Source organism: Macrosteles quadrilineatus, unplaced genomic scaffold (genome assembly GCF_028750875.1).
Source record: "Macrosteles quadrilineatus isolate MER2022 unplaced genomic scaffold, UCM_ALF_1.0 Scaffold_30__1_contigs__length_1495292, whole genome shotgun sequence".
Lineage (NCBI taxonomy): Eukaryota > Metazoa > Arthropoda > Insecta > Hemiptera > Cicadellidae > Macrosteles > Macrosteles quadrilineatus.
The window spans coordinates 1421430-1493518 of NW_026542623.1; the positions used below are offsets into that span (position 1 = coordinate 1421430).

The window sequence follows — 72089 nt, forward strand, 5'->3', positions numbered from 1 at the left end:
AATAACTTTACCTACGACCGTTTTTTAAAGTAGCCGTTTCAGTTCAGTTCTTAGAATTAAACGGTTTCACATAACAGCATTGTTTAATAACACTAACAGCATAGTTTTACTAATGACAACATGGGTAACGGACCAATGAGGTTCAAGGGTTGAGAGAGAAGAAGTAAAGTTGTACTGTAATGATTTGAACTTCAACTAATCAGCTGTTCAGGCCAATTTAATTGTTGAATGGTACAATTATTGTTTGGTACAATGTATCGTTGCATTAGTCAGTGGCAATGAGAGGTTTTAAACGAAAACATAACCTCTCTTAGAAGTTATGAGTGGTGTTTTTTTTAGTTACAGTAAAACACTGTCGTAGGCAAAGTAGTGTACGCAACTCGCGTACATACAGTAGTATAAACTCAATTGTTGCGTAAACTAAATTATAACCTAATATTTAAAAAAATAAATCTTAAAAAATGTAAACACACATCTTTTATTTCTTCTTTAACCCATGTCTACATTAGATTGAAATTACGCACTAACTATCGTTACTAACTATACTGTGTGCACTTCAATTGAGAGATATTTAAAGAGAGTACAGTGTGAATGCTTCAATCGGGTAAGCTAGATTTATTATGAATTACTTTTCATAAAACAGTTCAATTGCATTGTGAACACACTGAGGCTAAAAGCAGAAGCGGTGAACGATATTCCATCAATCATTTCACGAGCTAGCGATAAACTCATAACAGAGCGCACGGATGCCAACTTTGCTGGTACAGCTGCAACTGTGATATTTCGGTCTGTCGGCGCGGTGGGGTGGTACCACTGCGGGTCGATGCGTGGTGCGCGCGACGACGCGTGCGCGGTACTGCATTCACTACGCCACAAACACAACGATAATGCCAAGATGCCGCCGCTGCCAGGGGACGTCCAGTGGTTTCCAGCAGAAATCAGAAGACTTATCTGCGCCATCAAGAAACACGATGGTCTCTACAATCCGAGGACTGAATACTTCGGGCTGCGCGACTACCAGACGCGCACGTGGAAGTCGGTGGCGGAGGAGGTCGGCGGCGGCAAAACAGGTGAGGTTAGGTTAGCGTTATGAGTCACTGATAACAATTAGATGTTATCAATAACCATTTAAAACTGGAATTAACGTGGTGAAGTGCAACGTAGCCTCGGTTGTTTAGCTGCGCTTTCAACCCACTGCATTTAGGCAACGACTGAAGATAGCTCTTGTGTCTAAAAATAGAAGTAGCAGCTCAGCAGCTCTATTGTACATTGAGTGGTAAATTGGCCCAATAAAACGTCGACCTATTCGCTTTCGTGGCAATTTCTAGCTCAGGAACATCAATATTTGTGTTTAAAAAACATTTTAAGACAATCTAATGAGAAATTGAAGTTGAAGCAGCAGAAAAACTTGTAAGGTACATAAGTGGTAATTGTTAGTAAAACGTCAACCTAAAAAAATGTATTTTCGTGACAATAGGTACCTAACTTAGCTAAGCCAAAATTTTGCATTTCCAAAGATTTTTTACTTGTGGATCCTAAACAAATTATTAACCTTCCAATCTACCCGGTATGCATTGCGTCCTTTTATCAACGTAGTGAAAATCAAGGAGGCCGTGCATTTGTCATGTTGATAAGCGCAAATGCTCTAGTATCTCGAGCTTATCAAAGAGAAATAAATTGCGATATCACTCTCTTTGCTCACGTGTTTAAACGTTACATAATTTGAACAAACAAGATCTCTATTGTCGCTGTCGTATTTCTTTATCTGAAGTTCTGTCTATATTTGTACAAGCGCAGACTTCACTGCCACAGTTTCTATGGGGCTGGGGGTGTGTGCGGTGGGTGGAACAGCCTAACTACCCCAGTCGATAAGCGTGGTAGCTACGTCATTCGTGTTGTGCGCAAACAGCTGTTTACATGCTTTGTTACTGTGCAGCAGCATTGATTTGTTTGGTGCATCGTCCGATCGTCCTTGAATATTTCAGATTTGACTTTGCTGACATGGCATGTTATTTAAGATGATTATGTTGGATCACAGATATTTATGTAGAATATATATCAACACATATATCACAGAATTATATGTGATATGGTTGAATTGCTGGAGTTAAGAATCAAATACTAAACATACGAATTTAGCCCAAACAAATAAACAAAAAATTTAATTTGATTTTTCAAGTTAATATAATATATTGATTAATAAGTCTATTTTGATAAATGTTTTCTATTGTCTACCTTTTCCTTTAAATAATTTTTTTATCATTAAGATATTGCATTAAGGTTGTGTAGATTAAGGTGTATTATGGTATCCCCCTATAAAATTAATTGAAGACATAAAAGGATTTTTACAACTACAACAAAAAAACTTTATAGAATATCTTCTTCCCTTCTGAAATGATTTAAAATAAAAAACTGAATCTGGTTCAAACATTTTTATTTTACTAAAATATAATAGGCTACTGCATTAAAAAAATTGACATGTATCCAATAATCCAATGTGATATGGCTCTATAATAATGTCAGGTAGGAGGTAACTTCATGAATTAGTTGACACGTTTAGTCGTGTTACCGAAAATATACTCTCATGGTAAAATTGCATACCTCTGTTGTAAAATTAATTGTTCATACAATAAAGCTATGTGACACCCTGTGTCTAGTATTGCTTTCCGTAATAAAAAATTGTAGTAAGGCCATAAAATAAAAATTGATTTTCTTTAAAAATTGTATAAGGCCACTTAAACGTTTCTTAACTTTTGTGCATTTTTCCTTCAAGGAAAAGAGATGTTACAAAACTAACAAAGATTTCTTGTAGATTAAATTTTTCAATGTTTGATCCTTCTTTTTTATTCTTCTTTGTTATTCTTCTTTTAAATCTCAATCAGGAGTTGATCTACTGTGTCTTCATTAAGTTTTGCACATGCTCTCCCTCACGCCCCAGATGTTTTTTAGTGTGTTTTAAAGACTTGCAAATTGAAAGAGGGAGGATTGATTTATCTAATTTTGTGTGCAAGGGGATTTAGGAGTATTGTAATTCCTTTTGGTAATAAATTACAGTGTCATATTTAAATAACACTTTCAGATTTGAACATGTTTAAAAAAATAAAATAATTACTAACAATGTTTATTTTAGGGTGTGGAGAAATCCAGTGATAATAATGTATCAAGCTTATTTAGGTTTTACACTTTTTCATGTTGTTGTTTACACCTCCGACATCTTCAGACTATACCTACCTATTATCGCTATTACACTCATCCTGTACTGAAGATTGTCAATTTAAATTTTAAGAAACAAAACAGTGCTTATTTAAACATAAACAATACAGAAACATATGACAAATTAACTTGGATAAATCAGCTGATTAGTTCAGACATGAACCAGTAGAAGTGGAGTCTAGACCTCTGTTTTAAATTTAAATTGGCGATCTTTAGATGAAGATTGCTACAATATAATATGTTCTTGTACAGCCTGAAAAAGGCACCAACTTGTTGCTGAAACTACTAGCTGTAAGCAATTTTTAATGATTACCATAAAGCAAGTATTAACACTATTTTAATTTTTACACTTTTTATAAATAAATATTTCCTAGCGTTTCTCTGAAACATCAAATTTTTATGTAGTCAACTACCCTACTAATAATCTATATATAAAGCCAAAAGTACCCATGAACTTTTGAGAAAACTACAAGTCACACCCCCATAAACCATATACTTAAAATGTTCGTCATGACGAGAAACCTTGCGCAAAATTATCCATTATTTCATAAATTGCCATATAAGGTCGTAATTGCTTTCCAAAGGGAACTTTCCATTTACCTAATGTTAAAAATACCTCAGCTGTTATTATTTGTTTGTATTACCATTACTGTATTCTGCTTTGTTTATTTCAGCTTAACTTAACCAATCAATAGTTTTATTAATACTTATGTAGTAAACGGGGTGGAGCCCGTGGGTAACAGCTAGTTATCTTAACAATATTTTCAATTGACAAACATATTTGTATTGCAGACACACAATGTCGGGACAAATGGAACTGTCTAAGAGGAACGTACCGAAGACACGTGAGGACTGAGGCGACCAATACAGTAAAGCGTCGTAGTGGCTGGCCATGGGCCGACATGATGGGCTTCATCAAACCTTTCGTCTCGGAAGCGTAAGTCAGAGTTTTCAATCGACATATTACCTATTTCCTACCTCTTAGTTACACACTGGTGTTGTCAACATCGTAACTAATAGATCTTGCGTGCGATCGTATACGAACCAACCCATGTTTTCAAATTAGTTGTTTTGATGGCTTACGACAAATGTCCGAGACATCATCTGAGTTTAGGAAATGTGTTGAACCGGATGTTCGGTATTTGGTGAGACATGTCATACGATGTTATAGGCGTAGCATGCTCCCTGGCGTGCATTCCCCAGCAATAAGGTTATTTAGCCTTCTACAAAGTACGCTTCGAGTCAATGATTGATCACAGCGTTAAGTTTCATTCTGAAATATTCTTGAAACATTGATTTTTGGTTCAATTATTGGGTTGAAACAAATTGGCTAAACTCCATGTTTACTTTAGAGAATAAGTCAAACGTTCAAATATATTTAAAACTCTGCACCGTCGGCAATTAACAGAAAATTTCTTGTTTTCTGAACCCATTTTGGCACCCGGACCCAGAATAGTATAATAACTGTGTCAAACACAAAAAAAATCCATGTCTTCCAATTTAATCAGACACAACATGTGACTTAAGACATGATGTCTGTGACACCAGTGTGCAACCTGCCTAAAATGAAAATTACAAGTAGGGATGTCAGGTTAGTTTGTATGCATTGGGATCATCTTGATCCATTTCCGCTCCAGAATATAGAGATTTTGTCAATAAAAAGTCTTATGTTTGATAAGACCATTAATGGACTAATTGGCAATAAAATAAAACGCATTTTGATTAAAATTAGGACTCTCCTACAATTAACCTCTAAAAAATATAATACTAACATATTTACAAAAAAATATTGTAATATAACAATGGTATCTAAGAAAAGAAAAATACTTCTAGTAAACCATGAACCATCAAAATATTATATCCAACCAGCTATCTTCTGATTTAAAAGTGAACTCTATAACCTCTTTTGCTTCTCTAAAAATTAATTATAATGATACAATCATGAACTTTTTTCGTATCACACCTTACAACGAGCAGTTAACTACAAACAATGAGAATTAAAACAACTTCATCACGGTAATTTCAATTCAATCTAAAAATCTTTAATGAAACGAAGGTTGTATATCAATACAAAGTAGAGTCTGTGTCGCTAAAAATTCTAAAATACAAACTAGCCCACATTGCTTTATAATTTGATACTCTCAAAATTATTTCTATGATATAACAGCTGTTATGTATTAATTATAATTTTTTGTTATCGTTTATGTTGGTTTTCTTTAAAATAAAACGACTTTACTATCAAACTATTCTGTGTAATACAACTTTATTATTGGTGGCAGCGGTCAAAAGATTAAGGTATGATTGGTGACTACTTTCTGATTTACAGTTTGATACAGCTATTCACTATTGTAAGGCTAGGGAAGAGAATCAAAAATAGGTTAAAAACATGGGAGAAAGTTGTTCTTTTCAAAACTATCGCGATCATCCTAGTTTTGAAATTCATAAGATGGCTAAGAATAATGATTTCAGACCTGCTAAAAATGTAATTAAGAAGACCTTTTTTAAGTGTAAGACTAGCCATAGTTATAGAAACTGTCCAGCTTGAGGGAATAGGTGTACCAACTGTAACAAATTAAACCACTTTTCAAAAGCTTGCTAAGAAGCAAAGTTACATTCGGTAGAATATGAAGAAAACATTAAAGCATATGAAGAAAATTCATTTTAGTATAGAAACAATTATTAATAGTGTAGATTCCGTAAATTCTTGGACGCAAAAGCTTATTGTAAATGGAATAGAAATCTCTTTCAAACTTGACACTGGACCAGATGTAAATTTTATTTCTTCCAACATTCATCAGAAAATCACAAATGAATCAAACATTCTCACTGCTGCCACTAGTAATAGAGTTGTATTACATAGAATAGTTTTGTACTAAAGTCATTTTTATTTCAAAGAAATTCAACCAACACAAACAATAACAAAACAAACAATAATAATTAATACATAACAGCTGTTCTGTCACAGGCTAAAAATATTTATTTGCACTCTTATTCAACAGACGATCATGGACAGTTTCCATTACAATTGGTAAATAAAACCAAAGTTTTCTCGAACGGTTCCAGATCTAAAATCTAATCCCGTCCCCAGATGAGAAAGTATCAAATTACTAAAAAAATGGTATACAAACTCGGCCAAAGCTGGTAGAACAATAAAAACATTGCCACAAATAAATATTTTATTTTAATTATGTGGTTATGTGAGTGGATTTTATTGTTTTCACAGCTTCCGCTGGGTTTGTGTAATAATGTAATGTTTTGATGCTTTCTTATACCTGAGAATAGGATCAGATTTCAGGGTACCTCATAGTTTTTTCTAATCGTGGTGAAATTTGGTCGCAAATTAGGTAAACTATAGTATCACATTGTCTCAACTGTACTTGTAACTTTAAGAAAATTTCTTGTTATTGGATCTCCAGGTCTACTTTAGTGTAAATTCAATGGTGCACAATCCCATGCTTATGACACAGACCCAACCCTTTGGTTTGCCATATCTTATCCAGAACTTTAGTTACTGGTGTTCTGTAATGACACAGTTGTTTATTTTCCAGTGGTGACATACCTCCAGCTGCAGATACCAACAAGAGCACCACTCCTCCTACCTCCAAGCCAGCAGTTACTCAAACCGTAGTCCTGACTAAGCCAACAGTCAACATGGTCAGACCTGGGCTGACTCTGGCTCACAAGAGCAACTGTCCGATGACTGTGAAAGCAGGAGGGACTCTCACATTAGCCAGCAACATGTTCCCTGGAGGCTTCATCTTCAACAACGGCATCAGAGTCGTCCAACCAAACCAAGGCAACATGATAGGCGTCGTGCAACCCAACCAACTCAATCTAGTCCAATCACCGCAGGGGGTGATGAAATTCGTTCAAGCCAATACAGGAGTCGGAATAGTCCAACCCACCCAAAAGTCCATCGAAAAGGAAAAACCAGCCAAGACAAAATCGAGTTTTGAGTCAGACGTTGATCTCAAAAGGGTCAAGCATGATCCTGACAATGAACCAAAGACGACAGAGTTTGTCGATATGGAAGTCGCAATCAAGACTGAACCTTTGGAAGAAGAGGAATTACAGTTACCTGATACTTATTCCTACCTACCTGAGGACTCTCAGGAAAATAGTCAAGACGCTAGTAGAGATAATAGTCAAGATGCCATCTCTAGTAGAGAATCCAACGGAAGATCTCCTGATAAAAACTTGCCAGAGAGTCAAGAAGATATTGACTCGAACGAACTCTTCATGAAGAGTACGATATGTCACATGCGGAAACTTTCTGCGTACGACCAAAGTGTCTTCAAGCTCAAAGTTCAACAATTGTTGCACGACATGATGTTTCCCAAGCCATAGATTATGCAAATGTTTCTAGTCATTGAAACTATACCAAATGTTTTACCAAACTAAGCGTTCTAAGAGTTTATTTTATTTTCAAAGTGTATATTGAGTTTATTTTGTTTTCAAAGTGTGTTTTGAGTTTATTTTGTTTGAAGAGTGTATTTTGAATTGTAATACAACTTGTTATAGAAAATATTCTTTTTCTTATTCTTTTCCTTCTACTCTTATGTGTATTAAATACTCCTCTTTCATGATTCACCACTGAAATATAATTAGAGAGAGAAAGAGGAGAGGTCAAGGTCACTCCATATCTTGAAGGTCATAACCTATCACGTGCACAGCTGTTTGATAGTAAATCAGCTGTTGCTGATACTTCATTCAATAGCAGAGATCTGGCAACCGTCCAAACCTCTCTTTTGCTCTCAGTTCCAAAATATCTCTTTGATTCTTTATGCCAATAAGTTCTATTGGGTAGTTACAATATGCTTTTCAAACGTTAATGTTCCTAATACACGTGGTTTCAGCAAACATTTTCCTGTTTAGCTGTTACATTTTGTCACATATACACTTCAGAAACCCAAATTTCACATTGAATAAAAAATACAACAAAAAGCAAGACTATCTCTTTAGGGATCTTCAAGAGACGACTCATCGACCAAATTGTGACTTCTGTCCGTAAATAATGAAATCTGTTTTCCTGCTGAGAGCAAACACGTGCCACCCCTCCCCCCCCCCAAACACACGCGTGTAGCGCACTCGAGGGGTTGACTAATAGTCCTTCCCTCCCCTGTGAATGAGGCTTCTGGTTTTATGACTAATTTCATCCGCTAACACCAGTAAATAAATCTCTAGTATTATATCTGTAGCTGAGATTAAGCGTTGGAATTATTAGTCTAACAGCTGACTTTAAGAGTATTTTACGTTTTTGCCGTGACATACAGCTGTGGTTGTTTTTGGTGAAAATGCGGAGTTTTAAGTTTGTTAAGTTGGTAGCACAGTCGTGAGGACTTACAATTCAAGTTCTGTATCGTTAACCTAAAATGTGATTTTTTTAGGTTAGGGGCATTTGTAGGTTGATAAAAAATCAAAGAATATAAGTAGTAAAAACATGTATTATTGCACTAAATGAACACTAGTAATTGCAGATTTGCAGGCCAGTACAGTTAGGGGGAAAATGTTTTGTAAGTGTATCACATTTCACACTCACGGTCCAAGGAGGTTTTTGATGGGAAACTTCGAAACTTCTCACGTCAGGTTAGAATATGCAGAAATTGTGCCCTGGGTCAATCATAAACATACATAAAGTCTCGCACTTCTCGTAGCATTCTTCGATTCGTCTTAGAGAATCGAAGCGGACAAACTCTGGAAGTAAACAATGCAGTCGGCGATTATACACCGTGCTAGAAATACAACTGAATGTAGCACAGGCACGGAAACTCTGCTAGAAAATCGACACACTGTAAAATCCCCTATTCTCCCAGTCCTAAGGTACTAAGTACAATGTATATTACCCTAAGTACATGCGGCGGCCAAACCCAAGTGGCGGCCAACGTGTCTCAATTCTCATTCAGTGCTATCAGTTGTATCTCTCAGTGAAGGATGACCGAACGATTTCGTCACTTCCAATAATGTAAAGAGTTGGTAGTCCTTAATTGTTATCCACGATCAGCTGTTTGTGACAGTTCAACAATAAGGAACTAGGACATCTGTGCGAGCCACGAGTCACACGCGATATCACATGACTCACGATACAACTCGTGACTCCTAGCTTGGCTCATCGTGAGTCATACTAGTGCTCATTGCAGGATGATCTTGCACTACTGGGGTATACGTTTTACAAACTTCCGCAATTTATTAAGTAAGATCACGAATATTGGAACAGAAACATGGATCATAAACTAATTTACGTCACTGGCCCAAATATACTAATAACATTAACGTGGTTTTGACGTTTGTTGACAGTTCCGTTTAAATGTACGAACGTGTTTACTTTCGGGCCAGTGACGTAATTTATGTTTATGATCCACACCGTTTCTGTTCTAAAATCCGTGGGGAAGATTAAACGATCGGAAAATATTTACATTTTCGTGTTTGTGGGAGTTCTAAAATGGTCCTTCGTGTAACAATCATAGTTAAAGGGTCAATAACCAAATAACCTTTGCATTAACGGCGGTAAACGTGAAGACATCACATAGCTTGTCTGGATATGTTATGTACTTGTAAGTTCCATGAACAAAACATGAACATAAAATAAATTTTGTTTTAAATCATTGGCTGATCTAGCAGACCCTGTATCAATTGTCCATTTATCAATTGCCTCGAACTAAACAAAAATGATGTTTCGTTTTAACCATAACCGATCCAGCATAAATTAAATTAGAACTTGGTTTGACGTGTGTGGATTTCAGTAAGTAAAAATAGTATATTTAGGTGTAGGCTTATATAAAAATACGATCAAAAGCTATGTTTTGTGATTACAGCAGTTTATAATAGGTCCACTATAATGCGTTGTCAATCGTAAAACATGTTTTCAACATTTTCTTTCATCGTATTTTTCGTATGTGCGTTCTTTAATATCGACGGATCCAACCAAAATGGATGGATGACATTTTTTTTTGTTTTTTTTTTTTACTCCTGATGATGGACTCTAGATGTCTGAAACCATAGTAATGTCCTAATACATACTAAATAATATTGCTCTAATGTGCCAAATAAATATGATTTGGTTTGATTGAATAACAATAACAATGGATCAAACTACGGAGCACGCTTAAACTATTTAGCTTAAAATACTACTTAATACTTTAATATTGTCAACTACAATGGCGCCCATTCAATTGTAGGTATTTTTAGCCAAGTATGAACGACATACACATTATCATTATCACTTTCATAAAAAATTAATTAGTGATTGGCGGGATTTGAACCCCGAACCTTCGGCTCTGAAGCCCCGAGCTCTACCACTAGATCAGCTCCTTCCCCTAATATTCCATTATTAGTATGACTAATAAATAATGTACCACACAGATTCAATAAAAAATACACGCGATGCTACAATCTCAGCCAGCGAAGTCATCGGTATAAATAGAAGTGCAGTAGTCAGGTGTTTTGGAATGCCGAAACCCCATCATGCTGGAATGCTTTGACATTTAGCGGAATTCACCTTTTAGTCCTGTAAAATTCAGTAGATAAGAACATGAGTCAGAAGTCAGTACGGCCTTGACATTCCAGAGTTTAGCTGTGGGAAGTGTTTCTGGAGTTTCAATACACTGATGAGTTGTCTGAGTTCTGAGTTTGAGTTCTGAGTTGTTAGTACATACATCAACACAAGATCAATGAGTCAACCACATGTTTAGTATCTTAACCAAATCATTCTGCGTACAAATTCCATTTGAGTCACTCTTTCTTTCAACAGCGTTTAATCGCAAAGCTATTTTCTCAAGTCTATTTCGGTGAAGTTTTATTCTTGTAAATTTTTGATTGTGCTATTCATACCAAATTCTAAATCTCAAACATTATTCATGATTTGAACCCAACAGAAAATGATAGAATCATAAATTAGAAACAACAAAATCAGAAACCAAGAAAATGAGAAAAAAAGTAAAAGGTGACGCCTCCTCCAATCTTGATGACTGGAGAGGAGAAGAAAAGCAGTAAGTATATTATACATTCATAACCAACTTTGTAGATTGCAGTTCAAACCACATGAATAATCTAAACCTAAACCACATATACGTGATCTAAACCACATCCATGACTATAATAACAACCGTATTTATATCAGTAGCTTTGGAAAAATCCTATAAAAGCTTGTCACAATAGGTACCATAAATACGCCCTACAGCAATACAAGATAAGCTAATTGATTATGCAATTTGCTATCCAAAAATGTCTTATGATATCAATCTTTCTTTTTGAGTTTCATAGTTTAGCACGCGGACATCTTACGTAGCTTACTAGATTTTAGATATGGTCTTCACTAATTTCATGACATGTTTTGGGAGTTAAACACATAATAAAGAACTCTTCCAGATTTTCATCAAAACTTTTTATCAAAGAGGTCTTAAGACGATAAAATAACTTGATCTGATTAATGGTAAACGTTTAAAGTTTAACATTCTTAACACGATGAAATAATTCAATTTTTAAGAATCAGAACTCATTTTATAATACTGTATCTATATCCATATTATATATATATCCATATCAAAGTTGTATTCAAGGCTATTAACATTGAATATAATTTTTATCAATACTATTATAAAATTGAGGTGATGTCTGTCTGTCCGGCTGTCGCGACTAAAATACTAAACCGATACAGGCAAAATTAAGCACAAAGATTGTCCACATATCTAGGAATGTCATAGGCCTATTCACTTCCCTGGGTTCCTCTCGGGCTACGCCCCTTGGACGTTCAAAGATTTCATGTGAGGTTTTCAAAAGTAAATATTAATAATTGGTATCCATGGGAGCATGAGTAAATGCACAATGTTTACCTTTACATTGGCATTTTAATGTAAACAAACAGAACAGCCAAATGCTTATTTCACAATTTCAGACAGCTGATCCAAACAAATTGAATATAATATTTTACTCAACGATGTGGTATGTTTATTTCTTCTAACACTTCGTCATTGATTATTTATCCTCAAACTATGCCATTGATGATAATGGAAATAAAAAAAGATTTGATAATCGTTGCTGTATCAACCATGGCTCTGCTTTTGATTTGAAGTATGTAAGCTATGAAAATAATGTTGTTTAAATATTGTCATGTAAACAGTAGGACAATTGCATGTAGGTTATACTTTTTTGTATAAATTTTGTGGCTTTTTGTTTTAAAATGTGAACTACTTATTGTTGGATTAGGTGGTACAGTACATCTTCCCGTTGCAAAGCACGGGTATAGCAGCTAGTATTAACAATGTCAAATAAATCAATACAAGTAAAAATTGTTGTCTGTTTTAAAGTTTAGTGTGCGGTCACGTCGCTGTGTCCGAAGAATCAATACTTCAACAAAGAGCAATTACTGTAACTAAACAAGGGCACTTGTTGCACAACCGTTTAAAAACTTTTTTAGGTTGCGTTTAATAATTAAGTAACGGCCATTTACCTGTACAATGCTATATTTCATGACATTGTCAATGACAACAATAACAATACAGTGGTATTGATTATATGACCTAACCCATTGTTTGTAGCAACGGAATAAATGAAAATCATTGTATGGTTGTTTAAAACGAGTAAACTGTTAAAGATCCACTTTTAACCTATCCAACGGTTAAGAATTTTTGATTAAAACTACAAATTGCCGTTTTGAAAATATTTAAAAAAGAAAACAATATAAATCAACCGACTACCGCTACCGTATTAGAAATAGTTTACTGCGTATAAACAATTCTTGGGGTACCTAAATATAAAAAATGTGTTTTGTAAAGTTACCTTAGTGTACAAATAAACAATTCTGATTACACATGTTTAAATCTGTAAAACATGTAAGTTTACATATGACCTTTGATGACATTAAAACGATCCAATTATTAATGCGATTTGAAAATTGCAATACGTTCAATGGCTAATTATGAGCTATGTTATTTTATGTAATTCATTCGTCATTTTAGATGTAAAGAGAAGAAAATATTCGTTCAATTTGACAGTTAAGTATACAGTAGACTCCCTTTTATTTCCGTTTTCCGGTTAAACCGACATCCCCGACTATGTGTACGCCACGGGATACACTCAAAAACAAGCTCAAATATTTCACTTAAATTTGGGAGAATATTAATAGCATTTTTACAAGTGATCGCTGGTCTTAAATCTTTCCAACGAGAAAAGTCTTTTCAGTACTTCCTGCCGATCCAGTCCGGTTAAACCGATGTGCTGATAACGTCCAGTTATAGAGATGTCACTTCTACCAAGCGGTTAAACCGATGTCCGGATAAGAGAAAGTACGCTGTAAGTAAATACATACTGTAAATACTCTGCAATGTTATTCGGGGTATTAAAGATTAAATACTTTCACAGCAAGTAAAAACTTGGTATTCACATTTTGATTTTTCCTTTAATCTAAATCACTGTTGTTATTTCCTTTTTTTAAGTTGGAAATTTTGTGTGCGTTTAAAGGATTGTTGTGGACGTTTTTCATTATTCGGTAAACCCACGGATATTAGAACAGAAGTGGTATGTATCATTAACATAAACAAATGACGTTACTGGCCCGAAAGTGAAGATGTTCGCATTATTCCACGAATAGTTCTAATATTCGTAAAATTATTCATGGAACTGTCAATCCGTCCAAAACAGATGTTAAACGGTTATACTATTAGATTTGGGCCTGTGACGTCATTTGTATATGTTTATGATCCATACCGTGTCTGTTCTAATATCCGTGGGTAAAACATATGTTTTAGAAAATAACAGCGACAACCATTAAACAATTTGTCCTACTAACACAATAAAGAAACAAGTTTGTGTAAAACAATTTTTTGTAATAAAATGTCGTACATAATCATTATTAAATTATTGTCATTGTACACAAATTAATTATTAAAGAGATGGGTCTGTAATTTATTATTTTTATCCATACACCTAGTGAAAAATATTTGTATCGCAATATATTACACACTTACTGAAAATGAACTTTCAAAACTTATACTATAATTTATGGTAAAAATATATAGAAGACAGATGTGAATATAAACTTACCGGACAGGGGGAGCCCGAAATACCTGTACATCTGTGACGTAGGGTAGGGGGGAGGGGGAGGGTGGCGAGCGCACGCGCCCCAGTAAAGATTGGATGACTCATGCAACCCCTAAACAACCTCCTACGTCAAACTTCACGGTATTTATATCAGAGGCCATTCTTCGATCGGCCACTTTAAGAAGTCTATTACCGAACTTCTGAATTTACCTATGGATTTTTAGTTTCCGAGAAATCCAGGATGGAAATACCGATGGTATTTTCGTTCGTTGGAATTTTTTTGTATTTTGTATTGTTTGAGTTGTTTAGTGAACTTTTGTTGATTATTGGAGATTTTTTGACAAGGCTCTACTCCGGGATTGTTTTCAAATTACTTTAGGCTAGGCCTGAAGGTTGTGGCATTATCAATTTGATAAAATACTTTGGAGATTGGAGGTATTTGAACCAGGTACCTCGGGGACTGAAGTCCAGCGCTCTTACGACAAGACGAGCTCTTTCACTTTCTACACTATTTCTAAAACCTCACAGTCACCAATACACTCGGCATATATCCAATTGTCAGTAAACCTCGATAACAAGTCACCCTTGATAACCAGGGTCATTTTCAAAACCCCTTGAAATTATTTTACCCCTAAAAACATATTGCAAACATAACCTTGATAATAAGTCTTATTTTATAATCCCTATGAGAGTCTTGTTATCAATGTTCTACTGTATTTTGTGCATGGAGCAACTCTTCATAAGAGTAGTTCTATACATTGTTACAAGAGTTGTTCGGTTCTTTGGTTAGAGAGATCTATGCTACAGGACGGGCAAGTGTGCACACAGTTTAACTCATAACAAAATTAAACGACAAGTCATAAGTCCTTTATTTAGCCAAATTAACAAAAAATGCATTTGCTACGACAAAAACATAATGAATACTCAATGGAAAAAAATCAAATAGTAAGTATTTGTATGTTAGTTTATAACTAATTATATCATGTTTTATTTTTAAAAATACCATTCATATTTTGTTAAAAAGTAATAAAACATAAAACTGCGCAAAACGAAAAAAGTAAATCGGTCCCGGGCTTAGGTCTTACCATGAGACCTATGGTAATAGCTTATTCCTTATATAGGAAATTAGCCTGAATTGTACAATCCCCATTGCTGTAAATTTATTGTTTAAAAGTTATGACGAGGGTAGAAAAGAATAGAGGGGCATTGTTCACGTGGCCAAAAATCTGCTTAAGAGGTAAGAAAGAGTTTGTAGGAAAGGAAATGTATTTCTTAGGAATATTTGTATATTTATAAAGGAAAATGTTAATATAAAATACCCCCGCCGCAGCAAACCTGCAGACTAAGCGAATTTCCATTAACCTGATTGGATTTACACTAAAATGCCTAGATAAAAATAGCACATTTATTTCCTATTTAAATAGAATTAGTTTAACGAGTACTTAGGTTTGCTGCAACAGGGAGGGTAAAAAAAGATTTTTTTTATAAAATGTTAATAGTTTAGTAAGAAATAAAAGTATTTTCCAAAATCAATCAAAATATGTTCATAAACAAGCAAACTACAACAGTTGACTTATTCTCCATAAGAATAACATGGGAATTTTAAAATTACAATTTTTTTGAATTTTCTCCGTAACAATTAGGCGCACAATAACGCTTCAATATACTAAATTATTTGTTTTTTTAAGCTCTACAAAATGGTTTAAAAAGAAATTGTGAACTTTTGTGTTTTTAGGGTCAAAAATGGGAAAAACCTATTTTTACCCCATAAAACCCCCCATAAACCCCCGTTCCCATAGTCCGATCATGCTGGTTCGCGAACTCATTCAAGTTTATCCCGCCTTACACCTTCAAACCAAATTTTATCAAAATCGGACAAAAATTACTCAAGTTATCGTGCGGATGGACATATATATATATATATATATATATATATATATATATATAGATATATAAAAATTTGAACGAATGGTGTTTTTGGCCTCTGGGGGCATCAAAATGAAAAAGGAAATCGGTCCCGGGCTTAGGTCTTACCATGAGACCTACGGTAATAGCTACTTCCCTATAGGGAAATTCGCTAAAAGCTAGCTAAACTAAAATTGATACTAAGAAATAAGCAAGTGGATTTCCCCCCAACTTAGTGAAATATCCTGTTAGGAACTTATAAGTTCCGGTAATAGTTTATAAATAGTGACGCTAAAAAAAATTTTTCGTTTGCATATTGGGTCTGATGATGATCAGTGTCCAATAAAAATCATCACCACTTACCATATTATGTACTACATATATTGACTTATCAAAAAAACAGTGTAAATGTGATCCTCAAAAAGTATGGGAGCGGAAGTTTACTTTTTGAATCATTGCAATTAATGCATAGAAGCTTTGCACATAGGTGCCAGCATATCTAAATACCAGCTTTTTTAAGGAACTATACATTTTTCTATCATGCTGGGGTCTGTCCACAAGGAGTCAGAAAGATTCTTAAATGGGAACAAAGATCGAGTAGTTGAAATTAAATGTCTTTTCATCTAAACTGTCACAAACTCTGAAAAAGAATCATCCTAACAAAAACAAGTGACAGTATAAATTACGAAAAATTTTTTTTGCATTTTCGTAAACCGTAATTTATCCAAATTTTTATTATTGAAAATATAAAATGTTTTGATACAAAAATCAACATACGTCTATAATATTTTCTTTTAAGCCTACAAATTACCAAACTGTCAATCAAATCACAGTAAAACTTTGGCAAATAGCTCTATATATGACTAGAGATTTTTCTGTCATTAATAGTAATCGTATCCCATTGGGCTCTCCTACCCAGTCTTCCAAATTTTACCATATTTAGCTTATGAACATGATTTTATTAATTGATTTCCAATTGGTAAACAGTAAAAATTACGATGTTTGCAATTTGGTTTATAAAAAAGGATTTAATACATTTTAACACTATCACAAAAATTATTGAAAATATAATATCAAATAATATTTTGTACAACTATTGGAATGTTTAGTTATCATATAATGTAGCTATCAATTATATGAATACCTGAAATTCTGTAATTCGGTACTATATATTTTTGTAGCAGTTTTAAAGGATTTCTTACTTTTTATGATTTTAGTCTCATACCAACCTGCAAATCATGAGGAAAGATACTAGTTCTATTTTTAAGAATGTACTGGTTCATATAAATATGTATTTTTACATTGTTTATCATATTCCCTCCGTTGTGGCATTACAGTTGTCAGTATTATTTGTTGAAATTATTCTGAATAATAATTATTCTGAAAGACTAAAGTGCAAAAAAAGTTAAGGGAAATAAAAAATTCTGAGAATCTATTAGTAAAACAGAGATTACCTTTTGGTTGAATATATTACAGAAGGAAACTTTTCCAAACCCACAGTCATGCATGCACATTGACCCTGTAAGAATTGATAAGATCTTGTTGAGATAAGATAATTATGGTTCAGGACTCAGTAGTAAGGTGGTCATTGGTTAGGATGAATCATGTAAAGGTTGGACCAAACTAGTGTAGATTAGATTTTCATATTGTTTCACTGAATAAAAAAGAAATACACATACAAGTTTAAGGAAGTATTTAAGAAGGCTGCTCACATCCACCTTATAGCTGAGATGGTAAGTTTTATTTTCTCACTAAGCAATAGGATGATTGAAAAGTTGTCTAAAACGGGTATAGCCATTGACTATATACCGTTATGGTATAGTCAATGGTATGACTAAGAATTATGCAAGTATCAATCTCAAAATATCCTTGCCACAGCAAACCTGCAGACTAAGCAAATTGCCATCTTCATTGAATGTTCACTAAAATATTTCCTCAAAAATTACCTTTGGATTGCTGCTACGGAGAAGGTAATAAAGTGTGTTTTTAGTTTGTCAATAGCTTATCATAAGGAAAAAATTTGCCAAGTTTGATCAAAATATATCCATAAACAAGCAAACACCGTTTTAGGGGATTTGTTAATTTATCAAACAAGATTAAAAGTACAATTTTTACCATTTTAATGTCCATGTATCTTATGTTTATACCCAGTGTAACGACGACCCTATTATGACATTTTTTTGCTTGGGTGCGGGTGTGGGGGGTCGGTGGTTCAATCTTTATATATATACAGGATTTTTGTATATGCAATTCAAACTAAAAGTATTATACTAGTCCGGTAATTAAAGAGAAATATATAGCGGAGGTTCAACAAATTTGATTCAAAAGGGTTTTCAACGGATTTCATTAGTTTTATACCTCCACACAACACAAAAAAAAGTCTACCAAAATCTGACTTGGGGAAGTACCTGAATTATGGTATTTAAATTAAAATAATAATTGCTCCGTGAAAAAAAACAGATAAAAATATTATTGCTATGTATAGGGTGTAGGATATCGTTTTTAATGTTTTGAAGGGTGGGGAAACTAAATATGCAACTTAAAATGTGATTTGACGTAATTTGACACCACAAAACGGCCGCTAAAATAGATTCATGGGGGAAAAACTAAAATAAAACTTAATTTTAGATATAGGGTGTAGTATATCGAATTAAATGTTTACAAGGGTGGCAAAACCAAAAATGCAACTTAAAATATGATTGTATAAAATGTAAGGTCATAAGATGGAAATCACCAAAATACGCTCCATGGAGGGAAAAGTTAAAAAAAACTTACCTTTAGAAATATGTTGTAGTAAGGCGATTTTAACTTTTACAAATGCCAGTAAACTAAATATGCAACTTCAAATAAGATTTTACATCATGAGACGGTGGCGTAAGATGTGATACCGGGGCACATGGATTATTTGTACATAGGGAATAATAATGGTATTTTAAAATATTAATAAATCACATTCAATGAACACGCGTTTGAAAAGGGAAAAGGGTACTTGGTCCTAACCTTAGACGCTCCTACTCTTCATACACGCTCTTTGCGGATGAAATACCAAAAGGAGACGCTATGGAATAGGAAAACTATCCTTTATGAACAAATACCATGCTCTCTAGGAATTCACTGAATTGACATGTGGCCAGTGTAAAGGGGTCACATGCACAAATGGGCAAACGATTTGAGTGAAAATATTGAAGTAACAGAGTAATTTATTTCAGAGTAACAATTTCTAAAAAGGTGACAAATGATAGATGTGTGGGACTATTTTTGAACACTTCAGTCAATTTTAACAGTATTTTATTAGCAGTATGAATTGTCGGCTGTATTTATATTAAAAAGTGTGTTCATTGATATTGAATTATTTCTACACTATTATACCATTATTTTAATATAGTATCCTCTGTAAAAATAATCCATGTGCCCCGGTACCCCGTCTTACCGTCTAATAATGTAAAATATCATTTTAAGTTGCATATTAGTTTACTGGTATTTTATAAAAGTTAAGATTGAAAACTAAAACCTAGTTCTAAAGATAGGCTATTTCTAAAGACGTTTCTTTTATTTACTTTCCGTAAATTTAATATAACGTACAATGATGATCAAGAAGTTATTTATTTCTAAAGGTAAGTTTTTCAACTTTCCTCCATGGGGCGTATTTTGGTGACTTCCATCTTATGCTTTTAAATTAGATACAATCATATTTTAAGTTGTATATTTGGTTTTGCCACCCTTGTGAACATTGAATTTGATATACTGCACCCTATATCTAAATGTGAGTTTTATTTTAGTTTTTCCTCCTTGGAAATTTTTTTGGTGGCCATTTTGTGGTGTCAAATGACGTCAAATCACATTTTAAGTTGCATATTTAGTTTCCCCACCCTTTAAAACATTAAAAACGATATACTACACCCTATATATAGCAATAATATTTTTATCTGTTTTTTTTTTTCACGGAGCAATTATTATTTTAATTTAAATACCACAATTCAGGTACTTCCCCAAGTCAGATTTTGGTAGACTTTTTTTGTGTTGTGTGGAGGTATTAAACTAATGAAATCCGTTGAAAAACCTTTTAAATCAATTTTGTTGAACCTCCACTACTCAATGACTGGACTATACCTGTTTTCTTAACTTCATTGCCAATCAGCTGATGTCATAGCCTCAATACAAGGCAGCAATGAGACAAAAGTGACAATGCCATGGACCGGGCATAATGAAACATCTGTTGTACTAATTTCAATGGAGTGTAATGAAATGAAAATCCTTCTTTATTGAGGCGAACTTAGGACCTCACGGTCCTTTCTTGCAGTTAACCTCTAAAAAACTAACAATACTGATAAACATTAACAAAATAAAACAATAATGATTGAAATAAACAAATAGGTGTAACAACATTACATAAATGTAATCCCGCCACGCCACGGCCATCCGGTTAAGGTAATATTCTTTCAACGCCACCGTCAGTCGGGATCGGCTTTCTAAGGATTTAATGGGATAAGGTACAGAGTTCCAAAGGCGGCATGCAGTTACTACAAAAGATTTGTTATAAAGAGTCGTCCTGTGATGAGGAATACGCAGCATGGACGAGCCAGAGCGAGTATTCCCTGCGCCTCTTTCACGCAAAAATTTAAACTTGTTGGCTAGATAATTTGGAGTTCCAAGATTAATGGCTGAATGAGTAATTGAAAGTATTCGGATTTTTCTGATGTCATCTAATTTCAAAATTGATTCATTTATATAATATGGTGTGACATGATCGTCACGTCTAAGATTGAACAAAAATCTAATGCAGTAATTTTGAACACGTTGTAATTTTGTTGCCAAAGCCACAGTCATGTCATTAATCACCGTGTTGCAATAGTTGAAGTGTGGAAATACGAGTGATTTGACCAGTAAGAGTTTAATATGAAACGGTAGGAGTCGTTGCATCTTTTTCAGTGTGTGAATGGCGGCAAATACTCTTTTACAAGTATTTACCACCGCGTCAGTCCAGTCTAATGTACGGTTTAATGTCAAACCAAGACTTTTTACTTTGTCTTGATATGTCAAAGTGGTTCCGTTCACAGTAAGTTTTGGTAAATTGTCTACATCAAGTGTGCTAAGTAACCGTGGGTGACCTATGATGATTGGCTTTGTTTTGTCAGGATTGAGTCTTCAGAGTCTTAGTCCATTATTTGCTGCCCAGTGAGCAATGTTGTTGATGTCTTGATTCATTAAGTTTATAGTCTCATTCGTATGACTGACTTTAAAATGAGAGTAGATTTGCAAGTCGTCAGCATAAGAATGAAACTTTACGTGGTGTAGAACTGTAGTTATGTCATTTATGTATATTGTGAAAAGCAGTGGACCAAGAATTGAGCCCTGAGGAACTCCACATGGAACATGTTTCCAGTCGGACGTCAAGTTGTCATGACACACACACTGCTTTCGGCCCTGAAGATATGATCTCATCCATTTTAATGAATTGTCAGAGACTCCTATAAGCTGGAGTTTGGTTAGAAGAATGTTATGGTTTACTGTGTCGAAAGATTTACTGAAGTCAAATAATGTCAAAATGGTACATTGGCTACGATCCATAGCCGATCGTATATCATCAGTGATATGAAGCATTGCTGTTTCTGTGCTAAAATATTTACGGAAACCTGACTGAAATATATTAAGAATATTGTTTTGTGACAGAAAGTCAGACACTTGGGAGTGGACAACTCTTTCTAGGGCTTTAGAGAGAGCAGGAAGAATGCTTATTGGTCTGTAGTCTTGCAGAAGCGATGGGGATGAGATCTTATTCAAGGGACGGACAAGCGCAGACTTCCAATTTTCTGGGAAAATGCCTAATCTCAGTGAGGTGTTGAATATGAAAGTTATTGTTGGGAGGAGAGCAAACAAGATACGTTTAATTAAGGAAATTGGGATTCTATCAGAACCAGTGGCATCAGACGTTATCCGTCTTATAGCCTTCAAAACATCAACCTGCAATACTGATGGCTTAAAGTTAAATTGGGGAATAGTATTAGGCAATTGACGTAATTTTAACTCAGTTAAATGGTTCTGAACTATTTGACTGTTTTCATGTGATGAGACTGATACGAAATAATTGTTCAAATCATTTAAAGGCATTGATAATGGGACAGAGTCAACTTGCTTTCCAAATTCAAGACGTTTTAGATTTTGCCAGCGAACTGCAGATGATTGCTTTCCTTCAGAAAACAACCTATGAAAATATTGGAGTCGAGAATTGCGTAAACGTTGTTTTACTTGATTTCTAAGCTGGCGATATTGGGCCATAAGCCCCTGGTCCCTATGGCCCAATATCGCCAGCTTAGAAATCAAGTAAAACAACATTTACGCATTGCTCGACTCCAATTTTTTAATAGATTGTTTTCTGAAGGAAAGCAATCATCTGCAGTTCGCTGGCGAAATCTAAAACGTGTATGGGCAATGTTTGCGTTTACAAGTTTGCTATTCCAGTTATTACCATGGCAACAGGCATTCTGGTGCGACATTGGGGACATTGCCACACACCAACGCCTCGACCTTGTATTAAAAGGAGACTATGCTGATATGCACCGTTGCATAGTTGTCTATGGTGGTTAGTGTTTTTGGGAATTTATTGTAAATAAAACTCGGCATGGTGTTACTCGACATGGTGTTATCGCTATCTCAAAAAGAGTATAAATTGAGTACCGGTAGGTCTATTTTTTTGTTTATAAATAGATTTTTTGTATCTTTATAAGATTTGAGCGGAAAAAGAAATGACATTATCGTCTTCTGCAGTGGCGTAAAAATCTTGAATATCTCACATGGTCACAGAAACATTACTATCGTCTTCCACTATCACAGCAAAATCCTTAACACGATGCGACGCCGCGGTCATTGCCACAGACCGAGGTATACATTTCAATCTTACACATAGACCGGCTGTTACTTGGATAACAGTACACACAAACCACGGGCGAAAAACCTGTAAAACAGTGATCATTTACATTGTAATACGCTACAATAGTGTTTGTAAATAAATTGTTCTTGTTTTTTTGTATTTTTTATAACCTTTTGTAATGTCGCATATTTGCGACGCCCGGTCTACAGCGAAAACAATAGTGAAAATTATCATAGTTTTCTTAAAATAGACTAAACGTCGCATATATGCGACGGCTCATTTTTTTGTGTTTTAAGGTGAAAGTAAGTAAAAAAATAAACAGATTATTCAAGAACAGTTTATAACTGAACAAATATAAAAGCTACATAGGATAATGCAGCATACATACTGCATACATACATACAGTGATGCAGAAAAGTAAAGACCAGTTTTTCCTACTATTATATGACGACACCAATCATCATATCCACAGACCAAGCGACGCAGTTGTGCGTCAGACATCTCTGTAGACCACTGCAGGGAATTCAGTGCCTTCAAATAGACCACTACAAAGATATAAGCATTTTAATAACATTAGAACCCCGACGCAAATATGCGTCGGCACTCGGCAGTCTATTTTAATGTGACTAGCATATGCGACGGCAGTCTATGGGTAGAAACCAGCCGTCGCATATGTGCGTCGCTGGTCCATGTGAATGGAAAATTTCGTACTATTGCAGTAGCGAACGTGTTAATGACTCCTGCAGATTTGATTGTAAAATATTGGTCAAGTTCCTTCAGGTGTATCACTAAAGAGCCTCTCTGGTGTAACCACTGTGAGCCACATTGATTCTTAACACAGCCCCATTATAGCGCCTCCATGCAGGCCACGAGGAGACTTGATGCAACCCGCATGACTCCTGACAACTCTTTTACTTAGGTTAAAAGAAAATTTCTATCAACCGGCCAGGTAGCCAGTTTAGCAGTTGTTAACTACTTGTCCTAGTGTTCGAGCTGGTTTTAACAAAGTTTTGTAATAAAAAATGTATGGCAAAAATGTATTGGCCGGTAGCAGATCTGGGTCCCGGTAAAATTTCCCAAAAAATCCCAGTCAAGGCTTGCCCCCCTCCTGGCACCGCAGGCCCACAATCGCAACGAATGACCCCCTTCGCAGCAAACCTGCAAGCTAAACAATTTCAATTTGTCTGATTAGATTTTTAATCTTTTTTTTAAAGCCTGGGTCATATTTATTTCCTATTTAAATAACATTTGTATAATAAATAACAAGGGAATTTTAAATTTACAGATTATTTGAAATTTTTCCATAATCTTTAATTGTACAACAATGCTTCAATATAATTTTGTAACTGTTTGTAAGTTCTACACAAAAATTTGGCATTTTCATTTAAGAGTAAAATTTGAAAACTCCCTTAATATTTTGTTCTGTTTACTCAATCTTGCTGGTTCAAAAGCTCAATAAAGTTAATCTAGTTAAAGCTACAGTATATACTGTATTATTATTATATACACAATATTGTGTTTATGTACACACACATACAGGGTGTTTCAGTAAAGCGTAGCAGGCACAGATATTCATTTTAAAGCAGTTGGAAATTCAACTAATCCACATTTACCTCTTATTTGTTCACAGTGTTGAATTTGAAATTTAATATCTGATAATATGATTTTGTCACTAGTTTATATGGAATTAAACTTTGTGATTTTAAAATGACCACCATTTTGGTAATTACCAATAAAACTTGCATAAGGTTTTTATTTATTATAAGGTTTTTGCAAATAAAGTGTCATTCAATTTGTAATAAAAAGGACTTTAAATAATGTGTTGCGAAATTGTGTTTTATAATCTGGTTTTCATGAAATTTGACTTTAATGATTTTAAATGGCCGCCATTTTGAAATTCGGTGAGCCTGATCAAAGATATTTTCAGAGATTGGTTATAGCTGTACATTTAAAATCATAAGAAGTTTCATAAAAATATCTTTAAGGACTTTTGAGTTATAAATTATTTAAAAATACAAAATGGCAAATTACGGCTGAGCTAAGCCGACATAAAAAATAATTTACATTTTTGACTTATTTTTGAATGTAGAATCTGAATCTGCATCGCCCACTACGCTTTACTGAAACACCCTGTATAAACAGTAGCCTATATTGAGAATGTATATACAGGGAAATGTTAGGATAGCGGATGTTTAAAATACAGCTCTATTGAAAGAGAGGCTGAGGATGATTCTGACAGCTATCTTTTGAAGGTGGAAGAGGAAGTGAGTTCCTGTGCTTTCACTACCCCATAGTGCACCCGAAATGTGTGTAAAAAGGAGAATAGGTGTTCTCATTATATTGTGTATACAAATTTGAACAAATTGTGTTTTTTGCCTTTAGGTAGGCCTACATCTCAATAAAAAGGTAAATCAAACCCAGTAGTAGGTATTTCCATGCTACCTAAAGGTAATAGCTTCTTCCCTATAAGGAAATTTGGTAACAATGATTGTATGCTATTCAACATGAAATGCTGCTAAAAGTGACTTACTTGTGCATTTATATTTTTGCAGGAGGAGTCACAGGATCGATATAAACAGTTAGCGCTTGGGGTACAAACAATTCTTGAATGTCCAGTGTGCTTTGGGAAGATGGATTCTACATTAAGACAATGCATTAACGGACATGGAGTATGCAGACCATGTGCTTCAAAGATTGACAAATGTCCAACTTGTAGGGAGGACTTCTCCCTGGCACTTCAACAGAACACTTTGTTGAATCAATTACTAGATTTGATTCCTAAGCTTTGCCCCTATGCTGAGAAAGGTTGTGACTCAGTGATCATAGGTCAGGAGCATCAGACTTACTGTGAATATCGACCAACTGAGTGTAAAGTTTTGTTGTGTAAGTGGAATGGGCGTGTCAAAGACTTACTTGAACACTTAAAATGTAGTCATGAGACTAGGATTATTAATGTTAATTTAAATGTAAAATATTTAAAAGCATACGTATTAAATTGTTTCATGACAAAGGAAACTTATTATTCGCCAATTATATGCCAAAATCAAATTTTTTGGAAGTGCATTTATTTAAAAGGTCATATAAATCATACCTACCATCGATTATATTCTGTTCCAACAATTAAGAAATCTTGTGATTACTACATGGTAATATCATTTGAAAGAGGTGATTTAAAATTTGAGCATTATTGCAAAGCGGCAAACTTAGATGATCAAATTGAACCTGAAAATGAAAGTGGTCTTATCATTCCTGTTTGTGAGTTGAACAAATTTTTGGAGGAAGGAACACAAGATTCCTACTATTACAACCTGAAATTGGTGAAAGAAAACATTTCATAGATTCAGGTGTCATGACAAAGCAAAATGTATAATTAAGGATGATAAAGATAATTAAAAAAAATGTTGTTTGACATCACAAGATAAAGTAAATGAATCCAGTACAACAATGGAAACACACTCTAACTTGGCTCCTTGTTTAGTCCAATCAAAGTGTAGTCAAAGACTGCATGCATCGTTGTAATAAAATGTTTCAATATTCTATATGTTTTATTCTTTTGTTTCATCCAACTCAAAACTTGTCTATCACGTTTTAGCAAATTTTCCCCATTCCCCATAGGGGGAAACACATCTAAAACATATCAAGGTCTTGAAATATCATGTAAGGAACAGATAAAAATATCAAAACTTATTTCATTAGAAATTGTTTATTTTTTAACGCAGAGAAAACTAGCAAAATGTTTATTTCAAAGGCACAGAGCAAAGGAAAACTACCATAAGTAAAGGGTGGTCCACGGGAAACGGATGGGTTTAAAAGCTATTGCTCTTAAAGTTTTAAACATAAAAAAGTTTTATTGACAAAGAAATTAAGGAAAAGTTATGTACTTCCAATCACAGTAAAACGTTGGCAAATGTAACTCTAATTATGAAAGGAGATGTTTCTGCCATTATTAGTACTGTAATCTTAAATTCCAATCTACCCAGGCTTCCAAAATTCACCATATTTAGCTTATGAACATTATTTTATTAATTGGTTACCAAATAATTTGAATGATTAATAATTATTAATTATTCAAATAATTAATTGGTAGCAGTAAAAGTTACATTGTTTGCAATTTGCTTTATAAAATAGAATTTAATACATTTTAACACTATTACAAAAATTATTGAAAATATAATACTATAATAATATTTTGTACAACAATTGGAAAGTTTAGTTATCATGTAATGTAGCTATCAATTATATAAATACCAGAAATTCTGTAATCACTGGCAATATGGTACTATCTATTTTTGTAGCAGTTTAAAGGATATTTCTTACTGTTAAGATTTTAGTCACATATTACCAACCTGCAAAGCATCATGAGGAAAGATACTCTATAGTTCTATTATAAAAGAATGTCCTGATTCATATAAAAATGTATTTTTACATTGTTTATCATATTCCCTACGTTGTGGCATTACGATTGTCAGTCTTATTTCTTGAAATTATGCTGAATAATAATTATTCTGAAAGACTAAAGTGAAAAAAATTAAGGGAAATAAAAAATTCTGAGAATCTATTAGTAAAACAGAGATGCCTTTCGGTTGAATATATTACAGAAGGAAACTTTTCCAAACCCACTATCATGCATGCACATTGACCCTGTAAGAATTGATAAGATCTTGTTGAGATAAGATATTTATGGTTCAGGACTCAGTAGTGAGGTGGTCATTGGTTAGGATGAATCATGTAAAGGTTATCATGTAAGATTATAACAAACTTGTGTAGATTAGATTTTCACATTGTTTCACTGGTTTAATAAAATACACATTCTTAATTTTAAGGAAGTATTTAAGAAGGCTGCTCACATCCACCTTATAGCTGAGATGGTAAGTTTTATTTTCTCATTAAGCAATAGGATTATTATGGTATAGTCAATAGTATGACTAAGAATTATGCAAGTATCAATCTCAAAATATCCTTGCCACAGCAAACCTGCAGACTAAGCAAATTGCCATCTTCATCGAATTTTCACTAAAATATTTCCTTAAAAATTACCTTAGGATTGCTGCTATGGAGAAGGTAATAAAGTGTGTTTTTAGTTTGTCAATAGCTTATCATAAGGAAAAAGTTTGCCAAGTTTGATCAAAATATATCCATAAACAAGCAAACTTTCTGTTACCAATAACCGTTCTTTTAAAAACACTTCAAGAGTATTAAATGATTTGGTTTTTTTAGCTAGGTATACAAAATGATTTGGAGAGAAACTTTGAGTTTCTATATTTTGAGGGCCAAAAAGGAGATAAACCAATATCCACCCCTCTAACACCGTTTTAGGGGATTTGTTCATTTATCAAACACGATTAGAAGTACCATTTTAATGTCCATGTTTCTTGTGTTCATACTTGTGTTAACAACGACCCTATTATGACATTTTTTTGCTTGGGTGCGGGTGTGGGGGGTCGGTGGTTCAATCTTTATATATTATATATATACAGGACTTTTGTATTAGTGGAAGAATATTAGGAAAATCGACCTAACAAATTCGAACTACCTAGAAATTTTGCACAGCTGTTAAGTAAGCCATGTTCTTGAAAATGTCAAAAGTCCCCGGAAATCCCTGCTGTGCTTCAGCCGCCATCTTGGAAAATGGCGGCCAATTTTCACTTTTTTGACAATATTTCCCAAACTATTGGTATTAGAGAATTTTTGTAAATACAAAAGTTAAAGAACACCTAAAAATACACATTTTTTACTTTACAAGGTTTGCTCTATCTCTAAAGGCTATTGATATAAATAATAAAAATAGTTTTAAATTTAAAATTCCCATGTTATTCTTATGAAGGAAAAGAAAATTGTTGCAGTTTGTTTATTTATGGATATACTTTTATCAAACTTGGCAAACTTATTTATTTTATACTAAGCTAATGATATTTAACATAATTACACACTTTATAACCCTTCCAATAGCAGTAAACCTAGTACTTGTTAAATTTAAAGTTATTTAAATAGGGATTCTATCTTTAATTTTTAGGTATTATTTTAATAAAAATCCAGGCAGGCAAATGGAAATTCATTTTTAGACACGATTATAATTTCTCCTTATTAGTATTAAAGAGAAATGGAAAATGGTGGCCGATTTTTTTTAATGACTCCTTAATTGTCAACATTATCAAAAATTTCCAAGAGCTAAATAATGAAATTGAACAAGAATACGTTATGAGGAGGCATATAACATTTAATCAAAATATTAAAATGTTTATTTTTCTTACTGTTTGTCAAGTAAATAAAATGTAAATAGATCAATTGTTCAGTTTTCAGTAGCAAATATTATTTAGCTCTTGGTAATTTTTGATAATGTTGACAATTAAGCATTCATTTTAAAAAATCGGCCGCCATTTTCCATTTCTCTTTAATACTAATAAGGAAAAATTAACAATCGTGTCTAAAAATGAATTTCCATTTGCCTGCCTGGATTTTTATTAAAATAATACCTAAAAATGAAAGATAGAATCCCTATTTAAATAACTTTAAATTTAACAAGTACTAGGTTTACTGCTATTGGAAGGGTTATAAAGTGTGTAATTATGTTAAATATCATTAGCTTAGTATAAAATAAATAAGTTTGCCAAGTTTGATAAAAATATATCCATAAATAAGCAAACTGCAACAATTTTCTTTTCCTTCATAAGAATAACATGGGAATTTTAAATTTAAAACTATTTTTATTATTTATATCAATAGCCATTAGAGATAGAGCAAACCTTGTAATATAAAAAATGTGTATTTTTAGGTGTTCTTTAACTTTTGTATTTACAAAAATTCTCTAATACCAATAGTTTGGGAAATATTGTCAAAAAAGTGAAAATTGGCCGCCATTTTCCAAGATGGCAGCTGAAGCACAGCAGGGATTTCCGGGGACTTTTGACATTTTCAAGAACATGGCTTACTTAACAGCTGTGCAAAATTTCTAGGTAGTTCGAATTTGTTAGGTCGAATGGCATTTGAATCCCTAAAATTCCTGGGCTATATATGTAATTCAAACTAAAAGTATTATCCATATTTTCTTTACTTCATTGCCAATCAGCTGATATCATAGCCTCCTCTAATACAAGGCAGCAATGAGACAAAAGTGACAATGCCACAGACCGGGCATACTGAAACATCTGTTGTACTAATTTATAATGGAGTGTATGAGCAATGTTTGTGTTTACAAGCTTGTTATTCCAGTTATTAGTTTTTACCATGGAAACAGGCATTCTGGTGCGACATTGGGGACATTGCCACACATTAACACCTCGGCCTTGTAGGAGGAGGAGACTATGCTGATATGCACCGTTGCATAGTTATCTATGGTGGTTAGTGTTATTGGGAATTTATTATAAATAAAACTCGACATGGTGTTATCGCTAGCTCAAATAGAGTATAAATTGAGTACCGGTAGGTCTATGTTTTTGTTGATAAATAGATTTTTTTATCTTTATAAGATTTGAGCGAAAAAAGAAATTACATTATCGTCTTCTGCAGTGGCGTCAAAATCTTGAATATCTCACTTGGTCACAGAAATATTAGTATGGTCTTCCACTATCACAGCCAAAGCCTTAATGACCCCTTCAGATTTGATTGTAAAAAATTGGTCAAGTTCCTTCAGGTGTATCAGTAAAGAGCCTCTCTGGTGTAACCACTGTGGGACACATTAATTCTAAACACAGCCCCATTATAGCGCCTCCATGCAGGCCACGAGGAGAGTTGATGCAACCCGCATGACTGCCGACAACTCTTTTACTTAGGTTAAAAGAAAATTTCTATCAACCGGTCAAATAGCCAGTTTAGCAGTTGTTAACTACTTGTCCTAGTGTTCTAGCTGGTTTTAACAAAGTTTTCATACAAAATGTATGGTTGGGCCGGTTGCGGGTCTGGGTCCCGGTAAGATTTCCCGAAAAATCCCAGTCAAGGCTCGCGCCCCACTGCACCGCGGGCCCGCTATCGCCACCACTGACCCCCTTCGCAGCAAACCTGCAAACTAAACAATTTCAATTTGCCTGATTAGATTTTTAATCTTTTTAGCGAATTTCCCATATAGGGAATAAGCTATTACCGTAGTACTCATGGTAAGACCTGGACCCGGGACCGATTTTTGTTTTGTTTTGAGGTCCTTAGAGGCCAAAAACACCATCCGTTCAAATTCATATATATATATGTGACCGTTAGCGCGATAACTCGAGCAAAAATGATCCGATTTTGATGAAATTTGGTACAAACGTGTAAACCTACGTTTATTCGAACGAGTTTGCGAACCAGCATGACCGGACCATGGGGGTTTATGGGGGCTTTTACGGGGTAAAAATGGGTTTTTCTCATTTTTGACCCAAAAAACATAAAATTTTGCAATTTCTTTCCAAACAATTTGGTAGAGCTTAAAAAAACAAATAATTTAGTATATTGAAGCGTTATAATGTGTATAATGTGCCTAATGGTTACCGAGAAAATTCCAAAAAATTGTAAATTTAAAATTCTCATGTTATTATAATGGAGAATAAGTAAACTGTTGTAGTTTGCTTGTTTATTAACATATTTTGCCCAAATTTGGAAAATGTTTTTATTTCTTACTAACTATTAACATTTTACATAAAAAAACACTTTTACCTTCCCTGTTGCAGCAAACCTAAGTATGTATTAAACTGATTCTATTTAAATAGGGAATAAATGTGATATTTTTACGGAGACAATTTCGTGTAAATCCAATCAGGCAAATGGAAATTCGCATAGTCTGCAGGTTTGCTGCGGCGGGGGAATTTTTTTATAAGCCTGAGTCATATTTATTTCATATTTAAATAACATTTGTATAATAAATAACAAGAGAATTTCAAATCTACAGATTATTTGAAATTTTTCCAAAATCTTTAATTGTACAACAATGCTTCAATATAATTTTGTAACTGTTTGTAAGTTCTACACAAAAATTTGGCATTTTCATTTAAGAGTAAAATTTGAAAACTCCCTTAATATTTTGTTCTGTTTACTCAATCTTGCTGGTTCAAAAGCTCAATAAAGTTAATCTAGTTAAAGCTACAGTATATACTGTATTATTATTATATACACAATATTGTGTTTATGTACACACACATACAGGGTGTTTCAGTAAAGCGTAGCAGGCACAGATATTCATTTTAAAGCAGTTGGAAATTCAACTAATCCACATTTACCTCTTATTTGTTCACAGTGTTGAATTTGAAATTTAATATCTGATAATATGATTTTGTCACTAGTTTATATGGAATTAAACTTTGTGATTTTAAAATGACCACCATTTTGATAATTACCAATAAAACTTGCACAAGGTTTTTATTTATTATAAGGTTTTTGCAAATAAAGTGTCATTCAATTTGTAATAAAAAGGGCTTTAAATAAAGTTTTGCGAATTTTTTTATCATCTAGTTATCATGGAATTTGACTTAAAAGATTTTAAATGGCCGCCATTTTGAAATTCGATGAGCTTGATCAAAGATATTTTCGGAGATTGGTTATTCGGGGCGGTTTGGGAGCTCGGTATTAGCGCTAGTCCGCGATTAAATCCGGATATTTCCGGTATTTTAGGCTGCCGCCTCGAAAACGGGTTTGTGAGCTTGGGATCAGTAAGGCGCGCGCCTAACTTGTGCAGGGATAATCTCGCGCCTAAATATTGTTGGTTTGGGAGTCAAGTAGACTTAGGCGCCAGCCTAAGAGATAGTCTCGGTGGGTTTGGGAGACCAATTTTGGGACTAAGAGATATGTTTTCGTCATAAAAATCAGTGAGTTTAGTCCCCAACTTTAGTCCTGCCAGGGGGCAGGTCTAAGTCGACATCATGCCGGTATTAGCTCATTAGCAAGTTAATTGTTTACACATTAAGTAAAAGAATGTTATATTAGAATTTGTTATTAAATTCCGAACAATTTCATTACCCTCAAAGTATATTTGATAAAAGTTTTTTTTTTAGGTTTCTGTTGTTAAAAATATAAAAAAAAAACTTGCGGGAAGTAATTTAACGAAATATTATTTTGTTTTAGCGAATTTCCCATATAGGGAATAAGCTATTACCGTAGTACTCATGGTAAGACCTGGACGCGGGACCGATTTTTTTTTCGTTTTGAGGTCCCTGGAGGCCAAAAACACCATCCGTTCAAATTCATATATATATATATATATTTATATATTTATATATATATATATATATATATGTGTCCGTCAGCACGATAACTCGAGCAAAAATGATCCGATTTTGATGAAATTTGGTACAAACGTGTAAACATACGTTTATTCGAACGAGTTCGCGATCCAGCATGATCGGACCATGGGAACGGGGGTTTACGGGGGGTTTTATTGGGTAAAAATAGGTTTTTCCCATTTTTGACCCAAAAAACATAAAATTTAGCAATTTATTTCCAAACCATTTTGTAGAGCTTAAAAAAACAAATAACTTAGTATATTGAAGCGTTATTATGCGCCTAATTGTTACGGAGAAAATTCCAAAAAATTGTAAATTTAAAATTCCCATGTTATTCTTATGGAGAATAAGTAAACTGTTGTAGTTTGCTTGTTTGTGAACATATTTTGATCAAATTTGGAAAATGTTTTTATTTCTTACAAAACTATTCACATAAAAAAACAGTTTTACCCTCCCCGATGCAGCAAACCTAAGTACTTGTTAAACTAATTCTATTTAAATCAAGAATAAATGTTATATTTTTAAGTAGACATTTCAGTGTAAATCCATAAAAAGTGTAAAGTCAAATGGAAATTCGCTTAGTCTGCAGGTTTGCTGCGGCGGGGGTATTTGTTTTTACTATTAACTTCAATAAAAATGTGGAGCCTGAATAGAATTTATTTCAACTGAGAGTTTGGTTATAAGCACCCGTACCTTAATTATAAATATTTCATTAGCTAGGAAAAAATTAGCAACCGCATACATACCCCCCCCCCCCCCCCACTCTGCCCCTATGAAAGAGTGAAGAGATAATAAACAAAACATAAAAAACTGCAAATAGCTCACAGTCATAATCGTTTTCTTTTTATTGCGTTGTGATTGAGCTCAGTTCAGTGTCATTGACAAGTGCTAGTTACATCAAAATGTAGTACCTAGATTATTTGGAGTATAAGAAAATATATATACAGTATATCAATAATCCCGCCACAGAAAACCTACAGACTAAGCGAATATCCAATAACCTAATAGGACTTTCAATTAAATTTATTTAAATAGCTTTAGGTTTAACAAGTAACTAATACTACCTACGTGTAGGCTAAGGGAGTATGTTTTATCTATGGTGTAGGTCATCGAAGTATATAACACAACTGGAACATCGGGTAGATAGGAGATGTGGAATAAAAAGCGCGCCGTTTCGGCAACCTTCCTCCACCACGATACTACAGAGAGGGCAATAAAGTGTGTTTTTTTACCAAAATATTAAGAGCTTTATTTAAAATAAATAAAGTTGCCAAGTTTCATCAAAATATATCCATAAACTACAAAACTACAACAGTTAACTTATTCTCCATGAGAATCACATGGGAGTTTTAAATTTACGATTTTTTGAATAGTCTCTGTAGCCAATAACCGTACAAAACATTTTAAGATACTAATTTGTTTTTTATACTCTTTAAAATATTTTAAAGATAAAGATTTATGTTTTAGGGATTAAAATTGGGGAAAAAAAACTATTTTTATCCCATAAAACCCCGGGTTCCCATGGTCTGATCATGCTGGTTCGCAAACTTATTAGGGTTTATCGCGCCTTACACTTTCATGCCAAATTTTATCAAAATCAGAAATCAGACAAAAATTACTCAATTTGTCACGTTTATGGACGTGTATATAATGTATGGACTATACAAACATTTGAACGAATAGGGACGAACGAATAGGGGATGTTTTTGGCCTCTAGGGACATCAAAATGGAAAAGTATATCGGTCCCGGAACTAAGTGCTACCTATGGTAATAGCTACTTCACTATAGGAAAGTTAGACAAAAGAGTGTCATGTTTAAAATTTACAACAATTTTTTTGTAAGTATTAACAGATATACATTTGCTTCACACTATCATAACCTCCGCAATTGCTTAAAATACTTTTTATTTTATTTCCGTCAATTATAAAGGGCAATTGCTGTTTAATTTTTAGGCTTTTTATTGCATGAAACCGAGTTTCAGATGTTACCGTTCCACACACAGGGTAATCATTGTTAAATGATTAGGCTACCTAATGTTTTTGATCTCTGAAAGAAATCATATTGATTTTCAGAAGCCTATGTTGCTCTGTACGTATTTATAAGGTGTAGTACCAGAGATGAAACATAGCCGTCAAAATTAGCCACCGTTGATATACCAAGATAAAATTGTATCTATCTTCAATTGTTCATCGTTTGTTGTTGTCAACAGTAACGTGCTCTGCATTGGCCGTTGCCAACGTCAAAACCTGAATTCCCCGCGATTCCCTGTCCATCTAGCTGCGCTGCAACTTAGGCGCGACTATACTTGATCTACGACCATTTCAACTTAGGCGCGAGCTCCCAAGCCTGGTTTCTTGTCCGGGGACTAAAGTTAGGCGCGTCCAACACTAGGCGCGTACTAGCTGGGCTCGAGCTCCCAAACCGCCCGTTAAAATCATACGAAGTTTCATAAAAATAACTTCAAGGGCTTTTGGGTTATAAATTATTTAAAAATACAAAATGGCAAATTACGGCTGAGCTAAGCCGAGATAAAAAAAAATTACATTTTTGACTTATTTTTGCAGTAGAATCTGAATCTGCATCGCCCGCTACGCTTTACGGAAACACCCTGTATAAACAGTATATTCAGAATGTATATACAGGGAAATGTTAAGAGAGCGGATGATTAAAATACAGCTCTATTGAAAGGGAGGCTGAGGATGATTCTGACAGCTCTCTTTTGAAGGTGGAAGAGGAAGTGGGTTCTTGTGCTTTCACCACCCCATAGTGCACCCCAAATGTGTGTAAAAAGAAGAATTGGTGTTCTCATTATTTTGTGTATACAAATTTGAACAAATTGTGTTTTTTGCCTTTAGGTAGGCCTACATCTAAATAAAAAGGTAAATCAAACCCAGTAGTAGGTATTTCCATGCTACCTAAAGGTAAAAGCTTCTTCCCTATAAGGAAATTCGGTAACAGAGGTTGTATGCTATTCAACATGAAAATGCTGCTAAAAGTAAAGTACTTTAGCATTTACATTTTTGCAGGAGGAGTTACAGGATGGATACAAACAGATAGCACTTGGGGTACAAACAATTCTTGAATGTCCAGTGTGCTTTGGGAAGATGGATTCTACATTAAGACAATGCATTAACGGACATGGAGTATGCAGACCATGTGCTTCAAAGATTGACAAATGTCCAACTTGTAGGGAGGACTTCTCCCTGGCACTTCAACAGAACACTTTGTTGAATCAATTACTAGATTTGATTCCTAAGATTTGCCCTTATGCTGAGAAAGGTTGTGACTCGGTGATCATAGATCAGGAGCATCAGACCTACTGTGAATATCGACCAACTGAGTGTAAGATATTGTTGTGTGGGTGGAGTGGGCGTGTTAAAGACTTACTTGAACACTTAAAAAGTAGTCATGAGACTGGGATTATTAATGTTAATTTAAATGTAAAATATACAAGATGGTACATAATTTATTCACTTTCGACAGGGGAAACTTGGAGTCCAATTATAAGCCAAAATCAACTTTTTTGGAAGTGCTTTTATTCCAAAGGTCATATAAATCATATCTACCATCGATTATATTCTGTTCCAACAATGAAGAAATCTTGTGATTACTACATGGTAATATCATTTGAAAAAGGCGAATCCAAATTTGAGCATTCTTGCAAAGCGGCAAACTTAGATGAGCAAATTAAACCTGAAAATATAGAGAGTGGTCTTATCATTCCTGCTTCTGAGTTGAACAGATTTTTGGAGGAAGGAACACAAGATAAATACTGTTACAACCTGAAATTGGTAAAAGAAAACATTTCATAGATTCAGGTGTAATTTCAAAAGAAAATGTATAACTAATGCTGTTGCAGATCATTGAAAAAAATGTTGTTTGACATCACAAGATAAAGTAAATGAATCCAGTACAACAATGGAAACACACTCTATAACTTGGCTCCTTGTTTAAAGTCCAATCAAAGTGTAGTCAAAGATTGCATGCATAGTTGTAATAAAAGTTTTCAATATTCTATATGTTTTATTCTTTTTTGTTTCATCCAACATAAAACTTGTTTATCACGTTTTAGTAAATTTCCTTCATAGGGGGAAACAGATCTAAGACATATCAAGGTCTTGAAATATCATGTAAGGAACAGATAAAAATATCCAATCTTATTTCATTAGAAATTGTTTATTTTTTAACACGGAGAATACTAACAAAATGTTTTTTTCAAAGGCATGGAACAAAGAATAACTATTATAAGAACGGGGTGGTTCACGGGAAACAAATGGATTTAATAAAGCTATTGCTTGTAGAAAAGTTTTATTGACGTAGAAATTAAGAAAATGTTATGCTATTTACAAAATAAAAGAACTTATTTTAAGTTTTGAAAATTACCTCACTCAAACTGCAGACATTGAAACGGATACATATTTTTTCCTACAGTTACCTAACAATGTACATGTTCTCTCACTGATTTGAGAAAGCAAAGTGGCCAATTCGCTCATCAGTACAATGGTAACATTGTCTCACTCCAGATTTGCAATGTGAAGGCACGAAATAGTGAGCGCGTAACGTGCAGACAAGGTCGTATGCGCGCGAAATACGTTGGCAGCCCTGACTGTAAATCAGCTGGTCAGATGTTGTACTGTTGTTGATCGTGTTGATCATTAAATGTCATGTTAAAAGTTCACTTCTGTGTAAAAATATGTCACGTTTCTTTACTAATTTATTTGTTTTATTGTAACTATAGGAAAAATATAATGTGCAACTCGAGTGCAAAGTGCAGTTGCCTCACTCGAGAAACCATTCCTCACTCGCCTATGGCTCGTGAGTAAGGATTTCTCTCGAGTGAGTCAATTGCTCACTTTGCTCACTAGTTGCACAAATAACTATCAAGGCTTGCTTGAAAATGTTTAACTTTGTTCAGTAACTATTGATTGATAAGTCCAATTTGACTCCTGATTGTGGCCTTTAATTCTTCCAGAGTAAGTGGTTTTTTTCTTTTTGAACCCCTGTCTTCATGTGACTTCACAGAGAAAAATCATGCATTGACAAGTCCGGTGAACGCGGTAGCCACACAACATCACCAAACCATGAGATCACATGACCAGGAAATAACATTCAAAATGCTGCCATAGAGACATTGACCGTGTTGCCCCATCTTGTTGAGACTAAATGTTCTTGATGCAGATTTTCTACCATTTAAGTTCGGGAATGAAAAAGTCTCTTATCATGTTCATGTATCGTGCAGAATAATTATCAATGACATATTTCCGTATTTGAATGTTTGCTGAAAGTAACAATTTGCTGGTCATGCCAGCTGTCATCATCATTTGGGGACCGAGCAGGTTTATACATCCCTAGGGCCGCAAAATCAGCTGCCCGCTTACACTCTTAAAACATTAATGCATATTAAATACACAATAAGTATCCATAGCATTGCAATAGAATTGTTTTATTGTCACCGCTGCCTAGCAACTATTTATTATTATTAGTGCACCTGTTGCTCGAATTCGAGCAATTGCAAAGTATTACAGGCATTCAAAACTAATAACAGTCGCAATTTCCGATGACTTAAAAGAGTCAACTCAAAGTCAAATCAATCACTCCACTACAGTTAGTTATCGAAACTGGAAACAAACTCACTCTGAATACGAAAGCTCTTGTGTGTATCATGTGTTTAATACAAACAGCTGTAATTAACACAAATAATTCGTCTGTTTAAGTAAACAAAATATTTTCTTCATAAGAAATACATTGGGATTTTCATGGCCTGTGGGGCAAAGCCCGAGGACTTTTATTACAGGAATTGGTGAAAGGGGGCGTCTACACAAATAATACTTAATTTTGACACATCGTTTGTAAAAATCCGTCCATTATTAACGGAGGAGTAGTGTTTCTTAGAAATCACCTTCAAGTATTTATATATAAGGATTTTTGCTAATTCCTAAAATTATTTCTTCACATAACCTTAAAGTTGTAGTTGTGTTGACGATCAGAGTGCATTATTATTGTGGTGAATAGTGGTAATAGGGTTTAGTGTGGTGAAAAATAGCTTTCGTACCACGGACCGAAATGCTTTTGCAGCTTTTGATCGTTTTAAAAACTATCTCAAGCCAGCAAAACCTCATTTTCGACCCTAGGTATGAAATATACTATTTCAGTGACATTGAACGTTTTTATTTTTTGTATAAAGCCAATATTATTAATTATATATGTTAAGATTTCTGTACAATTACTTGTATGTATTGAATCTATTCATGTATGTTACATACAAACTGAATAAGATTATTGATTCTGATAGGGAAGATATTACCATTGACCTTTTGCCTTGTTGAATTCAGTAATTCTGGCAAGACTTGTTTTAGAAGGGGTTCTTAAGGATTTGTTTCAAGAAACCAACAGCAAGTTTATCTTCAGCATTAAATTAATGTAGTAGTATCTTACTTCCTTCTGCAAACTTAAAGGCCAAACTTTGGAAATCTTTATACTCAGACCATAAAAACAACATTCACCCAGTTTCGTAATGTGTTCAACAATTTGAGGTTTAAATCTGGGTTACAGCAAAAGCACCTGTAACAAAGCAAAATATTAGTAGTGTTTCACTAAATCTGTATTTTTATGTTACAAAAAAGGTAATCATCATTAAGAGTCTTTTTCTCAAAGTAAAGTAGTTTTGGAGATTCTCACTGCTTACCAGTTTTTTCTCTCTGAGATCCCAGCAACAAATAGCTGCTGAGCAGCCTGAGGCATCTCTGTATCTTCTTATCAGTCTTTCTGAAAGTATAACATTAAATCAATCAAGTAAATTAGTATGATTAACATGATACTGGCACTACTCCAAGAAAATCCCACACCTCAAGGTTTTAGAATCATAGCTTTAACACCTGAATTAATTGGATACCATACCAGTGAATAATTCATAAAAATGTGTGAAACTTAACAAAATGTTTGGGGCAAGAGTATGCATGCAAACTTTTGCCCCAACAGAAATGTGTACTGTTACCTAACGGATATGCATACTCTTACCTGATGTCAATGTGTACTCTTGCCGCAAATTCAAAGTTTTTACTTGTAGCTCGCTGTGGCCATTGATTGGACGAGTGTGAACGGCCTGAGATGATCTGTGTAGCTTTGTTACTCACTAAGATCAGCTGTCTCATCCAGGATCATTTATTCAAAGATCAGGAACAGCTGGGTCCAGTTTCGATCCATCAAAAAGCTTCTGACTTTTCTCAGGGTCGAACCGGTGACCTTTTGATTGATAGGCACTATAACCACTCGGTTACCCAGCATACTATGTTACAATGACGTGGACACTTACGTCTTTGACCCGATCTAGTTGGATAGGGAAATCTATAATAATCTCCCTGAACAAATAAAAGCAAAAGAGTGTAGTTTGTAGTTGTTACCTAAAGAAAACTTTCCTTTGATTACTTATTTACTCTTACTCCCCTTTATGATTTTCTTAATAAAATGTGAAATATGGCTGTAGATAAAAACGCTTGGATTTACAACCAATTACCAAAGTTTTCATGACTTGACATGTTTTTTCACGCAGGCACTTAATGTAACTTTGTAAGAGTTTCATTTAATTGCGAAAAGCTTAAGAACAAACTCCACAGCTGTAACTAAAGAGGGAAAAAGAAACCGGGAACATCAGCTGATTACTTTAAATTAAAAGCTCATCTTTGAATTTAGCTACTAAGTTCTGATAAAATTAGTTAAAAAGTGTTAGCAGGTATTAGGAAGGAAGACTGATTAATAAAAGACACAAAAACTACGTAAAAACACGTGCAAAATGGTTTATTTACCAAAAAAATAGGTAATATATAAAAAATTATATAAATAACTTATCACAGAGATATAAATAATATGTAATCAACAAAATGTGTAACTAAATGCACCATAATACAACAAATTTCTTTCATACAATACAATATAATCAGTCAATAATATTATTTGTATTATTCTCCTCTGTTCACAAAATTTTTGTGGTTTTACTGGAGTAAATCTATCCCCTCCACTTGATCCTACCTTTAAAATAATAGCTCAACAGCTGAGGTTTGCCAAAACATAAATCAGCTGCAACATTATTGTATTAAGTAAAAATAGGAGTGGGGGAACTTCCCCTCAAACTGGCTAATTTTTGTGAATGGAGTATAAGAGCACAAACTACTGTTGCTGCTTAGTACAATTTAAACAGAACCATAAAAATACACGAAATTGAATCTGGGCATAATTGGTTTTTATAAAAGTATTTAAGGAATGGAAATTTCCTAAATTCAAACCAATTTTAAATAGGAGGAAAATCATTTGATACCTGAAGGCAGAATAGCCTTATCGAAACATAATCCTGGATTTCAGTAAAATGAAATAAAAAGATATAAAAAGGTTAAGAAACCATCAAAAATAGAACTGAAAGTTTAGAATTTAACATCGTAGGTGAACATACTATGCATCAACAGAGAATTATTAGCCAAAAGTCAAAACATATTTACCTACACAAGTAATAAAGTAGGAATGGTAGATTAGAATGTTACGTGTTTACTAAGAGTAAAAATAATAACTAATTAATAAAAAAATAATAATTAAATTAATCATAATATCAGTACACTAAGGTAGTAGTTATCCCGTAATAAAACATATTGCTACAAAATTGTTGAAAATAAACAAACCAATTGTTCAACAACAAAATAAAGCACCATTGAATGATAACAAATAAGAATTTCTTATTGACTAATTAACAAAAAAACTCAACTTTGGCAATACGTAATGGTAAACAGTGAAGCGTTACACAAACGTGAGAATTCTTCAACTACAAAATACATTTTGTAAATATTATGGAATAAATAAAATCATTTCTTTTAATCAGCCTTAAGACTGGAATGTAACTATTTTGGACTAGAACATTGTCAGTTATCAGCTGTTTTTGTTAGTGATCAGCTGTTGCCCTTGATGATTTTGCTCTAGTCTTAGCAGCTGTAGTCAATCTCTCATTGTTGTAAGATAAATACACCTTGGACAAGTCTGGAACTGGGATCTGCACAAAATGCAAGTCATTAATGTAACAATGATTTATTACAAGTGATGTTTTGACCATGTAATGCTAAAACATTTGTATTACATCATGTGTTAAGAATAGGATTTTTTCTTAGTACTGCAGTGTATTACATAGGGTTCGCCCCTTAGTAAAGACCCTCACTAATCCAGCTTTGCCCGGACCCTCACTAATTCCGGACCCACACTCACGAACAAATACTGCTAATATTAGAGACCCGAAAGAAAATTGTATGTTGGCAGGTCATTATTCTGTGTTTTATTGTGCTTCATCCTAGGTGATATACAATTAAAAAATAATAATAAAATTAAAATAATAACCCCAAAATTTTATAGAGATCAACCGACATCCGGTGTTCACTCCTTACTCCGCTGCTGATGGCTCCTGGCCTCTAACGAATGCGCTAATATAGCAAAGAAAAGCATTAAACATTTTCCATACTTGAAATGATGCAAGCTTATTTCAAGTACAGGACCATTGGATGCTAAATTAGAGGGCTTCTACTGTGTCGTGAACTTAAACTTAACATTCTTGAGTTCTTGACTAAACAACTATTTGTGGGGAATTGTGTTTATGGCATTTGTTGCAAAAAAGCTTCAAGCTAACTGACTTCTCTGTGTAATGCTGGACAAATTATTATTTTGGCTACTGTTATTCTTACAATGTCCCTATTGAATCAGCTACCACAAATATTGTTTAACAATTTTAAAACTACCTAACTTACAAAAACATTCTTATTTAACAGAAAGAAATATTAAAGACGGAAAAGTTGCAAAACACCTGATAATTAATTCAACTGAAAACAAATTAACGAGTTACCGGTACCTAATCTTTCACAATTTCTGCCCACTGTTAAATTTGAAACCAAATCTTGTCTTAAGTTTTACTTTTTTATTAAGAATTTTTTTAAATAATGTGAAAATTGTATCTACAGGTAATAAATGTGGTCTTTTCAATTTAATCAAATCTGAAGCTGGTCACTAGATCCTGAATTAAATATAGATTACCAATAGACTTCTTTTAAGAGGTTGGTCGCAACTTTTACCTTAAATTATCCCATTCACATAAGCCACAGGCCTGAACATAGATCTTTAGCAAAGTAAGGATGGCCAGGAATTTAAAGAGGGCTAAAATTTAGTGGCGGAACCAGGACCCACAACATCTCTGCTTTGAATTCGTAGTCCATCACTATACTGACTGAGCCAACACCTTACAAATACAAACCTCCTTCTTATCCTTGGGGCTGAGTGGGCCGAGTGTCTTGCGCATGTTGTTGCCTGTGTACGCCACACACTTGAGTTGCCACTCTCCGATGTCTTCATTCCAGTGTGCGTGTCGCTCGATCATCTCCTGCAAAACAATCACTGTTTTTAACTCGTTAAACAATGAACAATTGCAATCTAATTTAGTTTCCAAATAGTATTTAGATGCTGGTGAGACAATTTTTAAACAGTTGAAACAATGCTTTTCCTGAATTATTTGTTTTTTAATGGGCTTTTGTGTTTTTTGTTTGCGACTATACAGTTTTATGTGAGGTTTTATTTGTGATTCAGCATCTTTAGCTAGGTTTGTGTACTGATCTTGATATGTTTAAAGTACTTTCTCTCCTGAGGACGAGATCAGAATCCAAATCCTAAAACCTTTTTACTAATCGTCTCCAATATTTTCTTAAATAACATAAACTCACTATCAGCAAAAACGAACTTCAAATGATATAGATCAGACTGAATTGCCTACACGTTTAGGGAATTTTATCTACATAATAGGTGAAAGGAGGAATTTGTCACAGCCCTGTGGTATGTACATTCAACATTTATTGCAAATGATTAATAGTTTTAGCAGTAAAAATGTCTAATCAGACATACAATTCACAAAAAACCAGTTCACTTTACTTACATCTGTTCTATCACAATATTTCTTATTTATTCAACTCACCCTGTATTGGTCGGGTATGAACACCTTCTCTATAGTCTCCTGCAGAGCTAGTTCCTTGGTCAGTTGTCTAACATTGTCCAACAGTCCCTCCATTTCTCGCTGGTTTTCTCCAGTCACGTCCTTCAGTTCCTCCTTGGCAGACATCAGCAAAGCCGTCACCTTCTTCAGCTTCCTAGTCAGACCGGCAGCCTCTTCCTGCAGTGATGAGTACCTCTCTTCTATGTTGATCCGTTCAGCCTGGAAAAAGTAATATTACTAATTTGTAACGTCTGGTTATAGACATTGAATTGTCCAATTTGTGTGTGTTTATAAAAGTCTTTCGTATTGAGAGGATTCACTCAGCTTACAGACATTGGCGTTCCTGATGAGCTAAAGGGAAACTATTTGGGACAGGTAAAGTAATGTTTAGTACAGACAGAATTGAGCTATTTTTTTATCCATGTAAATCCATTAAAAATTACCGCATAAACTTGTATATGCCTACCTCTTTTCTCTCCAGCTCCCTTTGCAATTGCTCCTCCCTACTCATCCTCTGCTCCAGTTCTTGAGCTGATGCTTCCAATAGCTTCTCCTGTTCTTCAGCCTTCTCTAGTAGATTTTCTCCTCCGACCAGTATCTTCTTCTGAAGGTTTTCCAGCTTTTCTTTCAGGACATTGACTTCTGACCTGTTTCAACCATGTATATTAGTCTATGAGATGATCAGTGTGTGTTTGTTGTTGTGGTAGTCGGTGGGAGATTTGTTGCTTCGACAGGTTGGTGAGGTGAGAATTAAAGAAATGTAATATCATTTAGAGGTTTGGACACAGTCAAGGTGTTTCAGGTTAAGGTGGCAGGGAAAGTCACAGTGGGGTTGGACACTGTAGGAGGTATCTTCATCCGCAAAGGGACTGGGGAGGCTAGCGGTAAATCACAACTTCTGGAGAATTAAAGTTGGAAATATAGAGCTTTGGGGTTAAGAAGAGGAGTGGGTATGTTAATAAGGTTGAGGCAGATGACTGAAGAGTACAATCATACCATTGGAATGAAGCAGGGATAGCAGGGGTTGATTAGGACAAAACACGTGGAGAAAGATAGTAAATAGATGGCTTTCGGACAATGCATGAATAATGTGTCATTCTCCATGATACAAATACAAAAGGTGCTGCTTAACTTAATATCACACAAATCAGCTTGCATATCCAATTTTTAAGACACTAAATTGATTTTTTTCTTCAGTAAAAGGAAACATTTTAAAACCTGACAAAATCGACAACAGACTATAAAACCGACCCATCCCTACTTTTTTTCAAAAGTGCCAGTACTTACGCTGCCACAGGAGTGTCCGGGTGACTAGATTCATCACCTCCCCCTTCCTGCACCCCCTCCAAGGCATCCATGGTAAGTGGCTCTACCCTGTGTAGTCTGTCACCTTCACTGTCCTCTCCCTCACCATCCGAGCCACTGCCTTCTGTAAAGTTGCAGTATGACGTAAATTCCAGGGGAAGGAATTAAAAGATATTCACTTGACAGGCTTGGCCTACTCCTAGAACAAACCTCTCTCAAATTTCTTCCCTGACGAACTCAAAAGGTGCCAATAAAAATCCAGGGGTTGATTCAAAAGCTGGTCCACAGCTTCAAATTACTGATTCTGAACATAAATTTAATTTAAGGCTCAGAGCTCTAAAAGCCCTATTGAATCTCTTAGGATAATTTTTTAATTTTGTAAGCTTAGAAAACTAACATTTTATTGGTTTTACCTTGATTAAATTGGGTAGTATATACCTTACATCCAAGCAGGCCATCGAAAATATTTCCCGACACTTTACTTGAATGAACGCTCAACCTTGAACAAGGCTAACTGTGCCTTAACAAAGTAGCATAACAATGTGGACTGTGGAATATGCTTTAATCTTCAAGATTAGATAATCATCTAGCGAATAGCTCAATGTAGAATACAAGAACTCAAAAGTAACCCTAAAAACTTCTGCACTCAAATTCCACTCGGTTAGCATTGTCTGTTATCCTAACTGATCAGTTACCGTATATGTATCAAGTTTATGTGTTTGTCAATCTTAAATGTTTACTTTAAAGTGTATAAAATGTCAAAATCCTAATTTGAAAAGAGAAAACATAATTTAAACAACCTCGTAATGGCTCCATGAAAGAGCTGAAACCAGTTGCTTCTAGCAATAAGTTATGTGTAAAACAATTCTGCCCCAGAGCCTAGTGTCCTAGGATGTGAAGGTAGGACATAAAAAAGCGAGTCTCACCAGCCGGAGCGACCCCGTCCTCCAGTTGCTGCCTCAGCACCTCTATTTCCAGCTGTAGTTGCCTCAGCAATGCGTCCTTGGGGTCCTCGTTGATACGAGCTCTGTTGCAGATGTTCTTGGCACGGTTGGCGTACCTGAGTGTGCTGATGGTCTCATCGTAGTTGTAGTTGGCCGGCCCCACTGCTGCAACCTGTATCATAAAAAGTAAAACATCTCTAAGCATAGTTATTGATCTAAATTTTTTACCTCCAACAACCTGACTTTGATGGTCAAAGTGAAATCAATTTTGATTAGAACTTTTCTATTTTGAACCCTAATCAATGCAAAACCTGTATTAATCAGTGAGGTAATTTGCCTTATCAAAATATTTACAGTAGCCTCCCATTTATCCATGAGTGGATTGACCTTACTGCAGCTGCTTACTTCATTGACTATCGATGAATCACCGATTACAAACATAATTTGATAAGTAACATTTTGCATTTTGTATGTGTTTTCAATTGTGTAGCCTATTTACTAGCCTATAAGCTCTTCAATATTATTTGTTTTGAGAATATACACACGTGTGAAACAAAGCTCAAATTACTAACTATGATACTGAGCATCATACACTTTCAAACGTTTTCATTCTACTTGTACGTACCATGACTGTTTTGGAGTTGCCACCCAGCGAGTCCTGGAGGATCCTGGTCAGTTTGGAGTTCCTGTAAGGTATGTGGGTACACTTGCCGTCCACCAGAGCGGAGATAACGTTGCCCAGTGTAGACAGTGAAAGGTTGATCTTGGTGGCTTCAGCTAACCTTTGACCTGTTGCCCCTGTCTTGCTCTGTCTCTCAGATCCCTGCAATGAGTCACACCATCAAACATGTGTAAATGCATCAACACTATCAGTATGGGAGAGCAAGCTGGTCTAATGGTCAGACTCAGGGCTTCAGAGTCTGAGGTCCTGGGTTCAAATCCCACCAATGGACATTATCCATGTGAAAATGCGGAACTATCTGGTTCCTGGCTAGAACCTAGCGTCCAAACAAAACTACCAGTACAACTTATATTATTTATTATTATATTTTCTATGATAATTAGTGGTAAAAGCATCTTCCTGTGGCATCTTTTAAGATTTTTTTCATCATTCCAAGCTTATAATGTAGCAAAGCGTATAGAAGTACTATTTTACTCACAGCCAGATCGACCAGGTGGAGTCTTCCCATCTTGACATGTTGTTGCTTGTCTTCTCGGACAACACTGGTCTCTACAGTGATGGAGAATATTGCGTGTGATCGAGAACTTTCTACGTTCATCGCCGTCGCAGCCACCACCCCTGTAACACATCAGTAGTACAATCTTTCCAAACATTTTTTCCTGATGTAACAATTCACAAGACAAAAATATTTTGCGTACAGATGCAATATGTCTATTGTTTGTTTCCCTTATTTGTTCAACAATAAGAAGAACAAATAAATATACTTTTATTTTGTTGGCCTCTAACGTTGCATCTATTTTGCCCTTTTTATGTTGCATTTGCCTGTCTACATGGGCCATATTGCTGAGCAGTGGCGGATCTAGAACAGCCACAGGGGGGGTGGCGAACCAGGGGGTCTGGGGGTTCGGGGGTATTCAATAAAAAAATTGTGTAAACTAAGTCTCCAAAATGGCATTTATTTGTCCAAAGTTAGTGTAACAAATTATTTTACGCAATTTGTATGCACTACTATATTACATGCAGTAAAAATTATATGTGTATGCCCGAAGGGGCGGCAGTCGCCCCATTCGCCCCCACTCTGGATCCGCCACTGTTGCTGAGAAGGATAGGACCCCAATTGATCCTTATACAATAGAGGGCTTGCAAATGTAAAAAGTATTTTCTAATGTTGTGCTAATAGACTTGAACAAAAATTGTGCTAAAGGCTACTGCTCAAGTCAATATATTTTATCCGTAGGTTAGTTTATGAGATTGTTGAAGGACAATAGTTCCAAAGGAGCTGGATGATCCCAGATAAGGTTATGTTTTTTTTCCAATATCGGTATAGAAGCTATTTCAAAATGTGGTATTAGAGTGGGCCAAATAATTATGAAATTGTCAAATACTATAGGCTAATTTTCAACAAAGCTTTACGTAATTTTTCTAAATTTTTGGATTGTAAGTTTTTCCTTGACCACAGGGAAGTTCCCCTTAAGGGTGGGGACTACTTGTATTAATTTAGCCTAGAGTGGCTAGTACCCTTAGTCCCAACTGCCTGCACCTCAAACTCAGTTGAACTAACGGTTTACTAGTCACAAAATATGGAAATATGACTTACTGTTTTTGTTGCCGAGCGTCATTATGCGGTCCATGTCGTCAGCGTTGTTGACAATGTAGGTGGACAGGTCTTTGACAAACACTCCCACGTCTGGCCTCTCCTTCACCTCCAGCTTAGCTGAGCTCTTGGTCAACAAGTCGCGAATCTCCTCGTTGTAAATCTCAAAGTAAGAAACTCGCACCAGGAACCTGAATCATCAATGATTAAAACATTGAGTTAAGAATTTCAGTACAGCAATATTGGTTGGGACTTCTCTTTAAATTATCTGGATTAAAGTTGGCCTAAAAGATTATGTAAACAACTTTTCTAATAATCATAATCAAGCCCTATCAAGTCACGAAGGCATTAAAATCAGCTTTGATAAAACATTAAAATAAAAGGTAAATTATATACTTGGCAAAGGAAAAGGGGCATTAGTCATGTCGGTAAAAAGCTTCAGGATATAATTGAACTAATTTATTACTAATATGATGGCATATTTTCCTCAGTCAAATAATCTAATTTCTTTAGCTATAAGTAGACCTGCATGTTTTGCTGCAAATACGGCAAGGTTGCAAAAACACAAGTGACATAAACATAACACGTTCATCAATAAATAGGCTAAATTCGAGACAAACATTTTGATTTAATATTGATAGGCCTATCACACAACATGTACATTCATTTCATTCTGTTTCATAACATAACCATGTAAATATATTTTTTATTTACGGCTGTTACATAACAGCCAACTCTTTCTATTATTAGGCAGTCTTGTACACACAACCATAAAAAAATATACTGTAGGATAGTATTAAGAGTGTACCAACTGTGTAACTTTTTGAACAAAGTATTCACCACCAAAATGTACTATTTAAAGTTTAGGTAACACCACACTCAAGTAAGTAAAATTTAATTAAATAAAAAATTCTTTAGTTTTTCAGGCAAAGATAGCCCATTCTTACACTTAACCTGAAGTGTGTTCAGCGTGATTTTGTCTCGTAAATATTTACCAAAGTTAAACTTACTTGGTATCTTCATTCGCTTTGGCAATGTGCCCGAATATGTGGGCAAACGAGTTAGGGATGATCCCCTTGAGTTCAGGTTCGGACCGTACGCCCTCCATGGTGAATGTTTTGCCCGTGCCGGTCTGTCCGTAAGCAAGTATCGTCCCGTTGTAACCGGCGAGCACTTTGTCCACAATGGGCCGAGCTGTTTCATTGTACACATCTAACTGAAAATACAAAGTAACTGTGATGGTCTTAACATAAACAAATCTTCTTAACATAAAATTATTTAGCTTTGTACAGTAGACTCTTGCTCATCCGGATCGGCCTTGTCCGGACTCCCGGTAGTCCGGATCGGCAATCGTGATTTTTTTTAGCGGCACAGTACAGTAGAAGTCTGATTATCAGAGCGAAACAGGACCGAGACTACCTTGAATAATGAAAAAAATCTGATAACACAGCGGTAAAAATAATTACTGGTGGAAGTGCATATGCCCGGGCTATTATTACTGTGGACCTGGATCAAAATTCGGACGAAAAAATTATACTGGTGGAAGTGCATATGCCCGGGCTATCATTACTGTGGACCTGGAACAAAATTCGGCCGGAACAATTACAGTATTACCAGTGGAAGTGCATATGCCCGGGCTATCATTACTGTGGACCTGGAACAAAATTTGGCCGTAAAGATCATTACTGGTGGAAGTGCATATGCCCGGCTATCATTACTGTGGACCTGGAACTAAATTGAAAAAACGGCTATATACAGTACTGTGTATTTGCTCGACGTCCGATAGTCCGGATTTTTCGTAATCCGGACCGGACGTCCGCCACATTAGTCCGGATGAGCGAGAGTCTACTGTAATTGAAATAGGTAATAAGAATCAATTTAGGTCTAATTCAACAGGGCTTATTTTCAGGAAAAACTTTTATTGAGTAGTTATTGCTCTTGTAACCTTTGTATTACTAAACTTCCTTAGCAATCTACTAGTCAAGGAAGAGGAAAAGTAGCCTAACATGGAAAATGAAAATTATGAATAGATTTTAAGCCCCTCCAACTGGCTAAGCCACACATGTAGGCTTATGGATTTCACTTGTAAGAGAATCATAAAAGAGCCTGAAGAAAGCTCAGCGATACAAACTTATCAATGCAACGGCTTTTAGACAACTGAACTATCGCTATCAAGTCCCTGTTGTTCAATTGGGATGAGTACAAATATAAGGATGTGCGAGACAGGTGCTCCCATTTGGGATTTTACGAACCAATTAAGTGCCAGCGGGTTAGCAGTTTGGCTAGTTCACCGCAAAATACCCTGACTGTTGGAGGTGTCATTGATATAGGCTAATAGGTACACAATAATAGGCTTCAGTTTATGTGCCTGGACTCTGAGGCCATCCCCTCATAACTAAATTTTTAAAACTCAATTAATTTGCATGTTGATAATGATCTTATAGTACCAGTACCTTTATTCGCCTAAGTAGGCTTAATTTTTTGTGTGTAAGTTATCCTTAAACACAAAAAATGCCTTTTCTCAACCACCTTAAATAGAATTCATATTCTGCTTACCTGCTTTGAATCTGTGTCAAAAACAATATCAAACGTAAAGGTTTTAGGAGGTTCTTGTGGAGGAGCTTGCGGATTAGTTACGGCTATTGTTCCAGTGACAGGGTTTACTGATATAACACTGTTGAATCCATTCTCTAATTCGTCTCTGCTTAGAGGCCTCACACGAATCACAACTCGGACATTTTCAATCTCCTCGCACAATGTAAGACTGCTTTTGTTGCTTTTCTGCAAAATTGGTACAATATTCACATCAGTTACAGATAAAAAATTATTACAGTATGAGATAACCTATAGTAATAATTTAAAGTTATTTCCCCAATTTGATGTTAGTATATGAATTAAAAAGTGTTTGGCTAGCCTCTTAATTCAGATCAACGCCTGTTACTAGAAAGGCGGGATTGATCCATGATATATTTAGCGCTCCATCTCTCTATAGCAAATTGCAAACGGTACTCTTTTACTAACCATTAGCAGCTAGTTAGTAGGCTACCTGAAAGTAACATTAAGCTAGTGGGTAGCATCCAATGGATATGGAAATTATTTTGTAATAACTCAGAGGCTATAACTAAAGCTTAAGTTGTAAATATATGTTTGTTATTGATGAAGTTTTATTTTTAAATGTTTAACATTGTCCATCCAGCCCTGGCTGCATATATGAAGAAAAGAAGACGGTAATAACATTGACTATAACAGAAAATAGACTTCCCAAGTAGGCCTAATGTAAACATTTGAAGCCAAAAAAAGTGGTGCAATCTGATGAGATGGTCACCAACTAGAGACAATATTCTGTGTTAAGCGATAAATCAATCAGCTGTTTGCTATGATACTGCATTGATTTAAATTATTATTTAACCCAATACACTAGTAAACTCTGGCGAGATGGTCCTGAACTTCATCTATTTTCTTGGCTTCAAACTTTTATATCACATGGGAAGTCAATGGTAATAATAAGGAAGAAGAACAGTACCGGTAAGGCTTGTCGCACACTACGGCAGACCAGCTCAGGCAGATCAGGTCAGACCGTTCCGGCAAAATTCGGAAGCCATGTATTCAAATGTAGAGCCGCACACTACGTCAGGTCAGACCGTCTCCGGCACTTTTCGGTCTGCGAGCGATTTTTGCCGGAGCTGCCGGAGCGAGACGCCGGCCCGCGGCCAGTGAACCAGATTTTTCGATTTTTAATCTTGGGAAAAGAGTATGATACTCTCCCTCACTATCCCGTGCGACATTAATACTGTGCACCCAAAATTTCCTCCTTTTTCTCCTGGTTTTTTGGGCCTTCTCGTCCTCTTCCGCAGCAAGTGCTAATGCTATTATAGCAGTTTCTTCATCACTACTACTAGAACCCATCGCACAATCGCATCGCACTGAACAAGAAGACACAAAGCATACAAGCAGCCAATGCCGCTGTCTGTCGACTACTGACTGAGGTTGGCGCTCAAAAAACGCCTGAGCTGAGCGGACTGACCGGATGTAGTGTGTGGGAAAACTGCCGGACCTGAGCGGTCTGACCTGATCTGCCTGAGCTGGTCTGCCGTAGTGTGCGACAAGCCTCAGGGTAATTTCCTAGGCCAACTACTGATGTGTTCTATATTGTGGAAGGATGTCATCATAATTTTCACGATCTCAGGAGGTGGTGATGATGTCTTTGCGACAGGGGAGGAAAGAGATCAAGATCTTCACATGCTCGGGTGAATATTGCCCCAACCACAGGAGGCGATGCTGACGATCTCTTTGCGACAGCTTGGGACCATTGTTTCAGGGTAGCAGATTTTTATCCCCTTGGAATTTTACCCCCTGGGCGAACGTGACGTCACAAACCAGGGGGTAAAATTCTGGCCGCAAACTTTTGGGTTTTGCGACATCAGTTCGATGGATTAAACGCTGAATTAAACGTATATTTTCACGGTTGTAAATTTAATCAGAACACATCAAATTATAAAAACCTATAGTGTAAAGGGCGGAATTTTACCCCCTTCATGAGGTCAGCTCAAAATGTACGGCTCGGATTTTTACCCCCTGGCCAGATATATAAATTAGTGAGAATGGTTAATTATCTTCATTCAGTTTTAATTTAATAGTAAACATTTTATTATTAAGTAGCCTTAATTTATATTAATTTATTTGTAACATCAGATAAATCGAACAGGTTTTCAATTTTAATTTTGAGATTCAAGTATCAGGATTAGATCTTTTAACGATGACGTATAAACAAACATCAGAATAGTAATTGATTCAAAGATTTCTTTAACGATTTATTATACAACCGTGGTAAAACAATGTTTTTCGTTTGTATTTTAACAAAACAAAATATGCCTTATAGCCTAGACTTTTATTACTTTTTGACCGGAAAGGGCTAAAGGCTATTCTTCACGAAGAAAAGTTCACCCAATTATCATTTAAATGAGCTACTCAGTTTATTTTACATACTTATTAATCAACAGTTGGCCCCAAACGCAAATCCCAAACATCAAAATTAAACAGCGAATTCTGTTTATTTATGCCTAGTTGAGATTACAAAATAAAAAAATAAAGATAGGCTAGGTACTTAATAATAAAATGTTTACAATTAAATAAAAATACAAATATAAAAATTAATCATTCTTAATAATTTCTATATTTGGCCAGGGGGTAAAAATCCGGGGGTAAAATTCCAGTGGGTAAAATTACGGGGGATAAAAATCCAGCCCGTACATCTTCAGTTGTCTAAACGCAAGTTATATGGACAGGGGGTAAAATTACGGTTTTTATTGCTAATCTAATTAATCACGCTATGTCTATTTTCATTAGACTTCCAAATCCGCAGGGGTAACATTCCGCCCGCGAACAAACTTTGAGCGCTCAGGTTACTACGATAGTGATGTCAGTATGCCAGTAGAGCGTTACACTAGTGCCAGCTCTATGGTTAAATGGTGAAAAATCCCGTTTTATCTCGCATGATTTTTTTTATACAATCCCGAAGATTATATTTAACGTACGGGTATCATGGTTAAAAAGTCGTTTAAACATAGGTAACCATCATATTTTGCTACCTATTCTCAACCGCCTGTTGGTGTGGCAGCTAGAGGCGGCGACGCATTCAACTCAATCCTCGCCAACATCGCTGCCTTCTAGGAGGCAGAACTCAAAGGCCGCTAATTGTACTTAATAATATCAAATTTGGACAGTAAGTAAGTCTTAATAAAGTAGGTAGGCCTATGTTTTTTCCATTTATGATATGTAACCCAACCTAACATAACCACCGCAGCGCACTGTTTAAGGGTGGCCTCCGGGTAATACCAAAGTACCTTCCAAATTTGTAATGGAAAACGAAAGTTCTTAATAAACATTCTGTAAGTTATTGACCTGTTGTTCATAACTTATCTGGCTGGAGCATACTTTAACTTAAAGCTTAGGCTGAGACTAATAAGTAAACGGAAAGTAAATAAAAGAAACGTCTTATAACACTTAAAACATATACGCTTATGTTACTCACAAGACGGTAAATATACAAAAAAGATGGTAAGTTTTATTTACCGTCTTGTGAGTAACAGTATAAGCGTAAATATAGGCTATGTTTTAAGTGTTATAAGACGTTTCTTTTATTTACTTTCCGCAAATGTAATAACACGTACAATGCTGATCAAGAAGTTATTTAAGTAAAATCACCCTATCCCTAAGTTTAAGGGAAACATGGCTAAACTTTAACTTAAGTTAGCCTACGGTAAACTTACCTACTTTAAGTCCTACACTCACAAACGAATGAAAATATCAATTATTTGATTGTTTTATTCTATAGGCTATAAGTTATCGTTTGGTTAGTTAGGTTAGGTTAACCTTGTACCTAACTAACCAAACGATATACATTAACTTAAGTTATCGAATAATTAATATATCGATCGATATTTTCATTCAATTTAGTGTAAGTTGACACGTATCCAGTAATTAATAACTTAAAAATCAAGCAAACTGAACTTGATGTTTGGAAACTCACCTGGGCCTAGACTTGCGCTTTAATAAGTTAGACTAAGGCTAAGCCTAAGTTATAGGCCTAAGAAACAAAAGATTAGCAAATTATTAAATTTGTAAATAGATTACTTACTGCAGACATTGTCAGGCGCACTCTTTTTAGTTTAAACAAAAATAAATCTGTACATTAACTTGGACTTTCCAACAAATTTTGCAAATTGTAAGAATATGGTTTTTGAATTTCAAAATATAACTCACTGTACACGTTTTGCATTAGGTAAAAGTTACGTTACTTTAGAACATTATTTCTTCATGACATGGACATAATAATAGCTTAGTCCCCAAACATTGAAGTATATTAGGCTATGATGATCCAACTAATAAATCAAACAGCTCAATTAATTCAAAGGGTCAAACATTACTTAGAAATTTGCAGCAAGTCTGTCAGTGATATGATATGATAAACAAACTGTCTGTCGTCGTCTGTGTCTGTCTCTGTCATCAAAAGAACAAAGTTAACAAGCGAACAACACAGAGGATACGCGTCCGGTAACCAGACGTGGATTAGGCGTCCGGTAACCAGACGTGGATTAGGCGTCCGGTAGGGGCCAGGGGGTCCCGGAACGCCATTACCACAATGATACGATGTCCAGCCATCAGTGTTCGTGTTGAAGTGGATAGAGTGCTCGACTGATATGCGAGAGGTCCCCGGTTCGAAACCCTTCGGTAGCTTTAACTTTTTGTCACAGATTTTGCTTTGAATGTAATTTCTTCTTAACTGTACATCTTTTGTTAGAATTTTTGGCATTTATAATTTTATGTTATGAAGAGAATTGAACCTTCATTTGATTTTTTTCACTATCAGCAAGTTTGGTTGGTTAGGTTAGGTTATGACAGTAACTGCCGGACGCCTAATCCACGTCCGGTTACCGGACGCGTATCCTCTGCGAACAAACAAACTGAAACTGGATCAGCCAGCAGAACACCTGGAACACCAGTCACAGTTCACAGTAGCCACCTCGACCTCAGTCAACGCCATTGTGATATAGATTATAACTGGAGTCACTACTCTCTGGTTAAACGTTGGAGAAAAACCATTGTCAACGCTACCACTACAACCATTGTACACTAGTACGGATTTATAGTCAATGCTAGTACCCTAGTATGTTTTATCTATGCTAGTACACAACAACAATGTTCGTTGGTAAACCACTGAGAAGTTAGTTTCGCCAAACAACGCTAGGTGTCACTACCATAGCGATAGCTTCCAGGTTTGTAGATGTTCAGCTAGTCACCGCTAGGTGTCACTGAAATCGAAATATTTAATCACATATGTTTGGTTAGTCATTTTTCAATAGTTTAGACTTATTAAAAGATTATTAACAAAATTCTCTTGAACTAGAAAGATAGACAATAAGGCTATAAGTTTAAATAAAAATGCACATTTAGATTTAAATCCATAGTAAATAAAAAATAAACCTTTGAATCAGTTGACTCTCGCAGTGACTTTAGCGTCGCTTGTACAAGACTACCCCTCTAATTACGTCACGTTGCTAGATGGACATCAACTTGCATTTGCAGTTCTAGAGGTGGAGACTGGAGACTCCGAGACTGGAGATGGTCGTTTGAAAATTCTTTACAAAGCCGAAAGTCGTGTCTTTTACCTGAGACCGATGATTGGCTCATTGGCTTATAATTAACTACAATACGATGTTGTTTGGTATGATTGACTCTGCTTTGACACAAAACTTGGCATGCCAAGCAAAACCACATCCACTGTAGCAAATCTCAGCCTTTCTTACTGCTTAGAGTAGGTAATTGAATTAAAATCTCTTGTGTATCTATACAGGGTGAATCTCGTAAGGTGTCCAGTATTGATTTCAGACAAACCGTTGGTCCTACGATGATGAAGTAAAATTATTTCCCACTAAACCAACCCCCAAGGAATAACGTAAAAATATTTTTAACGATTTTCAAATACAGGGTGTAGGCTACCAGAAACTGAGGGTCACTAGTCCGAATCTACGAAATATCAAACCATTTGGTGGAATCGGATTTTGATTATATTGATTCATTTCAAAATGGCGGCTGTTTTTGTGAAAAAATTAGTATTTTTTTGAATACCCTGTATTTTTCTTAAAAATGCAGATATCTTGATTCTGATCCAAATATCGCATTCCTTATGAGCTAAGATTTATTTTGATATGCAACACTTCAATATTATCTCTAAAACAAAAAGTTTCAAAAATATCAGTTTTTGAAAATATGTACATAGCCAAAACTCAAAAATTTCAAATAGCACCATATGTCAAATAGCATATCATTTTAAAGGTATTGCAATTCTAAGAAACTTTCAAATTTAAACCTTATGCGTATCTATTTTGGTTTTCAAAGTTATCAACAAAAAACATGTTTTCCCAAATTAAACAGCATGTTATTTATAAAACATAGTGGTAATAGTCAGCTGTTATTTATCAGCTGTTATTTAGTATTGTTGAGTTGTTTACATTTATTAGATGTTTCCACCTTAAGTAAACACAATGCATGTCTGAGCGGTTATTAGTTTTATTTTATTTCAAACAGTAATTAGTTTTCTTATTGTGTTAACTAGTTGGTTGTTATTTATGGTATACAGTAACGAAGAAGCTTTTAATATGTTAATGGTTTTAGGTGAGTGTTTCCAGAACTTTAGTGCTGCCGAAAGACTGTATGCAGAGCGGTTTCCTGATTTGCAACGCCAGTGCCGTAAAGATTTTGTACGTTTAGCTCAACGAGTAAGAGCGACTGGAAACGTTCAGCCATCCAAAAAAAGACTAAAAGCTATGCCAGTAAGACAGACCACAAGAGCACCGAATATTTTAGCTGCAGTAGAACTTAATCCTCATGTGTCTACCAGAGTTCTCTCTAGGGAATCCGGTAAAATCCTTAAGGCTAATGATTTCCATCCATACCACATTTCGCTGCATCAAGAATTAGAAGCAGATGATTATCTACACCGCATTAATTTTGCTATTTGGGCTCAAAATGAAATTTCTAATGATCCTAACTTTGCTCACAACGTCATGTGGAGCGATGAAGCGACATTCAAAAGCAACGGTAATGTTAATAGACACAATATGCGGTATTGGAGCAGGGAGAATCCACATTGGCTACGGGAAGTGATCAATCAAAGACAGTGGACCCTTAATGTGTGGTGTGCGGTAAGTTATTTAATGGGCAAATAATTGGTCCTCATTTCTTCGAAACAAATTTAAATGGTGTACAATGCATTCTTAAATGAAGAATTTCTCGAGCTGTTAAGGCCCATTCCCATCAACGTACAAAGAGAAATGTGGTTCATGCAAGACGGTTGTCCAGCGCATTACGACGTTCGTCAAACTCTAAAGAATGCAACCAGTACACTCTCTGTCTGGAGTCGGTTTTTTGACACGAGTCAAAGGACCCCGAGCACAGACAATATAATAGGGACTCTAATTATATTATATAAGGCGTCTGTTTATTCCATTGTCTGTGCCCCTAGACTGCACGAGTGGCGAGCACGATAGGCGCCCCAGTTCATTCTCGCCTTGTCTCGTGGTTAGTTCAGCTGTGCGTGGTTAGTTTGTGCGTGCATTTTGTGTTAAAGTAAACATGGATTGGTCAAATGACACAGTTCTTGACTTTTTAGAAGCCTACCATGGCGAGTCGTTGTTTCCACACCCAGGAAAACCCGGCTTAAGCCATTAATAACAGAGCATCTGAGAAAAAGAGTACCACAGAAACTTAGTTGTATCAACTTCCTGAAGTTGGGTAACACGGTAAACCTGTAAACATTAGTTACTTTACTAAAATAGAGAAAAATAAACGTTTTACAAATATGTTATTGAAAGGTTTATTGCGGACAATTTTCCATCACAATGGTAAAAAAAACACACACAACGTTTCGGGATCTGGGAGTTATGGTCTTTTTACAATCGTGATGGAAATTGGAAAAAATGTCCACAATAAACATTTGAACAACATTACAAAGATTTACAAAATATGGTTCAGTAGCTTGATAGCTGTTACAATTATTGGTAAATAATAATAATAATAATTTCACTACCTGTGGTAGCTTTTTAAAAACTATTATAGTATGATTATATTTTAGGAGGAGTATTTGTTCATTCCTGTAATCCTGTACTTGTACAAGGATGCTGAAAACTATGACATTCAGCTTAAATGTTCCTTATCTGAAGGATGTCCTTCTGTAATATGGATATTGTTGGCTGCATTTTTGTGCAGTGAAAAACATTGCATGTTACCAGCAGTAACAATGGTTTAACACTGCAAATCTTCATTCTTTGTACTTATACAGCAAACAAATTACTTGAACCAATGAGGGTTAATCCTGATAAACAATGTCTCCACACAACCAGAGCAAAAATCCCACCTGCTGGGTGTAGAAAATCGTAATAAAAATCCTTTTTACCCATATGAATTTAGTAATCTAAAAATCCCGTTTTCAGGATAATAAGCCTGCACATAGAAACACTGATGGACACAGATGCCAGTAGGATTATTTGAGGAAACCAGCATGTAGATCCAAGGATCAAAGGAAAAAGCCTCATACACAACTTTCACTTTAAATAGCTTTAAAACACATTTTTACTGTCTAGGAGTTGAAATATATTTTTAAATAATTTATATACACATTTATCTTTATCTCAATAAACTTAGAACTTAGCGATTTTAAATTATGACATTTCTCTTAATATACAGGGTGTCCATAAAAAACGTTTCAGAACTTTGGGAAATGAATCCTCATACTAAAAGGAAGAAAAAAGTTTATGGGGAAGGTATGTCCGAAAATCCATATTTACCCAGATATCCGCCATTTTGTTTTTTATACAAAAATATTTTTATCTGTGAAGTTTTTTATTCGATGATTATGAAACTTAGTAAACATGTTACCATACACAAGACCTATAATAGAAAAAATAATAAAGTTGTTCCGATTGTAAATTTTAAAATGGCGGCCGTTTGAATTTTTCTAACTTAAATAACTCGAAAACGGCTAATTCTATGAAAAAATGTCAAGTATACTTTTTTTTAGCATTTTCAATTTCCTATCAAACGATACCAAGATCAAAAAGATCGGACAAAAGATAACTGAAATATACCGGTTTTTGTGTAAAAATAAGGCAAAAATTAAGGGTCCCCCGACTAATTTGCCTTATTTTTACACAAAAACCGGTATATTTCAGTTATCTTTTGTCCGATCTTTTTGATCTTGGTATCGTTTGATAGGAAATTGAAAATGCTAAAAAAAGTATTCTTGACATTTTTTCATAGAATTAGCCGTTTTCGAGTTATTTAAGTTAGAAAAATTCAAACGGCCGCCATTTTGAAATTTACAATCGGATCAACTTTATTATTTTTTCTTTTATAGGTCTTGTGTATGGTAACATGTTTACCAAGTTTCATAATCATCGAATAAAAAACTTCACAGATAAAAATATTTTTGTATAAAAAACAAAATGGCGGATATCTGGGTAAATATGGATTTTCGGACATACCTTCCCATAAACTTTTTTCTTCCTTTTAGTATGGGGATTCATTTCCCAAAGTCCTGAAACGTTTTTTATGGACACCCTGTATATATCATGCTTTCATGTGGTTTAAAACGGATGGATAAAAGGATATATAAATGTTATAAACACTGCAAGTGGTGGTTTTTATTTTTACAATTTTACAATCACATTGATAATAGTTCATTACTGTCAATGTCTAAAATTTTAATAACAAAACATTGAAAACCTTAATTTAGAGTAAAAAGGAAATGTTAGGATTAATATATCACATATGACAAAACTTACTATTACTAAAACCACTGGCCATGGTAACTTATACTTGAGCTAAATGTATCTCAATCACCGTAAACACAACAAATAATAAAATGTTTAAAAATCCGTACATAAACTTTCTTTTACTAAAACCACTGGCCATGGTTAATACAACAACTGAATGTATTTCAATCACCGCAAACACAACTGGGTAATAATAATACAATTGTGTCTAAGAATCTGTACAACATCAACCGTAGAAGTGAGAGAGAGATGGTAAAGATGGTACTCAGAGGTATACCAGAAGGAAGGAGACCATTAGGTAGACCAAGAATGCAATGGGTTGATGAGGTGACGAAGGACTTGAAAGGAATGGGAGCAGACTTGGAGCTGGCAGAGGATAGAAGAGCTTGGAGGCACATGGTTGGCGAGGCCAAAAACCACCTAGGTTTCCAATGGCCACAGGAGTAAGTAAGTAAGTAATCTGTACAACATGTTTAACAAATAAAAAATGTCATTAAAATAATGTTACTCACGGTTTTATCAGTTAGTTTTTTTTATGAAAAAGCAATTGGCTTAGGAGTAGAGAAGGGAAAGATATACAATACCTAAGGAAAGAGTTCCAAGCAGTCGCCAGCACAAAAAAAGTTCATGATAAAACTAACTGGACATTTCACCCATTCAAGGGGCTTCTTCAGAATAAGTAAAAGTAGGTGTGTGAACTTTAGTGAGCTTTCAACTGAAACTCTTTTCTTAGATAAGTTAATTGTGTATCCTTCTCCCTTGATATATCCAGGGTTACATAAACAATCTTAAAACATATGATCTAAGTTTGCTGGAACATTGATATTGTATTCAACTTTCAAGACACATTTAAAGTGTCTCTTCAGCATAAGTCTCAAGTTTGGATGTTTGCAGCTGCTTCACTGTAGAGTCGCTTTCCTTCCGTTCGCCAGAACTCTTTCTCTCTACTGACGAGAGGCAGACGGCGTTACGTTTGTTGGATACCATCGATGATTCTGTGTCTGGAAAAACATTAAATTCTAGTTGAAAACAATTGTTATGAAATTGTTGTATATGATTTCTGGATTAGGACTCTGAAGATGTTTAAGGATCTTCCTAATGATTTCAGAGGTGTGTATCTGTCTTAGTGGCGAAAAATCTAAAAACAATTGTAGAACTTAATTTCTATAACTGCCTCTCTGAAGGTATCAAGTTCTTAACACGTTCAGTGCGGCATACCTTCAAACAGGCGCTTGCCAATGGCGGCGAGGCCCGGGTGAAGCCCTGCACTGAATCGGTGAACGCAATTGGCATTCAAATATTTCAGTCTGACGAATAAAAAAAGAGCAGCGGTGATTATGCTGCATTAGCCCGAGAGTGGACGTAGTTCACTGAAACACCCAAAGGTAGCAGGACTGCCTGGATCCGTAGCCAGTGTCTTTGTAAAGTGGATTGAAAAAAGAAAATTGACGGAACCGGGACAAAAGCAACGGGATTTTACGGGAAATTTTAGTACCAACCTACACCAGAATAAAGCTTATATTCTAAGCTACAGGTTGGCAACAATTATAACGTACCCCAGCAATGGCTGAGCTCACATTGAAGCAAGATTGTTGGCATTGGAGAAGGATGACATTTCCCACCCCGCGTCAGTGGTGCCGGTACCGCGGGGCTTGAATTCCCGCCTCTAGCACTGAACGTGTTAAGAACTATCTACCACTTGAATTGTGCTGATAATTGAATTACCACAGCCCATAGAATGTTGAATCTCACCAGCACTTAAATGCTTCCTGGAACTATACAGGCTCCGCCTAGTAATGATGCCCCCAAGGTTTTTGATGATCTTGCAATACTTGGGGGTTGTGAAGGTATACAGTAAGGGGTTGATGGCAGAGTTGACTGGCAGAACAAACACTACGACCCAAGCATACAGCGAACCTTTGGCAAAATACAAGGTTTATAGGTTATACACAAGCAACTCAGTATCTGTACTAGGCTCATAAGTGATCATTATAGGTTACATGGTTTGAAGGAGGATTGAAAAATGATTAATTGTGTATTTGAAATAATTTTTATATGCTCGCAAAGTCTGGGGGAGGGGTAAGGCTCCACATGCTGCCTACGGCTTTGCAGGATATGTAAACTATGTATGTAGGGATTTTACAGAGAGGTAGAATGTAATAGTTTGAAAAAAAATTTGAACCTTTCTGAGTGCAAATTCCTATTTGGTTTCTTTCAGTGTTAAAAACCTTAGCCTTTTTACTGACACAGAGAAGTAAGGTACAGAGGACACATTCTATGGTACACTTAAGTAGGGCAACGTACAACACTGCCCCCTCCCCCTCATGTGCTACAACACTTACAACTCTGTGCCCTGAATAATAGGAGTTTCCGCACAGTGCTCGCCGCTCAGGCTCTTCCTTGTTCATCACAAGTATATTCCTAACACAACAAACTAAAGCTGAACCCCACGGTTGTTCCATAAGCAAGTTTTCTTTGCACCTTACTTCTATCTATCTTATGTAGATTTTTGTTACATATAACTTATATTTAAATATAATTTTTTAAATTACAGTTTTAGTTTTCCAAAGATTAACTAGCTTACCCCCTTACCTGGAATGTGAACTCTACATAAAGCGAGAATTTTTATGACAGTTATCGGAGCCCAACAGAGGGCATCAGTCAACACGATGAGAAAAAAACGAACAGCGAATTCTGAATCCCCCAGACTGATGGTGGTGGCAGTGCGGGTCTTGACTATACTATGGAACATAGCTGAGTAAACGATCACCATCAGAACCATGCTGTAACAAAAGTGATCAATGTGAGGAAAATGTGGAGTCATGCATTGTGAAATATAATTGATTCCGGCTTGGTTTTAACTAAATTCTTGGTCTTCGTGTGAGAGTCGTGGAAAAACAGTATATTCACTATTTATGAAAATAGACACTTCAGTCATTCTATGGTGTGGCGTCCTCAGTGGCCATGCTGAGACTGTCAAAACTGGGCAAAATTTATCTTTTGTAAATACCGATTTGAAGCAGCTCTAATCGGAAGACTAATTTAGAAACCGGACGCTTAAGCTTCCAAAAGATACTCAATTTTTAGTTCGTTTGATATTTTTCACCACGCTTTACAGAAAGTAGCTTTTTGTGTTTTTTTTTTGTTTTTTTTTATAAAGGAATCTTTAAAGTCACTTGGAGTAATGTAAATTTACCTATCAGTCTAATGCAGGGTTGCCACCTTTGGTTAGGTAAAAATCGGAGAAGTCCCCCCCCCCCTTCCCCCAGGATTAACACAAGCTAAAGGGACCAAAGTCGGGACAGTCCTAACAGAATCGAGACGGGTAGTAATCGTAACGAAAAATCAAATCAAACATTGGAGAGGGTGGGGCATGTAAACATTTTTTTTAAAGATGTAATATAAAAAATATGTGCTTATTCAGTTGGTTCTCAACAAAAAAGCTACACAGTAAAATGTGTTGAAATATTAACTCTAAATTTAACATTGTTGTGATTGTATAAATGAGGCAATCCAAATAGCAGGTATTTGAAAGTTTTTTAATTTTATTTGGCAATCCGAAAGCTATAATCTACAATGAAACTTCACTTTATATTTATTGTATGAATATAAAGTGTCTATAAATATACTGGTGACTATAAATATACTTATGATGGTAGTGTGGGGAAAAGTGTGTCATGCACGAGTCATCCGGGGAGGTGTTTACAATACTCGCATGAACTGCCCCAATGTCCAAGCCTCACATAGGATCTCTCACGCTTGTATCGTAAACCGGCCTTGTAGCCGAATATAGGACCTACTATTTTGTGATAATACAAATGGTAAAATGATATTACTGTAAAAAAAGATGTGGCTTCCAGGGGGCTGGCCAATGGTTTAAGATCCGCAACAGTAGGTAAATCAAGGAGACAGGTTACAACATACAGACTAGTTTTGTTTAAATATTTATTCATAACTTACACTGTTGTGTTGACACCAAGAAAGACAAAAGCCGAGTACTGCCATCCCATCAGAAACGGTATGTCAATGTGTAGCGGAAAACACATCCCGTTGGTTCCATAGAATCTCGTAGAATTCTTCCCGTGTAGCACTAAAAGTTGTAAAAGTGACTGTTAATGGATGTTTTGAACACAAATATCTGTGAAAATTGAATAGTAGGTTAGCAGACCTTTTTTGAACTTATAAGTTCAAATAATTAGTCATATATAACAAATACAAGTCATAGTCATATATGACTAAAGAATACTTCGTTAGTAGGTATTTATTTGGTTAACAAGACTAGGCAACCTTGTACTTAAATACTGTAATAGGAACATTTTAAGGCAAATGGATTCATAATGAGACCCTATAAAGTAAACCGTAACTTATAAAAATGATTGTTTAGAAACCAAGAGTAAAACGTCAGAGTTGTTCAACCAAAATAGCATCTCAGTTTGTAAGTCATATATTAAATAAATCAATTTCAAAATAAATCTTCCAAATGTTTTATGAGTATAAGGTTATAAAGTGTGGTGACTTTTTTGGTACCGGCTTTGACTATTAATACAACAGTATCCAATTCAATGGTACCGGTAAGGTAGCTTTATTTACTAAATATAAAGGTGTTTCAAGAGTTTATCACTTCAAACTGAATTTAAATGATTTTTCTACATTCATCCCATAATATATTGTTGCACATATAAGATTTTTGTAAGATAAGTAAGATGTTGTTTTTTTTTTTATTCAAATTTGTTTAGCTAGCTTATGTGTACTTATCGTCACCTGCAGGGGCACAAATGGGGGCCATGGCACTCATATAAACAAAGATAAAACGAATATAAAGTAAAAAATATATAAGTCTATGCCCTGAAAGGTTTTAAACAGATTTTGTCGACAATTAAGTATGTCATAATCTTTTTTATAGATAATTCTAGCTTTCAGACACCCATCAATATGTTTTAAAGCATTTTACATTACTTGTTTGTGTAGGAAGCAAGGAAGGTATTTTCCTCTCTTGGAAAAAGAAACTGGTTTTCTCCTGAAGTAAATTCCTGCGATCACCCAAGTAAGGATTTGGACTGAGGTTTGGATAACCGAAGAGTTTAAAGTATTAGTATCTTGTATATTTAGTTTTTGAGTCAAGATAGGTAAAATCTGACCACTTTTGAATGATTTATGACCACTTACCTGGGGCCACAGCTACGATGATCCCTACGGCCCAGATGGTAGCCAACGAGTAAGTAGCTGTTGACATGTTTAACTTCTGATGGCCACTGAAGGGGACAGCGATCAACAAAAACCTCTCCAGACTCAGGAATGCCAGGATTAGAACTGAAACCTAATAACACATATACTTTTTGGAAACGTAATAACTTTATGAAACTCTGTTAGGCTAACCATATTACCAAATTACCAATAATTGCCTCACTAAATAGCCTCTGAGTACCTAACTGAATTAAAGCTCTTATTATTATATAAAACGTAAACAGTTAATTAGAGTGAAAATCCAGTGACAAATCGTATTAAGTGGAAGAAATTGAATTTACTCATCTGTATCACCTTACTTTGCTAGTCCAGAAAATAGATGTTTATTGGACAAATATGGTAGTTCTTGTGTGGGATTACCAAGTAGGATATTCACATTTTGGACGAGTGACGTACATTTCTCTACTCTAAATTAAACACTAAAATATATGTATAAATCCATTATACAGGGTGCCCATAAAAAACGTTTCAGGACTTTGGGAAATTAATCCCCATATTAAAAGGAAGAAAAACGTTTATGGGAAGGTATGTCCGAAAATGCATATTTACCCAGATATCTGCCATTTTGTTTTTTATACAAAAATATTTTTAACTGTGAAGTTTTTTATTTGATGATTGTGAAATTTGGTAAACATGTTAACATACACAAGACCTATAATGGAAAAATAATAAAGTTGTTCCGATTTTAAATTTCAAAATGGCGGCTGTTTGAATTTTTCTAACTAAAATAACTCAAAAATGGCTAATTCTATGAAAAAGTGTCAAGGATACTTTTTTTAGCATTTTTAATTTCCTATCTAACGATACCAAGAACAAAAAGATCGGACAAAAGATAGCTGAAATATAAAGTTTTTTGTGTAAAAATAAGGCAAAAATTAAGGGTTCCCCGACTAACTTTACCTTATTTTTACACCAAAAACGTTATATTTCAGTTATCTTTTGTCTAATCTTTTTGTTCTTGGTATCGTTAGATAGGCAATTTAAAATGCTAAAAAAAAGTATTCTCTAATATGCATTTTTGGACATACCTTCCCATAAACTTTTTTCTTCCTTTTAGTATCGGGATTCATTTCCCAAATTCCTGAAACGTTTTTTATGGACACCCTGTATATTCCCACTGACTAAACAACTTAACAATCAATACTCATAACCTCTAAGAGAGGTTTTGTTTAGTTTATAATCACTCATTGCCACATTTCCAGTGAAAACTCATTACTATACAGTAGTATGTAATGAAATCCCCATTTGATTAAACAAGCAGGCAGCAACCCGCTGTTTTCCGGGCTAAATCCTTGCGTGGAAAGTTCATTAAAACCGTGTATGGCAAAAAGAAAGAGTTTCTGATATTCAAAAAGAATACAATTGACATTTTGCATAGTAACCAGGGTTGAATTTAGATTCAGACCTCAGACGAGACCATAGCTGCGATGCCGCTGAGCGTACAAGCAACAGAAGACATCCACTGGTGAGCGTGGTTGTTGTAACTCCCTCTATAGCTGAGATCCTTGTAAGCAATCATCACTAAGTATACACCCATCAGAAGGTCCGATACTAAAACACAAAGTATCACATCGATGACTCCAACCATTCGAACTGTGTTGTCTTTTTAGAACTATTTTAATTTGGCTGTGTTTAAGAAACCACCATGAACTTAACTATTAACTAACTAACTACTAACTAACTATTAACTATTAACTTAACTACTATCGTCAATGCTATTCATTAAATTTTCTTTCATAGAATGTGATGAACAAATTTCAACCTTGATACTCTCAGTACCTATTTAAACTAATGTGAATATATAATTGGTTTAATGGGTCTGGCTTGCAAAATCGTATCAGTGGTAAATTAATAAATAAGGGTTTTTTACAATACTGAAACTAATTGTTATCAGCTTTTATTTTTAAATTCAGCTTCAGAAAAAGGTAAATTAAATGCTCTGTACAAAACATTTCAACAACTACATTTCCAATTTAAACCATACTGTGGACAGATACCTGCTAGATTCCGAACAACAAAACTCAAAGCTTGATTTTCATCTCGAGCGGTGAATCTTCCCAAAATCACCAAAATATTTGCGATGCAAGTAAACGTAGCGACCAACCAAACAGTTATACGCTGAATGGGTTTGGATAGTAAGTTCTCAAATGAAGATAGACCTGGGGAAAAATTCACTAGGTTTAAAATTTCTATGTACATGTAGTTATACAATAGCGTACTAATAGCTAAAATATTAAATTGTTGTCATACTAACTGATTTCTTTTGAAAGTACAAGCACAAATAAATTAGAACTGTACATCTTCTTTAAATATTTGTTATAAAGATGTACTCATATATAAAGATGTTGTTGTATATGTAGGTTCGTACTGGTTGTACATACCATCAGAGTTAGGTGAGCATTTAGGAACATTTGGTGCATATGTGCAATAGTAATATTGTTTGAAGTACCTAAAAACAAACAGTTGAATGAATTTATTACAATCTTATTTTAACAATCAAAACTAAATTAAGTAGGTAATCAAATGGTTATAAACTTACAGAACTTTCTCCCATTAGCTTTTCAAAAACCCTAATTATGGGTATGCGGTGAGAATACTATATTATTTTAATGGATAACATTTTAAAAAATTCAGTACCTAATATTTTAACCGTAATTTTTTACAGCATTGGGGTTTGTACAAATATTTTTTTAAAGAGTTTAAAGGACCATAACAAACTCTACTTTAATGGAAATCACTTGAGCCTCTTTTGTAAAAAATCTGATTTTTACTTATTTTATGGGTTTTAATAGGAAAATCGCCATGAAAAAAATTTAAATTTCCAAAAAATAACACCTGAAGATACCATAGGTTGGTAACCAAACACCAAATTCCATCGAAATAGGACCACAGGGTCAGAGTGTGCTGTAGTACGTTCATGTGGCTCTTTACACATCCACTCACACACGCACATCAACACAAACACATACACACAGACATCACTTAAAAAACCACTAACTGGAAAATGTTGACAAAATTAATACTAATTCCATGTACTACTATCTAAGGGGTAGAAAGTAGCAACACATACAAAAAATCGGTAACTATAATTACTTACACAAAATCGAGTTTCCCCATCATTTGAAACATTGTAGTATCAATGTGCTCGATTTCAATATCTTGTAAATCCCTGAAAAAGATATCCTTCAAATTTACAAACATACAGCATAAGTAGTTATGTATTTCAATATAACTAATAGCATAGCATGCAATATAAATTGATTTCAAGATAAATTTAAGAACAACCGAAGACTACTTACAAAGAAGATAAGTTTCCAAGAGGATCAAACAACTTGCCAGGAACTTTCTGAAGTGGGTTGTGTCCCAACATTCTGGAAAGAAAAAGATAAATAAAAAGTTGTTTGAACATAGATTAAACAAACTCACTTTAGATCTATCACCCTTAAGCGGAAGACAATATTAAGGAATTTTTCCTTACGTTACCTTCAGTGTAGAGTTCACATCCTTTTTATTGTTCCAATAACCAAACTATTTTACCAATAGAAAAGTTTATTCATCCTGCATTACAGTAGAACCTTGATAACAAGACTCCCATGGGGATTGATAAATAAGACTTGTTATCAAGGTTGTCTTGCATATCAAGGTTTGTGAAATGTGATTAGGGGTTTAAAATAAATTCAAGGAGATAAAAAAATGAACTTGTTATCGAGGCTGACTTGTTACAAGGATCTATAAAAGTTCCACTGAGTTGTAATACTTTATTTTGTTGGCCTTTGGTACTTGCCCATAGTCTATTCTTTAGTGATAAATTATTTAGTAATTAATTAGCTGTTTTCATCTATATGTAAATATTCTATTTTTATATTTGTTGTTTAATCTCCTGAATACTTACCAAAACTACTAAAACGATAAATATTACTAAATATTAACTTACAGTTTGTCAAGTGATTGTAGGTAGGAAAAGACCTTTTCATCTAGAATGTGAAGACAGTTATGGGACAAATCCCTATAACAAAAACAATTGGTGTGTAGAATAATCATTAAGCGAGATTTCCTATGAATTTGTCATTGATTGCCATTAACATTTTTACAATTTTCAACGCTCACTATACAGTAGTTGTTTAAAATAGTTTTGCACATATAGTATGGCAATACTCACAAAACATGGAGGTATAATTTTATGCGGTGAAACAATAAAAAATGCTCAGTTATATATCTAAGGGAGAAGGTATTTAGCTTAAAAATAAAGAAATGTGTGTTACTCACAAATAATCCAGATTCCAGAGTTTATGGAAAGCATTTGCTTGAATGTACTGCACTAAGTTGTGTCTCAGATCTCTGAAAAAATGAAAAATGATACTGGGTTTACTAAGATGCTAACACTCATATAACTTAATAGAGATAGATAATTTACATATTTAGCTGTAAATTAAATAACAGAATAGCTCCTGAAGAAGGAATTCCTCCAAGATCATTTTTTTTGTATTAGAGAACTAATTATTTTTCTCTCAGCATGTGAAACATTTATAGATTTATTTAGAATCTGAACCATTGAGTTAATCTCACAATATTGTCATGGCTGAAATCCATTGGTACATTACTTCAGGCTAGACCTAGGGGTTGCGGCATTATCACTTAGATAAAATCTATTGGTGATTTGGACCTGGGACCTATGGAACTGAAGTCCCTTCTACAACAAGACCAGCTCGCTTCCCCACATAAACATTAGTAGCGGTATGCCGATTACGAAGTTTAAAATTTGATAATTAATTCACACATGAAAATAATTACAGATTACTTACAATTCTGAAAGCTGGGAAAGTTCAGAAAAAGTGTCGTTCCGTATAGTTTGTATATTGTTGTGGGCAAGGTTTCTGTAAAAATACAAGTAAAAACCATTATCACAGTTGTATAGTCTAAGTACACAATTCAATTACTTTACTCGTTGCATGGCTTGTTTTTTTTAACTGACTACAAGGGTGGTTCAATAAAACCTTTGAAAAAGATATAAACACCGCTCATATAGTATTGCAAATGGTTTGTTTACAGCCAAATTCACTATTTAATAAACAGCTGACAAAGTTTCTGCGAAATCATCAGCTGATTTAATTTGTTTTGTCGATTTTGTAAACAAACCTCTGTGCATTTTGAAAAATAGAATAAGTGAGTTCTGAGCGGTTATAAAACATTAACATTTGAAAATAACTTACAACATTTTTAAAGACGGCAGGAAAGGGAAGGACTCGTGCTCCAAAGTAATTTGGTTGTGCATCAACTCACTGAAAAACAAAAATCCATAGAAATAAAATGTATCTGTCTTAGTCGGTGGCAATCTTTCTTTATGTGTGGACCATTTTATTTTGAACATTTTGTTTTCCTATTGTTGACAAAACTGAAGTGTTTCCTTACTCAATTTGTCTTAACTATTCTGTTTGGGTCTACTAACAGATCAAACAACCAAATCAAGCAACCAAACATGTAAAACATAGCTTCAATGCAACAATGAATCAGCTGAGTTGACAATATTGAGCCAAAAGTGCTCTAGGTTATTCTACTTATTTATTACAAAACTTTGTATTGCTTCAAATAAAAATTATACTTGAACAGTGAGACCTTTAATTTCCAATTAAGATGAATATGTACGTGTTTCCCATATAAGGTTTCAGTCAGTTCGCTGGACATGTTACAAACTTATTACAGTTCATCTTCAGCAGCATTCTTGAATAAATCACATTATGCAATTTTTCCACAGGCGACAAGTCACATGTTAAAAACTTGTCC

The 72089-nt window shown here is 34.9% G+C and overlaps 3 protein-coding genes and 1 long non-coding RNA gene across 4 annotated transcripts in view; 2 read left to right on the forward strand and 2 right to left on the reverse strand.

Moving 5' to 3' along the window:
* Positions 1 to 764: 764 nt before the first annotated feature.
* On the forward strand, positions 765 to 7740 carry LOC129005674 (uncharacterized). The gene is made up of 3 exons (XM_054434634.1): positions 765 to 1070; positions 4006 to 4150; positions 6762 to 7740. The coding sequence occupies exons 1-3, from the start codon at positions 824 to 826 to the stop codon at positions 7558 to 7560; spliced, it is 1191 nt and encodes a 396-aa protein (XP_054290609.1). The 5' UTR covers positions 765 to 823; the 3' UTR covers positions 7561 to 7740.
* A 10027-nt stretch (positions 7741 to 17767) lies between these two features.
* On the forward strand, positions 17768 to 26557 carry LOC129005687 (uncharacterized). Its single transcript, XR_008491855.1, has 2 exons — positions 17768 to 17885; positions 25573 to 26557. It is a non-coding gene; the product is annotated as an uncharacterized LOC129005687 (long non-coding RNA).
* A 14638-nt stretch (positions 26558 to 41195) lies between these two features.
* Positions 41196 to 55675, reverse strand: LOC129005683 (kinesin-like protein KIF3A). The gene is made up of 12 exons (XM_054434646.1): positions 55370 to 55675; positions 51289 to 51513; positions 49743 to 49948; positions 48736 to 48923; positions 47617 to 47756; positions 47082 to 47279; positions 46439 to 46628; positions 45495 to 45636; positions 44674 to 44854; positions 44190 to 44426; positions 43479 to 43604; positions 41196 to 42236 (listed from the first exon to the last, which is right to left on the reverse strand). The coding sequence occupies exons 1-12, from the start codon at positions 55376 to 55378 to the stop codon at positions 42129 to 42131; spliced, it is 1950 nt and encodes a 649-aa protein (XP_054290621.1). The 5' UTR covers positions 55379 to 55675; the 3' UTR covers positions 41196 to 42128.
* Positions 55676 to 60923: 5248 nt separating this feature from the next.
* LOC129005663 (relaxin receptor 1-like) overlaps positions 60924 to 72089 on the reverse strand; it is a gene marked incomplete at its 5' end in the record, with an annotated part of 12448 nt that continues 1282 nt past the window's right edge. Inside the window, 14 exons of the mRNA XM_054434621.1 lie at positions 60924 to 62065; positions 62817 to 62981; positions 63657 to 63847; positions 65025 to 65154; positions 66231 to 66381; positions 67714 to 67859; positions 68306 to 68467; positions 68690 to 68757; positions 69406 to 69477; positions 69608 to 69679; positions 70243 to 70314; positions 70575 to 70646; positions 71111 to 71182; positions 71519 to 71587. Of these exons, the coding sequence (XP_054290596.1) occupies positions 61914 to 62065; positions 62817 to 62981; positions 63657 to 63847; positions 65025 to 65154; positions 66231 to 66381; positions 67714 to 67859; positions 68306 to 68467; positions 68690 to 68757; positions 69406 to 69477; positions 69608 to 69679; positions 70243 to 70314; positions 70575 to 70646; positions 71111 to 71182; positions 71519 to 71587 (1594 nt within the window). The remainder of the gene's footprint in view (positions 62066 to 62816; positions 62982 to 63656; positions 63848 to 65024; positions 65155 to 66230; positions 66382 to 67713; positions 67860 to 68305; positions 68468 to 68689; positions 68758 to 69405; positions 69478 to 69607; positions 69680 to 70242; positions 70315 to 70574; positions 70647 to 71110; positions 71183 to 71518; positions 71588 to 72089) is intronic.

Excerpts from the sequence above, each read along its gene's own strand:
- LOC129005683 (XM_054434646.1), bottom strand. Across the intron at positions 48,924-49,742 it reads AAAGCGAATGAAGATACCAA|GTTCCTGGTGCGAGTTTCTT; the intron begins GTAAGTTTAACT and ends TTGATGATTCAG. Across the intron at positions 47,280-47,616 it reads TCCACCTGGTCGATCTGGCT|GGATCTGAGAGACAGAGCAA; the intron begins GTGAGTAAAATA and ends GACTCATTGCAG.
- LOC129005674 (XM_054434634.1), top strand. The coding sequence starts at position 824 with ATGCGTGGTGCGCGCGACGACGCGTGCGCGGTACTGCATTCACTACGC. Across the intron at positions 1,071-4,005 it reads GGTCGGCGGCGGCAAAACAG|ACACACAATGTCGGGACAAA; the intron begins GTGAGGTTAGGT and ends TTTGTATTGCAG. Across the intron at positions 4,151-6,761 it reads AAACCTTTCGTCTCGGAAGC|TGGTGACATACCTCCAGCTG; the intron begins GTAAGTCAGAGT and ends TTTATTTTCCAG.